The sequence below is a fragment of the Camelina sativa genome, chromosome 9 (genome assembly GCF_030686135.1).
Source record: "Camelina sativa cultivar CO46 ecotype springtype chromosome 9, ASM3068613v1".
NCBI lineage: Eukaryota > Viridiplantae > Streptophyta > Magnoliopsida > Brassicales > Brassicaceae > Camelina > Camelina sativa.
The window spans coordinates 26,546,081-26,607,753 of NC_141888.1; the positions used below are offsets into that span (position 1 = coordinate 26,546,081).

The 61,673-nt window shown below is 37.2% G+C and overlaps 6 protein-coding genes, 1 long non-coding RNA gene and 4 pseudogenes across 12 annotated transcripts; 5 read left to right on the forward strand and 6 right to left on the reverse strand.

Annotated features, from left to right (window-relative positions):
- Positions 1-417: 417 nt before the first annotated feature.
- Positions 418-7,444, reverse strand: LOC104715471 (putative F-box/FBD/LRR-repeat protein At3g49480 pseudogene; annotated as a pseudogene).
- Positions 2,179-5,886, reverse strand: LOC147938812 (uncharacterized). Its single transcript, XM_087467639.1, has 5 exons — positions 4,133-5,886; positions 3,877-4,006; positions 3,476-3,763; positions 3,171-3,395; positions 2,179-2,844 (listed from the first exon to the last, which is right to left on the reverse strand). The coding sequence occupies exons 1-5, from the start codon at positions 4,795-4,797 to the stop codon at positions 2,347-2,349; spliced, it is 1,806 nt and encodes a 601-aa protein (XP_087323765.1). The 5' UTR covers positions 4,798-5,886; the 3' UTR covers positions 2,179-2,346.
- An 898-nt stretch (positions 7,445-8,342) lies between the features above and the next one.
- LOC104711461 (plastidial pyruvate kinase 4, chloroplastic pseudogene) lies at positions 8,343-10,823 on the forward strand (annotated as a pseudogene). Its single transcript, XR_015566259.1, has 3 exons — positions 8,343-8,543; positions 8,759-8,864; positions 8,974-10,823. The product of XR_015566259.1 is annotated as a plastidial pyruvate kinase 4, chloroplastic pseudogene (transcript).
- Positions 10,824-15,076: 4,253 nt separating this feature from the next.
- On the reverse strand, positions 15,077-19,349 carry LOC104711462 (uncharacterized). Its single transcript, XM_010428164.2, has 5 exons — positions 18,724-19,349; positions 17,125-18,512; positions 16,776-16,874; positions 16,527-16,701; positions 15,077-16,087 (listed from the first exon to the last, which is right to left on the reverse strand). The coding sequence occupies exons 1-5, from the start codon at positions 19,001-19,003 to the stop codon at positions 15,240-15,242; spliced, it is 2,790 nt and encodes a 929-aa protein (XP_010426466.1). The 5' UTR covers positions 19,004-19,349; the 3' UTR covers positions 15,077-15,239.
- A 1,113-nt stretch (positions 19,350-20,462) lies between these two features.
- LOC104711465 (serine carboxypeptidase-like 7) lies at positions 20,463-23,562 on the forward strand. 3 transcript variants are annotated; one of them, XM_087466298.1, is made up of 14 exons: positions 20,463-20,697; positions 20,804-20,949; positions 21,350-21,426; positions 21,524-21,646; positions 21,739-21,841; positions 21,932-21,969; positions 22,070-22,171; positions 22,261-22,347; positions 22,459-22,527; positions 22,596-22,667; positions 22,752-22,870; positions 22,955-23,068; positions 23,166-23,215; positions 23,298-23,562. In XM_087466298.1, exons 1-14 carry the CDS (start codon positions 20,549-20,551, stop codon positions 23,372-23,374), a joined length of 1,326 nt encoding a protein of 441 aa, XP_087322424.1. In that variant the 5' UTR covers positions 20,463-20,548; the 3' UTR covers positions 23,375-23,562. The 3 variants fall into 3 exon arrangements, with proteins under 3 accessions (XP_087322424.1, XP_010426467.1, XP_087322423.1); XM_010428165.3 differs by having other exon boundaries at positions 23,166-23,211; positions 23,294-23,562; XM_087466297.1 differs by having other exon boundaries at positions 21,739-21,969.
- LOC104711463 (RNA-dependent RNA polymerase 6) lies at positions 23,521-28,076 on the reverse strand. Of its 2 annotated transcripts, none has more exons than XM_087466296.1 (3): positions 27,920-28,076; positions 25,009-27,736; positions 23,521-24,598 (listed from the first exon to the last, which is right to left on the reverse strand). In XM_087466296.1, the coding sequence occupies exons 2-3, from the start codon at positions 27,721-27,723 to the stop codon at positions 23,720-23,722; spliced, it is 3,594 nt and encodes a 1,197-aa protein (XP_087322422.1). In that variant the 5' UTR covers positions 27,724-27,736; positions 27,920-28,076; the 3' UTR covers positions 23,521-23,719. The 2 variants fall into 2 exon arrangements, with proteins under 2 accessions (XP_087322422.1, XP_087322421.1); XM_087466295.1 differs by having other exon boundaries at positions 25,009-27,745.
- A 1,954-nt stretch (positions 28,077-30,030) lies between these two features.
- Positions 30,031-32,977, reverse strand: LOC104715472 (protein CYTOSOLIC ABA RECEPTOR KINASE 6-like; annotated as a pseudogene).
- Positions 32,978-33,590: 613 nt separating this feature from the next.
- LOC147938813 (uncharacterized) lies at positions 33,591-34,617 on the forward strand. Its single transcript, XR_015566295.1, has 2 exons — positions 33,591-33,771; positions 33,844-34,617. It is a non-coding gene; the product is annotated as an uncharacterized LOC147938813 (long non-coding RNA).
- Positions 34,618-43,999: 9,382 nt separating this feature from the next.
- Positions 44,000-47,677, forward strand: LOC147938814 (linoleate 9S-lipoxygenase 5-like). The gene is made up of 9 exons (XM_087465961.1): positions 44,000-44,227; positions 44,457-44,755; positions 44,859-45,102; positions 45,185-45,523; positions 45,607-45,692; positions 45,791-45,898; positions 45,996-46,300; positions 46,398-46,661; positions 46,757-47,677. Exons 1-9 carry the CDS (start codon positions 44,083-44,085, stop codon positions 47,523-47,525), a joined length of 2,559 nt encoding a protein of 852 aa, XP_087322087.1. The 5' UTR covers positions 44,000-44,082; the 3' UTR covers positions 47,526-47,677.
- A 2,826-nt stretch (positions 47,678-50,503) lies between these two features.
- Positions 50,504-51,986, forward strand: LOC104715476 (F-box protein At3g49510 pseudogene; annotated as a pseudogene). Its single transcript, XR_015566294.1, has one exon. The product of XR_015566294.1 is annotated as an F-box protein At3g49510 pseudogene (transcript).
- A 7,998-nt stretch (positions 51,987-59,984) lies between these two features.
- On the reverse strand, positions 59,985-60,805 carry LOC147938815 (heat stress transcription factor A-1-like). Its single transcript, XM_087465770.1, has 3 exons — positions 60,745-60,805; positions 60,486-60,490; positions 59,985-60,383 (listed from the first exon to the last, which is right to left on the reverse strand). Exons 1-3 carry the CDS (start codon positions 60,803-60,805, stop codon positions 59,985-59,987), a joined length of 465 nt encoding a protein of 154 aa, XP_087321896.1.
- Between the last annotated feature and the right edge of the window lie 868 nt (positions 60,806-61,673).

Here is a 61,673-nt window from a genome sequence, read left to right on the forward strand (position 1 = left end):
TCACCAGTAAGAGTCTCCGATGGAGATACTCCAACAACGGTGAGGACGAGATCTAGAAAGTTCTAGAGGAAAACGATTACAAACTCAGATAAAACGTGATATGAAAAATGTGAGCTAACAATACTCAAATACTAAACACACAGCCGACAAACAGCGTCAACCAATTATTCCCTTCCCGTTATCTACCAGACTTTCTCCGTTACTTCGTCATCCTTAATCACACGTGCTTAATCGTTCCTTCTTATCTTGACTTATCTTTGACCGCATCATGATACTCCACGTGTGACCATCGCATCCTACATCAACTTCTCATCAAAATAACGGAATAAAAAAAATAAAATCCTAACCAATCTTAGAAGTAATAGATGAAGTTACATATATACTGGTCATCATTATACAAACGACTAAATAACACATTCAAGCAGAGAAGAGAGGCTCATACGTCGTTGAGACTCTGTGCATGCATTTTAACTCCTCAATCATATTATGTTTTTCTTCAGCACTGCAGGTTGATCTCAGCGAGACTCTGGCCATCTTCAAATACTTGGAGTTTTCTACAATGAATCTTATGAGTTCTTTCTCGTCTTCTCTTCCTGCATATCTTATCCATTGAAAGATCTCGAGATGAGACGACAAACATGTGGGAACAGAACCCGGTTTGGTCCATAAAATTGGGACGTTGTCCGTCTCATATTTACAGTTGATCAAAAGAACTTTTAGTTTAGGACAACTAGAGAGCAAAACCACAAGTGATTCACACAAGTTTGTGCTGAAGAGTCTTATATTACACTCTATAAGTCGAGAGTACTTAACGGCGCCGGTGTTATACCACGGAACCACCACTCTTTTGTCCGGAACTAAAACCAGACACTTGATCCCCGAAAGATATCTCAGAAAGTTGGCATCAGGGTTAAAGTCAACATCAATAGATGCTTTAACAAGAAGAGGCATATACTCAATCGAGCAAGAGTCTCCCATCGAGTCAATGATCTCTAAATATACTAAAGCCGGGGTGTCTATAACCAGAGACCTTGCAGTATCATCTTCCGTGTAATCTTCTCCTTGAAATATTGGATGCATATACGATAATCTCAATAAAGAAGGCACTTTCACGCTAAACTTTCGCACATTATCATCCACATCACGAGGTCGAGTCACTCTAAGACACTTGAGAACGGGGCAACTTGATAAAAGCCTAACTTGAGAGTCTTTGTCTTTGTACACAACGTGATGGAGATTAAGATGTGCAAGTGATGGGAGAAAAACCGGAGAAGGAACGTCCACGAGAATCTTGCCGGAAAGATTCAGTCTCGCAAGCGTTTTGCACGTGTAAAGGCTCTGAGGCATTCTGGTCGGCTCGCTATTCCAGAGGAGCTCGAAATTTAGCCAACGCATGGGACGATCAAATGCTTTTGCAACCCACTTTAAAACATCAACATCGACAGGACATTGTGGACCGAGTTGAATCGACAAACGTTCTAATAAAGGTGCCTTGTGTCGTCGCATTGATTCGTCAAGAAACCACCAAACGCTCTTGCTTTCGGCGTCACTGTCATTGGTTTCTTTGTAGTCAAGTCTAGGCAACATCGTCCAGACAAATCGCCATCTTCACTACACGAAAACATGTGTTTTGTGACCGACAGAATCGTCGTAAATGAGTCGCAAAGTCGCTATGTGTGACTACTTAAGGACTGTCAGAAACCGTCGCTAATATTTGGTCGCAAAATATTTTGGTCGCAAAACCGTCCTTTATTTGCGACGCTTTTTAGACATAACATGTAGTCGTTAAATAACGACTATAATCAGACAGTATTTATTCGTCGTAATTAACGACCGTGTAGTGACTGCATTATCCAGTCGTATAATACGACCTGTTTTAGACGATCCTTTAGTCACAATTTGCAACATTTTGAAGACTTATTTAACACTTCAAACTTGAGGATGAAGTTTAAAAATCTGAAATGTTGGTCATAAAGTAGTCGCTACTGTAGTCACAGAATAGTCACAGAGTAGTCACTAAATAGTCTGAATCTTTTGTGACTATCTGAAGACTAGAAATTATGGTCGCAAAATTGTGAGCTGTTTACAACGGATTTGATACTTTGTTTGTGTTTTTTATAAATGTAAATGGTCGCAAACTAGTTAAACAATTGCAATTCATTCGTGACTGTACACAAATTAATTTGAAAAAAAAAACCTGCCAATAAAATTAGATACCGAGTTTGAATGATTTTAAACAAAAAGACACAAATCATTCATGGATCCTATCTAGAAATAGTTCTAGTAGATAGAAATCTTAGAACACAACCCAAAAAATAGTTAGAGGCTTAAGAGTTAAATATTAACTTAAGTATGAGAGGTTGATACTGACAAAGGAGAAGGGGTTGTTGGTGAATTAGCTGGTGAAGTCACTGGTGAAGTAGCTGGTGAACTAGCTCCTGAAGTGTTTGTTGGTACAGGTGGGTTGACAGTAGCTGCTGTGGCTGGAGTAGTGATGTTGTTTGATGCTGGGGCGAGTGGCGCATGGGCTGCTCGTTGAGAATCCAAGAATTCTGCAACCCCGGGATCACTGGTCTTCAAGTAGGAGACGAGCATCTCCAAGGATGCAATTCGGTTTTGAGCATTGCGTTGCTCATCGTCACGTCGAGCATCTTCTCTGAGACGTCGAACGTTTTCTTCTTCTTGATCAGCCAGCTTTCTCCGAGCAACTTGAAGTTGTTCTTGAACCTCTAAGAGTGAAGTAGGAGTAGAGTTTGGATGAGGAGCCTTTCTTTTCCCATTGCTGATTATGTCGGACAGACTTCCAAGTCCATAGGGGGTTCCCTTGGCATCTGTTACAGTAGACTAACACATAGAAAGAGTAGCTTGATTATTAAAAAACCAAATTAATGAAAATAAACAGAGATAAGCAAGTATCACTCTTAAGCATAAGTCAAAAGTAATGCAAGTTTCATTCGCAAGACAAACATAATGCAAGAACAAGAATCATGATTATAAGTTTTATGTCAAAATCTTACACAAAATCACATATACACGTATCACTCAATCAGATTATCAACTCATATAGAATCTTAAGCATCAGTCAAAAGTATATCAATCAAATCAGATACATAAGTTAGCTAAATAAGACAATCAACATAAAACAAAGAAATGTGAGTAAAAGTAATTACCTTCAGAAAAATGTCATCTTTTTCTTGAATGGGAAGGGTTGGGTGAGACGAGGGGTCTGTAGCATCAGAACCATCAACTTCCAGTTGAGAGATGACCTCTTCTATGTTCTTCTCATATTCTTCAACCACTTGTTTTTCCTTTTGATCAACAAAACTTCCATCTGGCTTTGTATGTGTTGCGACAAACACCTCTCCAAGCAATACAGGACGTCCCAGTTTTTCTTCCTACAATGGATAAGAAGAATGTTAAGTGTGGAAAATGAAATATTTAAATGAAAGAATTTTAGTTAGTTTAGAGCATTTACCAACTCTTGTTGAATTTGCAAGTAAGATTTCTGGCCGGATAGATGTTTGTGGAGTCCTAGACCGTCAAGATCAGAATTACGGGCAAGGGATGCATTAGAACTCTTCTCCTTAGCTTCGGGTGTGTCCCAGTGCTCCCACATACGTCTCCAAACCGTTGGTTTGATCCAAATCGGTGGCTCAGTATACGTCTTTGCTTGGCTTACAATTCCTTTCATTCTTTTTTTTGCTATCTTCACAAATCCTTCTCTCACAAGCTCAGTAATCGCAACATCCCAGTTGTATTTCCCCTACACAGCACAACAATGTAAAGTAAGTGTCAATGATAGTTGACAGAAGACAAACTCATTAAGTTAGAATAGTAAAAAAAAAAAAAAAAAAAAAAAATTGTGTGACATATTACCGCAAAGGATCTAAAATATCTCTCGCATATGTTTAAGGGGGTAACCTTCCAGCTGAAATATGGACCATCAAACTTTCTTCTTAAAATCCCAGAAATAACACGAGATAGCTTTCCTTTGTCTCGTCCAAACCTGTTACATAAATATGAGAGTGCTAAGTTATAAAGTAGAAGACAATGTTCCATTCGGTAATATAATTCACATTTTATCAAAAAAAAAGATATTCAAATGATAAAATAAAAGAAAAAAATAATTTACCATATACTGTCAGTGTCGGGGATGGGAACCGGACTCAACAACGGTAGATGCTGTCGACCAGGAAGTGCAAGCAAAGCATCAAGCTGCTGTTGGAAGTCTTGATTCTCCAGATTCTGAGCCGGTGGTGGATGCTCTTGATCCTCCTGATTCTGAGGCGGCGGCGGTTGGAACCCTGGATTCTGAGGAGGCGGCTGTTGATACACCGGATGCTGAGGAGGCGGCGGCTGAAACCCCAGATTTTGAAGCAGTGGTTGATATCCAAGATGAACCGGCGGTTGGTATCCCGGATTCTGAGTAGCCGGATGTTGATACGGCGGATCATGTGGTTGAGGTGGTGGTGGCTGCTGCATCTGGGAGTGGAGCTGATGTTGAAAGCCTTGGTGTTGGGGCTGAGGAGAAGGTTGTCGAGAGTACTGTTGCATCGTTGCCGGCCTATACTGAGATGGAAGCGAGGGTTGAGAGTGTTGGGAGTGTGTTGAAGTCATGTTGTTGGAGGAAGGGTTAGAGGACTGAGACGACGAAGCAAGATCTCGGCTTGGTCTCGGACCGCCGCCAGATTTACCAACGCCGCCAGATTTACCAACGCCGCCAGATCTACCAACACCGCCAGATCTTGCACCACGACCACCACCGGATTTAGAACCACGACCACCACCGGATTTCATCACAGAAGATTTCAGAGAGTTAGGGTTTCGGAGATGTGAAAGGGAAATTGAGAAGAGAGAGTGAGTTTAGAGAAATCGAGAAGAAAGAGGGTTTGGGGAAAAAATTAAAAGGGTTAGGGATTTAGGGTAATTTGGTTTGAGGGTTTGTGGTTTAATTTGATGGGGGGAATTATTAATGTGGGGGGAAAATAATTACCGCTTATTATTTCACGAAAATTATTAATGTGGACATGCTAATCTTCCATGTGTCGTCCATCCCGACAACATACCGTACGCTGGAAAATCGCTTATTGTCCACATAAGAACAACTTTCATGTTGAAATTTTGATTTAGTGAGATATCATAAGCCTCAACCCCATTATACCATAACTCCTTTAACTCATCGATTAATGGTTGGAGGAAAACATCAAGGCTGGCTCGTGGGTGGTTTGGTCCGGAGTTCAGAATCGTAAGAAATAAATACTCGCTGTTCATGCACATATCCGGAGGTAGGTTGTATGGAGTTAAGATCACAGGCCACAAAGAATGATTTTTGGACACCCCAAATGGGTTAAAACCATCTGTACATAACCCAAGGTAAACCTTTCGTGTCTCTTGCGTAAATGTGGGATGTAAATGTTGGAAATTCTTCCATTCAGGCGCATCAGATGGATGACACATTACTCCATCTTCTGAATCATGCTCAGCATGCCATCTCATTGATGATGCGGTCTTCTCTGATTGGTACATCCTCTTCAATCTATCAGCAATAGGTAGATACCACATACGACTGAAGGGTATTCTAGTTCTACCCCCACTAATTTTGTATATTGGCTTCCCACAGAACTTGCAATGCTCCAAATTCCCATCTTCTTTCCAAAAGAGCATACAATTCTCTATACATACATCAATTGTATGGTATGGCAATCCTATCTTTCGTACTAAAGTCTCTGTCTCGTAGTATGAACCAGTAGCTTGATTACCCTCTGGTAAAACCTCCGTAAACAATTCAGCCCAATCGTCCATGCATGCCTCAGACAAATTATTGTCTACCTTGATGTTCATGAACCTAGACGCCAATGATAGTTGCGAATGACCTTCATGACATCCATCATAAAGTGGAGTATTTGCAGCATCTAACATGTCGTAGAACCGTTTCGCCTCTTCAGTGGGTTCTTCATGGATATGATCATATCCACTTTCATATTCATGATACTCATTAAAAGGGGTGGTACCATGAAATGCATCATTCACCATCTCAGCATATACATTTCCCTCAAATCCTATTGGTTGACTACCAGGTTGACTACCATGCTGACTACCAGTACTAGTATAATCTGTATTAGGATAATGACTACTGGTTCCTACCCCTAGCACGTCATAATCTTCACCATGTTCAGACCATACATAATAATTTGGCATAAATCCTTTACTATGCAAATGATTAGATATTGTCGTACCATGCAAAATAACATCGTTCTGACATTTGAAGCAAGGACAGTAAAACCTACCTCCACTGTTTTGTGCTATAGGCTGGCTGTTTGCGAAATTCATGAACTGCTCCACCCCCGCCAAAAATTCTTTAGAGATATTATTTGTTCTTCCATCGATCCGATTATACATCCACTCTCGAGATGAATTCCACATATTTTTTTAACACTCTTTTTTTCTTTCCCTCTATAAAAAGACTCTTTTTTCTTTCCCTCTAAAAAACTCTTTTTTTATCTTCTCCTCTAAAAAAACTCTTTTTTTTTTCTTCTCCTCTAAAAAAACTCTTCTTTCTTACGTCTTTCTACATATACACTAATGGAAGTGATATGAATGGAAGGGTGAGAGCGATGTGATATATATACTATAAACTTTGCGACTCTTTTGCGACTGAAAAGAATACGTCGCAAATTACGACTCTTTTGTCACTTTCTAACCACATAATAGAGACATAATACGGGTCGCAAAAGTTCAGTACAAACGCAAACTTAAACATGTACCACGTTATTTACCGACATCACTGACTGACTTTTTTGCGACGCCTTTGCGACTACAAACAAAACAGTCACAAACTACGACTGGTTTATCACTCTTTTACCACATAATAGAGACAAAATAAAGGTCGCAAATGTTCAGTACAACCGCAAACTTTCACATTTCCCACGTTTTTTACCGACATCATTGACCGACTGATTTGTGACTACAAATGTTTAAGCAAACTAGAAGTGGCAAATCCGTCGTGATTTTCAGATAGTTTTGCGACTCTTATTACCGACTAAATCTTCAGTTTTTAATTCGTCATAAATTGCGATTATTTTGCGACTAAGAATTTATTGTCGAGACATTGTTCCAAAACAGTCGCATCATAGCAACACTTTTGGGACTGAAATTTGGTGTTGTACATGTGCGACTCCTTTATGTCTACTACTTTTGTCGTCGTTAGCCCGTCACAAAACTGTCATAAAACGGTCACAAAAGTTTATGACTAAAAATTCAGTCACATAAAATAGTCACAAATTACATGTTTTCGTGTAGTGCTTTTAGACAAAAACGATGTGGCCACGGCATCTTTGGTCGGAACAAGCAATAATATCTGTATGAGCAACTCGTCACAAAACGAACTGATTCTGTCTTCACAAACTCTCTTCTGAATTTTCCGAGGACGTTCGGCTTCTGCCATACTTCAAAACTTTAACCCTAGACCTTGGTTACTTCTCGTGTCTCTCTCTTTGCAAATTAAAAGTATATTTACTTTCCTAGATTAAAAGATTCATTTACTTTTCTTTCTCAAGAAAAAAAAAGGAAAGAAAGATTTATTTCCTTTTACTTTTCTTAGGCTAAATAATTAGGTTAACCATAAATTTATAAAAATTCATAATCCTGACATTATTATTAATACACTATAAAAATACTAAATAAAATTAAATTGTTTTCTGGATTATTTCTAGAATAACTAACTATAGTTGTATGTCTTAACTAAGTAACAAAAATATGTATATTTCCAAAATTATACTCCTCCATTTCATGAAGAGTCTTAAATATTTTTCTTTTGTTTCACAAAGAGTGTCACTCTATAATTCCAACACAAAATTTACTAATAAAAAATCAAATATAACCTTATTATTTTAGCTTATTAATTGCAAAGAGAATTAAATAAAATGTAATATAGAAGGACACAAGATATATTTTATACATCTCTTTTTGATATGTTGGAATGACAGTCAAGTTTTAATGACTTTAAATATTATATAGATTTACGTTGTCAAAACATCAAATTTTAGAAACCCAATTGGCCGTTTTCAAAAGAAAAAAAAAAAGAAAAAGAAAAAAAAAAAAAACTCAATTGGGAAAGTGAGACCGGTCTGATCTGGTTTACTAAATTTGATGGTTGAACTTCTATAACCGGCTGGCTTATACCTTACACACATTGTTACCGTTGCTATTTGCTCTCACTAGTCGCGCTCTATATATATACCACACACCGTTGATAATAGTGATGAGGTTCGATTTCAAAGCTCATGAAACGCATCAATGTCGGTCTCCGTCTTCTCCATTTTCCAGTCCACTCCAGGATCATTATGGAAGATTTACGCTACAATTCGTCTGTGTGTGTTAAACTTATGAGAGCTTATGCCTCTCTAAAAGATGTGGTATCAGCACGCAAAGTGTTCGAGGAAATTCCTGAGAGAAACGTAATCATCATCGTTAATGTTATGATCAGAAGCTATGTGAATAATGGGTTTTACCGTGAAGGTATTCAAGTGTTTGGGAAGATGCAAGTCTTGTTACGTTATTTGTTTCTTCTCATAGAAGGTTTTTTTGGGGTTTTGTTTCTCAGGCGATCCAATTAATTGATATGGTGGGAATCGATTCAAGCCACTTGTTGAGAGGCAAGATCCTTTGCTTCTTCAGCAGTTCTCTCATGAACAACCAGCATAGGACTACTACTTGTTCCGAGAATCTCTGGAATCAATGGAGAAACTAATGTGGCTAGTGTTATCGTCTTATCGATAAACTAAATGCTCTACAGTCACATGATGTGACTCACATCTATTAGTAGCAGAGAAGTGGAATGCTTCTCAACTTCATTTATGTGACAGGTCTAGATTTATAAACATTGTTAACCAATAACCATTATTTATATATCCATCTGCATTACTAATTCTTCGGCTTTGCTATCGCCTAACTTCCTAATACTATTTGTTGCAGGAAATATCTGGAATGTGCAACAAACTTAGTTCATTATATGGCTTTGAGGTCCCTGGAGATTGAGCAGCTCAACAGCCACCTAGCTTCCCTTGGTCTGTTAATTTTAGACAACAACAACCTGGATGTTCTTGCCAGCCTTAACGCTTCTATTAATCTGCTGATGAACTCTTCGTACAATGATCAAAACGCTGTGACAGAGTCTTGGACTAAAGCATATCCCAAGAGCAAAAGTACTAAGAAGAATGATAAAGGGAAGGTATCATCATACAAAGAGTCATTACTGGGTAAAGTTTGTGAAGGAAGAAGTACTCATATCATGGTAACTGTTGGTGAAGAAGCAACTTTGAGTGAAACATTTATAACCGATATTGTAAAAGCTGTGCACATGGAGATCCGAGCATATGGGGTGAAATCATCAAAAGAGTTAGAAGAGCTTCTCAGATGCTAGAGATGCCATGTCGTGTTCATATTGATTTAGCTGGACCAAAACTGAGAACTGGTACCTTAAAACCTGGTCCCTGTGTGATGAAAGTTTCACCAAAGAAAGATGCTTATGGAAATACTGTTTCTCCTGCTCTGGTATGGCTCTCTCTCACAGGAACAGAACCTCCTGCTCATGTTTCTCCTGATGCTACTATATCTGTCCAAGACCAAGATTTTCTTGCTGGTCTCCAAATTGGTGATTCTGTAAGACTACGTGACGCTAGAGGGAGAAAGAGGAGACTTAGAATCTCAAAAGAGTTTCATGTTTTCTCAAGTACAGGGTTTGTGGCTGAATGTTTTGATACTGCTTACATTGACTCGGGAACTGAGTTATACATCAAGGGAAAGAAAGTTGGACGAGTAGTAGATGTTCCTCCCAAGGAATCTTTTGTAAGGCTCAGAGTGGGAGATTTACTAGTCATAACCCGAGAAGGATCGCTCGATGAACCTTCAGTAACTGTTCCAGGAGCTTATAGTTTAACTTGTCCTTCCGGTTATTTGTTTGATTCAGTCAAGCCTGGTGAAACCATTGGTTTTGATGATGGCAAAATATGGGGAGTAATCGAAGGAACAAGCCCTTCAGAGGTAGTTGTCTCCATCACTCATGCTGGTCCAAAAGGTACAAAACTAGGATCAGAGAAGTCCATCAACATTCCGCAGAGCGATATCCGTTTCAAAGGCCTTACGTCAAAAGATATCAAAGATCTTGATTATGTAGCTTCACATGTTGACATGGTTGGCATTTCTTTCATACGCGATGTTCATGATATTACCGTTCTAAGGCAAGAACTGAAGAAAAGGAAACTAGATGATCTTGGTATTGTGCTAAAGATTGAAACGAAAAGTGGATTCAAGAATTTGTCATTGATTCTGTTAGAGGCAAGAAGTGTTCGAATCCTTTGGGAGTTATGATAGCTCGAGGTGATCTTGCAGTGGAATGTGGATGGGAGAGATTGGCTAATATACAGGAGGAGATTATAGGTATCTGTAAAGCTGCTCGTGTACCGGTAATTATGGCAACTCAGGTTCTGGAATCACTTGTAAAATCCGGGGTTCCAACTCGAGCTGAGATCACAGATGCTGCAAATGCCAAAAGGTAAAATATTTTGCACCAAACATGATCCTCTGGTTAAGACTTACAGTTTCTTCTTTATGTCTAATTTTGGATTTTGAACAAAGGCAAGAATGTCGTTGAAGCTGTATCTATGTTGGATACTATTCTTCACACGAAGCTTATGTATAAGAAACCTGACTCTGAAAACCCCCATTGCTCTGCTTCTCACTAGTCATTATTACAAAGACAAGTTGTAGTTTTTTTTGGCAAGTTCATGAAGTGGAGGCGTCCGGATAAATCCTGGTTCAATAGCAGGTCGGTCTTCTGGTGATGTTACAGTTTCGAACTAAGGATTTGGACCGGTTCGCCATGTGCCTGCATTGCAATGTCTCTATACTTATTAGTACAGATATGTGTATGCATCTTGGCCATGTTCCGTACATCAGATTATTTTAACTGGTTAACTCTCTAATATGATGTGATCATCATTGGGCCAAGTCAATAAACATAGTTGATTGTTTAAAATTCTTTTACTTGTAAGTTTTATAAGCTACTTACATGGATTCAATATAAAAAATGCTCAACTTTTAAAAGATTTTTCTTTATATGCAAGAAAGAAGAAATGTTTGATATGGTATGTACCAAGTTTTCTATGTGACAACAAAAGTCCAACGTTGAGAAGCTTAGCATCAAATACTACGATTGGTTTATAGTAAAACCTAATTTACTATAAAAAGTAAATTATAAAACCTAATTTACTTTAAAAAGTAAACAATTAATTAATTAAACGCTTAATGTTAAAAAAAAAAAAAAAAAAAAAAAAAAAAAAAAGCAAAAGGAGTCCAGGTGATTTTTTAGGGGTTCAAAAAAAGGAAAAGCAGAGTTGAGGCTAAAGTCTCTCTATAAATACTATAGTAGTAGTATACATTGTTTGTCAACACAACAACAGTCGCAACAGGCAAAAACACGAGAAAACCCTAAACTCTCAGTTTTGTAATTTGATCGTCTCTCTCTCTTTGGTTTGTAACTCAATCGATCGTCTCTCTCGAAAACATCGATCAATAACAATGGGGGGATTGAAGAGGAAAATAGATACAGAGAAGAAGATAGAGGGGAAACAACCACGGGCTGTTACATTCTCGAAACGTCGTAAGGGCCTTTTCAGCAAAGCGTCGGAGCTTTGTCTCCGACGCTCAGATCGCAATCTTAGCTACTCCGGTTTCTGCTAATTCACACAACTCTTTCTACACTTTTGGACACTCGTCTGTGGATAGCGTTGTCGCTGCTTTCCTCGCTGATCAGACTCCGACACGGGATGATGTCGATGATGAAAAATTAGGGTTTTGGTGGGAAGACGAGAGTCTCGCCAATTCGGATAATCCCGAGGAACTGGCTGACGCGATTGAATCAATGAAGAGGATGTTACAAGATCTCAAGGAGTTGAAAGATAATAATATGCAGAGAGATCATCAACACGTACTAGTGGATGACGTGGTGGAGAAGGACAACAACAACAATGCTTCTTCTTTAGGTGTAGGGATTGAATACTTTGATTCTGAGGTTGAGACTCAATCTCAGGCTTTGCCAATGATCGATTACGTGGGTGAAGGATGCAGCAACCAAGGCCTGGACTTTGATCAAATATATGATTCTGAGGTTCATGAGACTCAATCTCAAGCTATGCCCATGTTTGATTTGGACGACGACGAGTTCTTCTCTTCTGATTTCTTCAATGATTTTGATATTGATGCTCTATATGCATAAGTCTCTCACACGTCTACAACCTTTCTCATGACTACTAATTTGTATTCTCTGTATTTCTCTGCACTGCACTGTAATCTCTATTGTACTCTCTGTATTTCTCTGCACTCAACTGTAATCTGTAATCTCTATCTGTTCTTTACGATATTTGTTTTAGGGGTTAATCTAAAATGTATTTAGGATATGATTCTGAATAATATAATCCAAGAGTACTTTTAGCTTTCTTTTCACTCTTGTTTTCCCAAACTGTGATAAAACGCACTCCAAAGGATGCTCGAGAGTGTCAGCAATGAAAGTACACTCCATACACAAACTGATCAACTTCTTTCCAAAAAAGCTCAACTTATATCGTCTTTCACTTGAACATAACAACCACAATCTGAAGACTTTTATATCCATACGACTCTTTTAGACTTTTATAGCCTCTTTAGAACTATCTACTGAGAGCAGAGACATTTTCTCTTTTTCTGTTGCTGTAAACAATATCTTACGGTCAGGTCAGTGACATATATTTCAATTGGTCTGAACGAAATTTATGGAATTGTAATGTTGCAGTGAAACGGCTTCTAAAGAAACAGAGTTGTGGTACCTGATCCTTCATCTCTGCCATTGCTAGCATCTGCAGGATCAAATAGTATCTATAAAATGATGGTGACAGGATATAATCAAAGCAAACAGAATATGTTTGTAGCAAAAAAAGCACTTGCATCGAAAGCCACACATTTAGGTTCATGCATTGCCTAATATAAATAGAATCTGAGAGCTGTTTTTAGACAAGCCCGTTGCTAGATGTTTCAGTACCATTTGGCTTAATCTCCATTTTTCATTGTGAATTCATGAGCGGAACTGTCAATCCTCGAATCAAAAGGGTTGTAAGAACAACGGATGCCCACCTGCAACCACACAACAAATCTTATGAAAACACAATATACATAGATGATCTAACATAACAGATGGTCAAGTTTGGCAAGTCAAACAACATTTCAAGACCGTCTTTATCCAGTAACAAGAATGTGATCTCAACACAACCTCCAAAACAAGAGAGCTTTTGGAGCATTTGGGGATTTCTTACCAGTTCAAGCATGAGAACAAATGCACATTGTCAATTATTTGCTGAAAACCATCGAAATGGACCAAAGAATCAATAGCAGTGTATTTGGCTTCAGAGACAAATGTGAAGAAGAGCTTCTGAGATGCTGAGAGAGAATCATCGAGCTGGTAAAGGATCTCTGGTGAAGAAAAGAGCCGTAATTTGGCTTCTCTTCACGACAATTACCACGAAGAATGATGCCGCTACAAGATGGTTAGTAGCAGCCAGCATTGAACAAGGATCTGAGGGATAGAGTGCGTCTCAAGGCCATTACAGAATCTACTCAAAATATTCCCATAACAAACATGGGAATGATCCACATCCGTGTCCAATGTTTGGGGAGCATTAAGCCTTCAAAACCTACGATTGTATCACACTGTGATGATGCTCGAAATTAAGAAATCAGTCACAACCAACCACAAGAACATAATACTTGTTATATATATCGAAAACACTGTTAATGATACCTCTACTGCAATCCAGAAAGTCAATCCTGTTAGAAGTGTGAAGATGAATGATGTATCAGCCATTGTAAGATCAGTGAACCATAGTGCACCGCCTGTTTTAAAGGATGCTACTTTCTCTGCCATTTTATTGATCTGGGGAGCAAAGAAATATTACTGGGATGAAGCCCCTAATGAAATACGAAGAAATCACATGCCTGAACAGATTACGAAGCATCATAGAGTTTCTTACTGTTAGGCCGATGCAGCAAAACGCCCAACTCTGTAACCCTAAAATAATGCCCGCAAAAAACAAAGAATACGAGTACCACTATAGAGACCACCACAACCTATATCATCAAAAACAAGACAACAGTTAGGTTGATATGAATAAGCATGCTAGATGCTACTAATATGAAATTACCATGAAAGAGCTTAGCTGCAGTGCAGAGTATCATGCAAGAGGTTCTGTCGTCACAGTAAGCTGCATTTACATGCAAATTCTACACAGTTCATAGGATAGTTCGCAAGAAACATTCCGTACAAAATCATTTACATTTCAAACACTCAACTCTGAGCCTAGATTGAACCACTGAACATACAGAGACGATTTAAATAACACACATGTAACACAAAATTCAAGACCGTATGTTACATAGTAACAAAAAAGTGATCCCAACACAACATCCAAGGTCTACATGATTCTTAAGTGTGTGTGGCCATAACTTGCAAGTTGACCAACACAAAACGCAAGAGCTGTGTGGATTTATTACCAGTTTAAGCCTGTCAATGTATGCACATTGTTTATTATCTGTTGGACAACATCAAAATGGACCACACGATTAATAGCAGCATCAGAAACTTTGATGACTGTAGTTGTCTGCAAAAGTGCAACGCCACATGTTCCACCACCGAATCTATAGTAGCTCCAGCAACACCATTCACATTTGAGCCTGGAACATGAGAAGTCGAGATAGAGCAAGAATAGATAGAATTAATTTTAATTATAATTTTCAAGAGTAATTTTCGTAATTTTAATTTTGTCAAGAGAAATGTTCGTAATTATAATTTTCAATGACCTGAAACAGAGGGAACAGTAAAGTGTATATATTATTATCATTATCATGTGTGATGCCTGTCAATACATTTAGTTTGAGTGGGTTTCAAAATAAAATGTCTTTTTGTAGAAGATAAAACGAATTGAAGTTGAAAACGATGTAAAGAAAAAAAAAAATATATATATATATATATATATATATGAAAACTAGACTATTCTTTGAAAATTATCAATACCACACCACGCAGTTTCATCCCTTATCATACACAAACGTTTTCATAACGGCGTTCATGTTATTATTCTACAAATCCTTTTTATTTATATACAAACAAGATCCATTGAAGGATCGAAACTTCTAATCCAAGGAAGTTCCACTACTCAATCATCCTTGAGGACATGTTCCCAGTCCGAGGCCGGGCTCTCGTAGCCTTTTCCGGATGTAGATGGTTCTGTATCAACGCCGCATGTCTCTATCTGAGAATTTGCAGGTACTGTTAACATCGAAGCTGACCAGAGATGATCACGCACTCGTTGCTGGTCACTCTCTAAATCTGGATCCATATCTAAGCTGTTGAGAGATTTCTGCACTTGTTCAGCTTCCCGGCGTTTCAGTATCTGGAATCTATTCATAACGTCACCCACATGACTGCTTCTACCAATATTAGCCATCTCCGGAGCTTCTGGATTCTCCTCCTGGTCACCCATTATTATTGTCTCTGCGCAGTTTTGAGTCTTGAGTTTGCGATTTGTTTCCTGCTGGTTAAGAATCTGAAACCGGTCCATAACATCAATGTCTGAATCTGGGAACTTCTGAGACTTGAGTTTGCGCTCTGTTTCCTGCTGCTTCAGAATCTGAAACCGGTCTATAACATCATTATGTTTGTTCTCTGTAGTGGATGCAGGGGATGGCTGCTGTATCGCATCCGGTATCTTTCCAGAGGCTGCATCATCATCAGGCCTTATGTTTCCATCAATGGTGTGTTCTAAACCACCCGCAAAGCTTCTGGAGATAAGCGATAATACCGCATCCACAGGGTCTGAGTTGAATCTAGAGCTTTGTGGGGCATCATGACTCATTGTTACTACATTTTTCCCACAATTGCTTCCATGTTTGATGATCGATTCAGTTGTCTCCTGCTCTGCATTTGCAGCGTTCATGATGGGAACCGATTTCTGGGGGTTAAGAGAAGGTTCCTGCATAAGGGTTCCTGCACCTGCAGAGATCTCTGGGATCGAAAGCAAGAACATGAATGGTTAAAACATAGGTAAAACAAATACCTTTGAAAATTATTCGCAAAATGCGCAAGGTCAGCATTTCTAATACTATATCCTAAGCATGACTAAACAACCGTTTAGCCCATGTTTAAATTTGGTACGCCAAAGTTGACCTATAACCGGGTTAAATCCGATCCATAAAACCACCGCCTGCCAATCTCAGAGAAAGATACAAAACTGATCTACAGATGATTTACATATTTTCGTAAAGGACACGAGAGAAACAGCATCCTAATCACCTCTACTGTCATTTTTAGTGTTTAACTGCATGTGGATCACTTATAAGCAAATTAACCATAGCAGTAGCATCGATTATGGAGAAAATGCACTTGCAATGCTAGTCACTAATAATATCAGACAGATGAGACGGTTAGTTTGAAAGTTACCAACCTTTATCGTTAGGTTTAAGATTACCAATCTCATTCTTGATCCGATGATACCGAGCCATGCACGTTGTGGAACATAAGGCAGCTTCAGTTTCGAGCCAGAGGTTCTTGTACAAGAGAGTTTGTGGGTGGTTTTCTTCACCATCAGGAAAGTTGGAAGCAAGTATGTTCTTAATACTCTGCAAAGTTAATATTCAGTAGACAAGACTTAACAATTGATGCAGATGCACACAAATACTATGTAGGTAGATACCTGGGTCATCTCATTCTTATCCACCGGTTCTTTGATGCCTAGGCTGTCTAGTGGCTTGACACTAAACCCTTGAAAGCCTTTAGCAACTGCCTTTGCAGCCTAAACATGGACACCGTTAAACAACCAACAGAAAACAAGAACAAGCAATGTGTTTCATTTTAATAAAAACCAAATAGGTCGGGAACATGGCACAAATAAAGACTTTACGCTCATGTGAATATTCTAGTTATCACAAGTGGTGCTCTAGATCATAAATACATTATTATCTCATAGAGTTTGCAAATTGTTTTTTTCTTAACTCCTAGCTGCGCTATAAATCACAAAATGCCGGGTCAAAACTGTAGCATACCTCAGGAATGTCAACCACGTTGGGACAGGTAACATGCACAGCTTGATTTGGAAGTGACGCTTCCCCTGCGGTTGGCTTATTATCAGTAATTTTCTTCAAGCACTTAGTGAGATTATCTACTACTTTCTCAAGGTTCTCAAGTTGCTCGAGCTTCAGCCAGCTTCCATTGTTAAAGCATTCATAAACAAGCACTTCTGACAGATTATGCATGGCATTAACCACGGAAGAAACTCTTGGAGAAGACGTCGGAGATGGGAAATCTTCTCGATCGCATAAGTGTCTTTCAGGTGATCTGCCAGTAGAGACATCATCTGCAATAGATCTACCACTCAAATCGAGACCTAGATCTGTCAACAACCTCGTCTTCTTATCTCTATTCATTATATCAAATGTTTGTTCCTGGAGCTTACAAGACTTTTGGTCGGCGGGAACATCTTCACTAGGTTGATTAGTACTACATTCGAAAGGGGGTTTATAGTTGACAGCTGATTGAGCATTCTCACTATCCGCTTTCACTGCACCACGTGACTCACTTCCCATAGAAAACATCGTGGGAGCTGAAGGTCCCTCAGAAGACACCACGAAGTGGCTCCAAGATCGAGACTCGTCACAATTTAAATCTTCAATTGCGTTCTTCAAGGAGCTCTCAGAAACACCATTCTCACTGTCAGCAACCAAAGTATAAGGCCTCTGATAAAGAGAGGAGACACCACTACCTTCCACTTTATCCTTAATCAGTGACATCGAGGAATTGATATTAGATGGTAGCGGGTGGGAAGATCGCGTACTTGCCAAACCTTGCGAGCCAACTAGATCTAGATTCTCGGGCAAAGGCTTAACATGACCAGTAGCTTCACCATATCCAAGCAACACATCAAAGTTAACCGGTTCAATCGAAGAACCACGCAAGCTGGATTGAGCTCGTAAGATATCCTCAGGCGCATGACTACAAACATCACTGTTGCTCGGGAACGATCCTCCATCTCCTAAACGAATCCCGGTCTGACTTCTATCAAAGACAGCTTGTGTTTCCAAATTACAATCTGTAACAAACCCGTTAGGCTCCACACGAAAACCAGGGACAAGATTCATAGTTTCAGGTCTTGTATCTGAGCCAGGAAAGTAATATCCAGGACGGTTCTCATCAACACCAGAAGACGTGATAGGAGTAAAGAAAGGTTCCTGATGAGGAATTCGGATTAGCATATCTGCATAAGAAGACACAGGAGCTAACGTAGCTGAGTTATTATAGCTAGGCAACAAGTTCAAATGTAGCCTCTCAGTGGGATGTGACACAAAATCAGATGTTGATTCCCTTGAAGAGTAAAATCCACACGCTGATAACATGTCTTTATAAGAAGAATCTTCACCCCTGTTACCATAATTTCCTGCAAAATACAATACACACTTAACTACTCATGCTCCATTCAATTCAGTACACTACAAGATCATTATCATATCCTAAACATGACGAGTAAAGATTCTAAAATCGAACTTAGCTATCAACACAAGATCAAACCCAAACGAAGTCTCATCAAATCCACAGTTAAACCCCAAATTTGTCTAAAAAAAAAAAAAAAAGGGGATTTCGAATCGTACCAGGTCGAGTACTAGTCTCAGCGTAAAACGATGAAGAAGGAGTCTGAGAGCGAGAATTATCACGATACGTTGGGTTATTAGACCAATCAGCGGTCGATCGTTGATAAGAGCCATGATAAATCATCGGATCAATCAATTCTGGGGTTGGATCATAGGAATCATTAACCGGAGTTCTTGTCAGAAACGGCGGCGCAGAAGCTGGAGGATGGGGAGACGGAGAAGAGAGCCAAAACGGGTACGGTACTCCAGAGGAACCTCCATAGCCAAATCCATCGGCCATCGTTTTCTCACCAAACAAAAACGAGGAAGAGAGAGAGACTGGTGAAGGAAAAAAAAAAAAAAAAAAGTGAAGCTGCAGCTAAAACTATAAGTGTTAATAAATAAATGTCAAAGTTTAGCTTCTTAATGGGCCTTTTAATGATCTAAAGGAAAGCCCTATAATTTATCTGTAATTATCTAAAGAAATGAAAGAAAATAAAAAACATAAGTTTAGTTGATTAATTGTAATCACAGATTAATATAAAATGCAGATAAGTTCCGGAATGAGTAACGTTTATCAACTTAGATCATTCTTTATTTGTTTCATATCAAAGTTTTCGGGCTAAGTTTCCAGTTTATCTGGCGTTGTATATTATGTTTGGTGGCATGATTAATAAAACTCCAATTGACCCAAAAAAAATATATATATTATTCATTTGATATATTTTCCTAATCTTATAAAGAAATTACATTTTTAAAATTTTACATCTACAGTCAATTAGTAAAAATAAGTAAGGTAAAAAGACAAAGTTACACTTACATGTTGATGTTGGGTTACTTCATCAATTTTGATGATCCATACTCCATAGGTTTTTCAAGCTCACAACTCTCGCTCGTCACCCTTCCTCTCTTATATACACTCTACTAGACTACTACTGTCATAAGACTATCCTCGTTAGTGTGTTTCTTAGTTGTTTCTTAAGGCAATTTTTAATAATAAAAAGGATAGAAGAAACTTTGTTAAGAGAAAAAAAAAATTTTGTTGATTATTGGTAGAACCAAGTTAAAGTGTTTCTTAGTAATAAATATAGTAAAATAATAATTAATAACTTAAAATATTCAAAATTATTTTATATATCATAGAAACATATTTTAATAATAAAAATATAAAATAACATACAACATTTAAAATTAAAACACAAAATATTAAAAAATAAAAACATAACATACAACATGAAGAGAGAACACACGAAAATGAAAGAGAAATGCCAAAAAAATTTAGCCCATTAATTTCATTTCACCATTCATATCGCGCCACCTGTCCACTAAAAAACGTTTATTTTGGTCCTAAAATTAGAAACGTTTCTTTCAATCCTTAGCTTATAATTCATTAATAATTAATTTTTATACCTAAGAAATTTCCTAAGAAACATCTAAGGACTACCAATGAGGATAGTCTAAGTTATAACTCATAACTGAAAAACAACAACAACCTCTTCGGCCTTCTTCTGTAAATTACACCCCTTTTTTTTTTTTTTTTTTGCTTTCTCTCTATTTCAAAATCAATATCTTCACCTAAAAAGCTCAATAACTAACAGTCTAACAACGACAAAAAAATATTCGATACTAAGAAACTGTTGTCCTAGAGTCGGAAGACGTACGGATTAAGGCCACGAAACCAAGAGAGACAAAAGTGATACACGGTACGTAATCTTTTTTTTTTCTTTCATAAGAAAATGTGTTTAGACAATTCTATTTTTAGGGGCCTTTTGTTAATTTATTCTTTTGATTACTACTATAAAGGGTTAAAATAATTAACTTCAAGGCATTATCATTGAAAAAACGAATGGCTAACGACTACGTTTCCTCCTCTGTTCAGCTTCTTCTTCTTCTTACTCTCCTTATCTTCTTCTATAGTCAGCGTGCTGATTCTGCCTCTATCGTCAAGTTTCTCCCTGGTTTTGATGGTCCTCTTCCCTTTGAGCTCGAAACCGGGTTTGTTCTTTTCTTCTTCCTCGTGTGAATTGATATATAATCTTAGTGTTTTGAGATTACTCTAATACTAGTGTGTGTATGAATATGATTCTTTAATTTGTGAAAGGTATATTGGTGTTGGTGAGGAAGAGGAAGTGCAACTTTTTTACTATTTCATCAAGTCTGAGAGGAATCCAGAAGAAGATCCTCTTCTTCTTTGGTTAAGTGGAGGACCTGGCTGCTCTTCTATCTCTGGTCTTCTTTATGAGAATGGTTATTATATCTTCAACGTTAATTCTTTCTACTCATCTTATACAGAATAATAACACATGTGTTAAAGCAATAACTAAATGAAATGATAAGATCACAGAGAGAGTGTTAGAAAACGATGTGTAAATAAATAACACACATCTCTCTGTTTTTTTTTTTTTTTTTTTTAACTTAGAAAGCATTGGATCTCGTGTACTTTTCCAAACTGCCAAAGATGCCTTCTTTCATGCGTTTTCACATTTTAGATTAGACAAAAACACACCCTGAAGCATTAAAATATCACAATAAGGACAAAGAGCAAAATCAGCTGTTCCAGTTTGTGGTCCAATCTTTTCTCACAAGTAACTGGAGTTCAGATTGGTTTCTTGATCCCCACGTGCTCAAATCCACATGTTTGAATCAGGGCCTGTGACTGTGAAGCGTGAGGTTTACAATGGAACTCTTCCTTCTTTGGTCTCTACAACATATTCATGGACTAAGGTAGAACAATGTGTTTGTACGTACTCATATTACGATCTCAAACCCAATGGTAAAATACTTTCGTCGTTTTAAGTTGTGCATCGTTTTTGTTTCTCAGGTTTCGAGTATAATATATTTGGATCAGCCTGTTGGAACTGGCTTCTCCTACTCAAGAACTCAACTTGTTAATAAACCTAGTGATTCAGGAGAAGCCAAGAGGATCCATGAGTTTCTTTACAAGGTCAAAAGACTACCACAATTCTTTCTTGAAACATATCATCTTCATTATGCATAGATCCCTTTAGAATTATTTAATTATTGGTAGTTGTGCAGTGGCTAGGTAAGCATCAAGAGTTTCTCTCCAACCCTTTCTATGTCGGTGGAGATTCTTATTCCGGTAAGGTCATCCCGGCACTCGTTCAAGAAGTCTCAAAAGGTATGAGCCATCTTCTTTTTTGCATATCAATCTCCAAACCCTTTCCTTTGAATCTCGTTTCTTTATCAAACTATAAGCACTTTGATGCAGGAAATTATATATGTTGCGAACCTCCGATAAATCTTCAGGTTCGGTTGTATTTGTTGCTTCTTCTATATAATATACTTTATGGAGCGTTAAAAATTGATAGATTTCGTCCTTGGTACGTACGTACACTGACAAAAACAGGGCTATGTTCTTGGAAACCCGTCCACAGAAAGTGGAAATGATAAAAACCATCGTATTCCATATGCTCATGGAATGGCACTGATCTCAGATGAACTCTATGAAGTAGGAAACACATGACATGCTTTTGTTTTCTATCCCCACACAGTGAAAGTCGATTACAAAGCAGTTCAAAACTCTTCTTTTCTTTGCAGTCAATGAAGAGAATATGCAAAGGAGAATATATAAATGTTGATCCACGTAACACAGAATGCTTGAAACTCGTGGAAGAGTATGAAAAGGTATACACACACTCACACACTCTTGGAAAATTTAGTTGATGTTATTATGTACTGTCGTCTACCTAGTAAAGCTGATCTTTAATATTCAGACTTTTGTGGTTATATTTATAGTGCATTGACAGAATAAACCAACCACTTATACTAACGCCAAACTGTGAAGAGACATCTCTTGATTGCTATGTAAGTAATCCATCTTGCCTTCTTTAAACCATTGAGAAAAAAAGTTTTTAACAAGGTTGCGTTTACAGGCGTATCGATCTTTGTTAACAACCTACTGGGCCAATGACGAGAGTGTGCATAGAGCTCTTCATGTCAATAAGGTATTATACATGAAAAAATGTCAATATATTCAGGTTATTGGTAACAAAGTGTCAAACTGTTTAGGAGGATATATGATATTGCAGGGGAGTATAGGGGAATGGGTGCGTTGTAACTGGGAGATACCATACACTCATGACATTAAAAGCAGTGTACCGTACCATATGAATAACAGCATCGATGGCTATCATTCTCTCATCTTCAGGTCAGATTTTTAATTATAACCTCTTCCTTTTGAAGAAGTGCTTCAGGATTCAAGACTTATTTGTGGTTTTTTTGGGGTGGACAGTGGTGACCACGACATGATGGTGCCTTTCCTTGGAACGCAAGCTTGGATTAGGTCTCTTAATTATTCTATCATTGATGACTGGAGACCTTGGATGATAGGCGATCAGATCGCGGGGTATTGCTACCATTTGTGTACTAATTTATTTATAGGATGAACTCAATCTACGGTTTGTTTGAGCTCATTCATTAGACTCGCGTTTTCTTTGTTGTAGATACACGAGGACTTACGCCAATAAGATGACATTTGCTACAATCAAAGCAAGTCTTTTTTCCTCTACTGAATATTTACTCAATGTTTTGACATTATATTTCTTAATTGATTTGTGGGCTTTAATTATAGGGAGGAGGACACACACCAGAGTATAAACCAGAGGAGAGTTATATCATGTTCCAAAGATGGATCAGTGGACAGCCTCTCTAACATGAAACCAGAGTTGCTATTCATAAAGCGATTCTACATTTCTTGAAAAATGTAGAACTCTGCCTTCATGTTATATAGAATGTAAAGTTACTATATTCAGAAACTAATAATAATGTATTGATAACTAGTACTATCCACCCATGTAATAAAATTGAAATGAAATTTTAGTAGAATACATAACCACAAAACAACGGCAAACAGTTGAGCTGTTTAAATCCTGAATTCATCACACACAAAGTTTCCAGAGTAGTACATTCAAAACTAGCTTATATATATATATATTGAGTATCTGTGAATTTCCACAGATACATGGCAGAGTGGCCTTACGGCTTCGAACATTACCTTTTAGAGACGTTGAGCAAGAAACTTGGCCAAAGAATCAACAGGCTTGGCTGAGTCGATATTTCCCATTTCCCGTGACCGGATTTTGATTCTTGCAAGATAATCAGCTGCAATCCAAGCAAAACTCAGCATCACCGCATGACTAGACGACTCATCTGGATCTTGCAGCTCTAAAGACTTCTTCACCCACTCGGGATGGTAAGTGACATGATACCAAGCTGAAGCCTTCTTCTCATACAAGATGTTTTTTTCCTCATCGCTGAGATTTTCCTGGTCCGGGATTGTTTCCTCGAATACTTTTCTGAACTCCTTTTTGAGGGAGTTATAAGAATGCTTCAATCTTTCTTTCAATTCCCCTTGTTTCTTACTAGCGTATTTCGGCATCGACCAGATATGGCCCGTCACAATCTCTTCCTCTTTCTGGACCTTGTATTGCCCAAGAAGACCAATGAGCTGCCCGTCGTAAGAACATTTGTGACCCCATGCCTCGGGGATCAAGTCTGCAAATCCCGGTAACTCGAGATCAGTGTCATAAGGGATGTCACTTGGATCTGGGATTTCTTCTGACGAAGCTTCTGCATCTTCATCATACACTTCTTTCACACGTCTGTAAAGCCGACCTAAGATTTTGTTCGACTTGTAAGTTTGGTAGTCTTCTTTTCCCATGAAATCTGGGTAGAGTTTTGGTTTTAGGTGGAAGGGCATTGACACAATTTTCCCCGTCTTCGGGAAATCAACTGCAGTGGCAGCTAATTCTGCCAGTAGCATACATTCTTCGTCCATGGCTCCATACTCACTTCTATCAGCATGAACGACGTGTGCATTGCAAATTGTACCCAAATGCTCATTTGCCATGTTTCTAGCAAAGAAATCTATTATATCCTGTAACAAAAGAATTACCCAAGACTTGTTTTGCAGGCTACAAGAAAATAAATTAAACAAAGAATTGACAGACGCTAGCATCATGATACTGCAATTGATAATAGCTAAACAGTCACAGTTAGGCATGCCGAAAAATTAAATCAGAATCAACAATATATGACGAAATTTTCTTATATGTCATCATCTTAGCTCCTGCAGGATGGACACAGAATGCTGTTAAGTGTTAATAACCCATACCATGCAATCCATGAGCTCAGAAGCAAGCACAAATAATCAATACAAGCATCCAAAAACAAACTATCCAGCACTTTCAGAAAAATCAGAGAGTTATACTGGAATCACCTATCCATCTTATCTCAAGCGTCATCATTTCAGCTTAAGCGGAATAAAAGTGGGAAGTAGATATTAACCTGGTGGTTGACAGCACGGCCTAAACTCTTCTCTTCAGCTGCATCATAATGCATGGCCGGAAAGCTTTTTTTGCTGGGAGGGATGAGTTTCTGATCCCAAGCCACAAAGTACAGGTCCCCGTCAAGGTCACTGCCAGAAGCTTCGTTTGTATGGGGCCTATCACCTTTCTGAGGGAAAATAAGGCAGTCATACATGTGATGCAGCTGGGGTACATCAACAGCTTCTAAAATCCTTACATCCCCTGGGTGAAGACAAGGATTCTTGGCAATGGCTACATAGCCTTTAACTACTTGCAGATCTGTCTTTGTCTCCTTAAAACGAGACCCATGTTTGGAGAAACAATTTTCTATAGACGGTTTTGAGACTTGGATAAAGCATTGGCCCTGTTCAAGTATCCCTGCTTCGTCAAGGCAACCCATTAGCCACCTTCCTGAAGTAACAAAAATACGAGATTTTTCTCTGAGACCCCAGAGTTGTGCAATTCTGACTGAAGACAACATTCCACGTAGATGTGGCTCAGTTTTTGGTTTGAAACCTGCACTTAGCATGATAGCTGCAGTGTTTCCCTGTTCAGCACATGATGCTGTGAGAACTTCAAATGCAACATCTGTATCATCAAGGATGCGGTTCAGTTTACAGAGCATGGATTCCTGCATATCCCAGAATATTTCATCCGGAACACCTAGTACAGAAAGGAGAGTAATAATCTGCCGGTTCAAGAATCCAGGTTGAAACCTCGTCCAGGAACAAATCTCTAAGATAGTATGTTTGGAATTGAACTTCTTCATACTGTCTCGAAGGGCTAGCCGGATTCCATCACCTTTTGATGGCCAACGAGCAACAACTCCTTTGAAACCTGCGTAACGTATCTGATAAGCACAAGGGATGTAGTGCACATCCAACCTAAGTTTCTCCATTACTTCGTCGGCGAGGTCAGGTGTGATTGTACCAATTCCATCAGAGAAAACATACCCATTTCTCTCAATGTCTGGAAGCTCGGTGTCAACCTCGTGAAGCATGACATCTACAGTGGCATATGTGGAGGAGAAGCACAGTCCCATCCTAGCAGCACATTTTGCCACATTCTTGTCTTTAAACTTCCCCATCCATGTTTTTATATCTGACACTCTTGTTTTCCCGTCTTCAGCAAAGAACCAAGCAGAGCGGTCTCTCAGTTGATTGGCTGAGAATGCTAGAAAACTATATTTTCTACCACATAGTTTAAACCCATCGGTTAATATGCTCTTCACTCTTTTGAAAACGTAAGTCTTCTGAGAGAAAGAGCTTGATGTCAGATCCTTCACAATAGGAGCAACAAAGTAAGAGAGAACATTCGAATTTATGGTCTGCATACTTTCATCCATGAAAGTTACGCGCAAAAATCTTTCAGCAACAGCTTTGTATTTCCTAAGTACCCTGTTGGAGAGCTCAACTTCTGGGGGTAGGCAATGGGCTCTGGTTGGGGTAATCACTAACCTTCTGATCTCAGAGATATCCTCAGATTGTTCATGACTCCCTAAAAGCTTTGGATTTTTCTGAATCCATTCCTGAACAAGCTTCAACCTCTTGTACGCATCAAAAACTGGTTTTTTATAGGTACAGAGATGCTTGAGAGAAGCTATATTGACATCTCTGGGTTGGTTTCTGAGAAGATCAAAGAAACGCTCAGTCAACTGAAACTGGTTAAAAACCCCTCTGTGCAATACCGAGTTCACTAGAAACATGATCTCAAAGGAGATTCCTTCCTTGTGATGAATGCAGAAGAAATGATCCGACACAGGCTCCCCAAAACAAGGCTCATCACGGATCCGAGGAGGCCACCTCACACGTTCCTCTTGCACCCTCCGCATCCTTAGATAATCTAAAGCTGTTGTCAATTTCTTCTCATACCGAGGAGATATGAGCACTCTATACGAAAGACATCGACCAATCGCCCCAACTTGAGTGAAATCAGTGGTACGGATCCAAGGGTCATCATCATCCAAGAGATCGAAAGGAACAGTCTCATAAATGTCATCATCCGCAGTTCTGTACCAGACACGGGGTGACGAAGCCAGCTGCAAAAGAAGCACAAAGCCATGCAAATCCTTATACTGCCTAACCGTTCTTATGTCTCTCACCAACAACTCCAACTTATAATCACAATTTATCACAGCATGCATCACTGCGTCCTTGAAAGAGAACGCAGTGCTCTTCCTGAAGCAAAACTTGCAAGTGTTGTCAAAAGGATCTACAAGGAAATCAACACCTTCAGCTCTCCAAGAAACAAGAAACTCATCCCGGGAAACCAAAGTCCCAATCTCGATCGAAACACCAGTCAACTTATAAGGTGTAGTCGTTCTTCTTCTCTGGTTAAGTGTATATGGGTTCTTAGGCCCCAAGCTGACTTTTAAAGGCTGGCCATCGAGGATGAGCTTGCATTGCCCTGCAGCATCCATGGCACGTGCTGTTGATTCAGGAAGTGCGAAATGGACAAACGCATGAGGCTCCACTTTCTTGTAATCATCGATTTTGGGGATTTTTGAAGTGTCTGCGATTTCGAAATTAGGATAAGACCCAGGCGGAGTCCAAGAGTTCTTTAATCTGCATCGCCAAACAAGTCCTACTTCGTCTTCGAGGTAATCAGTAAGTTGTTTTGCAGTAGTGGACTCACCGAATCCACCAATGCTTACTTGTGTCACAACCGAGTTCTTCATGTTTCCCTCTGACCCCATTCTCCGTGAAGCCCTAAATTCACTGATCCGTTGGTAGTTGAAAAATAAATAATTAAATTTAAAGAGGCTCTATTTGATGGTTCCAACTACAAGAACTATTGAAGATGGGATCAACCCAAAACACTTGTGATTGAATTAAGTTTTTTTTTTTGAATCAAGCGGCAATAAATACTCAAATCAGGCTCTCGAGACTTACACAGTGAACGAAATCGATACTGAAGACGAAACAGATAGCAACGCGGAGACCGGAGAGAAGATTAGTAAGTGAGTAGAGGCTAAATTAGGAAGGAGAAATCGCCATAGCTGAAAGTGAAACCATGCGTCATTATTATTCTTGACTTCCTCCCACGAAAGAGACTGGAGAAGAAAAGCGCTTTGCTTGTGCTGCTCACGTGCTATTCGTTTTCTTAATGGGCTTTTACGTTTGGGCCTTTTGGTATTTTGAACCACACCCATTAGAGCCCGCTTTTGGTATGGACGGATTGGTTTACTTGGGTATGTTGTGAATTAGAAGAATTCTCTATTTTAAGAAAAAATGTTGGTGTGTTTTTGTGAAATTTTACTATATCTCCAAAATCAAAGGGGTTGAGAATGAAGACTTTGTGGATTATAAGAAAGCTCAAATCATTAAACCATTCGAGCCTGTTTTTGTAAGAATAATCCGGATAATTTGATTATGGACGGATTTGGTACTTGATTAGCCTGATTGGGTAAGTTCAATTTGAAGAATTTTTTTATTTTAAGAAAAATGTTGGTATATTTTTGTTAAAACCACTTCCACCCCCGGAATTGCTGAGGAAACGGTAAACAAAATATGAGAAAACACAACACAACATGACAACATGACATAATGGATGATGCTTTTAAAGCACAACACAACGGTTTAGCTTTGAAATGTTTTATTTAAAAATATGTTTTTCCCTTTTTGTAGCTCATTCAACTAAAGGGTTATTTGTAGATTTAGTACGTTTTCAAGAAAAAAATTGGTTTTTTAATAATTTTACTATTCTCAATCGTACTAAAACTACACTTATCTCTAAATTAAAAGACACACTAGTATGCATACTTTACCGGAAATTAAAACAGCAAATTATGACAGTTATTATGCACCATGTGACAAATTTAAAGCCTTTTTTCAACGGAAAATATGATATATTATATATAGACACTCATGTTGGATAAATTATAGATATATATATATATATATATATACTAGATAAGGTCCGCGTTATTACACGGTAAAAATTAAAAAAAAATTATTAAGAATAATTAAGTAGTAATATACATGTTTTTAAAATTTATCTTGTAACATTTTAATATTGAATATGAATCTCTCATATTTAATTTTAATACTCTTTGCTCTATTTTATAGTATTTTATCAAATTTCTATGTATAATATTTATTAACATAACAATTTATTACTATTTGAACTATGCAGTATATTTTCTTATTGGTTGAAGTTTTATAAATGACATATTATTTATTGTTTATTAATCTTTGTGCTTTACCCAAAAACTCTTATAGGACAGGGAATACCATTTAAATATTTATACCATCATAAGAAACCATATTTTAAGTTTAATTACATATTTCACCTTAATGCATAGAACTAAATATTTTACATCAAACAGAATTAATACATCAGATTAAATCTATATCTTAGTAAGAATTGGAAATACAAATAAAAATTAACAAAATAGAATTTGCAAAAAAAAAAAAAAACTGAATTAACATTATTTAAGATATATTCTTATGTTGTTATCTCATAAAAGTTCATTATTATTTTAAGATTTTGTGTACTTATTTACAATAAAAATTTATATTATAACGATAAATACAATTTATATCCGACTAAAATTATGTTAAATAACTTATGTTATTCTTTTTAACTTTGTTATTCATTATTTCTTGATTAATATACATGCTTGATAAATTAAGTTTTTGCTTACACATATCAAATTTTATGGATAACACACATATAATATAATTAGCATACAATGGAAAGTATATTTTTTTTTGTTAGTTTTCTTTTTTGATTTAGAAAAACCTATTTTTAAAAATATAAATATGAAAAATTCTGTAAATATAATTAGCTGTTCTACTAAGTTTATTAAAAAAAAAATTTGACACTTGTCAATATCTAATCAATATATTTGACACTTGTCTAACTTTGACAACAATCTTTATATAATAAGATACCCCTTGGAAACAAAATGCTATCACATCAAACTCCAAATATTCAATATCTCAACCATATCCAAAATCTACTATAGTCCGAAACTAATGGACACTTATCGACTTATATGTTAGAGACAGTTTTGATCAACCGGTTTTCTCCCGGTAAGAAGCTCCAAAAGCACAACCCAAAACTGTAAACATCACTCTTCTGTGTCAATTTTCCTGTCATATATGGTGTATCTGCAAACCCAAAAATGTATAAAGTTACATTCTTTCAGTTGCTAATTAAGAATCATCAAGAAGTTTCGAGTCTTGGATGTTGAAGCATATTTACTCTGGTGCGTGATAATCAAATGTATAAAATGAAGACGAGCAGCCATATCCGGAGCTTGATTAGAAAGGTTATTATCAGCAATCTTGGTTTTGAAATCTTTGGAAAGAAGCACGTTGCTAGCTCGAAAATCTCTGTGTATAACGGGAGGTTGAACTTTCTCGTGTAAGTATTTTAATCCTTTAGCTGCATCAACTGCAACTCGGACTCAAGCGTTGGACCAGGTTGTGCTCCTTGCACTCCCTTTCTCCCTGTTTAACAGATCAATCTTTATCCCAAGTTATATTGAATTTTGTTGATGTTTGAGCAGAAAGCTTTCATACCATGTAAGAAAATAGCGGACTGAGGATGAATTTTAAACCAGGTCAAACACAAGTAAAAAAAAATTTTTGATGAGGGTAAATGTGTGTTTTTTTTTATAATAACCATTAGGGAAATTTAAAATTTTACCTAGGTCATATGTACCTGCCTTGCTTGTACGTAGGTCCGCCACTGATGTAAGATGTCGTGCAAGGATGGCAAACTCATACGCAAGGACACGAAGGTTTCCTTACAGTAGCCAAGAAGCTGAACAAAGTTGTCATTCTTCAGCCTCGAAACTTGGAGACCTGACACCGGAGTCAAGAACTCGACATTTTTGTTTCGGGTTCAGATAGTACATTATCAAGCTTTTTCACCGCCATGGCATTCCCATCATTCAAACTCGCGTAGTACACTCTTCCATAGGATCCTTCACCAATCAATGCCTTTGATCCGAAGTTCTCGGTCTTTTCTTGGAGGTCAGCCAACGACATCGGTGGTACATCGATGGGATCGGAGGAGGCTCCTTCAAGACAGGAGCCGGTGTTTTTTTTGTTGTTACGTCCTACACAAGCAAAAATAAAATTGAAATCAAGTACTACACATTTTCTTAATTTTGGACTACGAACATGAGCAGTCACTAAGATACTCATTTGTTATAAGAGTGTGAGATATTAAGACACATAACATCTTTTGTAATACAAAGCTTGCCAACAAAGAAATATAAAGGAAGGAATAAATCACCAAAAGCTACTTAAGATACGCAACATAAATATGGACCAAAAGCTCCAATGGAAGGAATGTAACTTAAAGAGGGTCAAGAATCTAATTTGATGGGTTTTGTTTCAATCACAAGTTAGTTGAACAAAGAGGCGAGTAGGAGGGGTTCTTAAACGGTTATGTTCTGTTGGTAAGATTCTTGTAACCTATAAAATATTTGTATCAGAACATATAAATTAAAAGGTCTCGACTGGAGTCTGGAACCGTCTTCTTTCATGATAAGGTTCATCAAAGCTACTATCAGAAGACGTGGAAAGAAGTCCAAACTGGAGACTGGGATCGAAATAGAGGCTTCCAACTCAAAAGCATGGATAATATCTGCATCTGGAACAGAGCAAACAGAGTATTTGCTTATATACAATTTGAAGGTTCCTAGTTTACACATGGGCTTGATTTCTTGAATTCAATATTAGACTCTGATTTGATATGTTAAACCAGCCGAGATTAAAGTATTTTAATTTTTATAGTAAAAGTCAGTGTTTAAGTAAGTATAAAGTAAAATTTAATAAAGTCACTGATCTTTAGCCTTTTCATTTGGAGAGTTTTCCATCAGAACTTGTGACATCCTATCTGGGTCTTGTGTTTGCATAGGATCATGTTCATGATTTAGTATCAGATGATCTGGTCTCTCATCTCCATTATTGTTTGTGCATTCGTCGTCAGTTAACTCAACTAATGTGGCACGATGATGTATACCACGGCTTGGTTCATCTTCTTGTCTTTATTTTCACAAAACCTCTCTAGCTGATTGCTCACAAGGAGTTGCAAGTGTGATGCATATAACAAATAGCCACCAGGAGGATCAGCTTCCAATTCTTTTTGAACCCTCTCCCAGAGTAATCTACTCCGGTTGTATCCTCTGAAATATTCACAATCCCGGAGTGCTTCCATACCATCATCATTAGGAAGTAACAACATACACTTAGAGACTACTACTTCGAGGAATTTTACGGAGCTTTCACTTTCCACGAGTTCCCGTTGCTCCTCTGTGATTTCAATTATCATTGAGTAGTCTTATTTGGCTAGGAATTAGTAATTTACTCATCTTCATTGTTCACTGTAAATTGTAAGTTTCTAATAACTAAAGCAATTGATTTCAATTATCCAAGATACATACAGTAGATAAAAGTAGCAAGCTTAAAAGATACAAATTGGCCTATCTGATTAAACACTCACAAAAAGCTAGTGGTTTATACAAAACATACATTTATTCATTACTACTAATGTCACTTATACAAGAAGTTATGATTATACTATGATCAAATTTGCAAGTGTTTCAAGAGACCCTCTACTTGCACTCGATCTTTCTTGGCTTTGGCTTTAGCTTTCTTGGCATTACGTTTAGTCCTCAAAGCTTCGACCATCATCAACTTCAAAAGCTCCGGTTGATCTACGACAAAATACTCGTCTCCAAATTCCAACTGTCTGGGCCCTTTAACTCGTTTAAAGCCATGAGAGCGAAGCCTGGAGACAAAACTTGAGAAGGTAATGCCAAATTCAACACATGTCGGCATAATCTTTCTGCGAAACCCTTCCACGTTCCAGATAATGAAACTGTTGTTGCTGCCCCACGAGATGATTGAATCCGTTGAAGGATCATCAACAACCTGATAGACTCTGACGTAGAACAAAGACAATCCCCTTGGGAAATAATTGTGAACCATCCTTCAAGTCACGAAATTGATTTTTTAGGGTTTGAGAATTATTAACAAGATGGGAAACATTATCTTTTTATTTATAGATGGAGCTATAAAATAATTGACGGTTAAGATATGATCAGCATCTAACTTTCAGCGGTCAGGATTAAAAGTTACAAAATTTCCTTTTCTATTTCCAAAATAATTGACGGTTAAGATATGATCAGCATCTAACTTTCAGCGGTCAGGATTAAAAGTTACCAAATTTCCTTTTCTGTTCTCTTTTTTCCATTTTCCGATATTCTATAGTTCTTCTACGGTATTGAACCGAAATTTTTTGATTCGGTTCGGTTGTAAAGTTCAAAATCAATTGCAAGAGAAAACCAAATTGTTTTCTTCTAATTCAGTTAGTTAATTAAAACCACATTCGACCAAAATATGGACTTAATTTTCTAATACAAAACCTAATAACAATCCCACTTTAAAAAGTGGGGTTGTGTTCGGTCGGCTCGGTTCGGTTAACTGTGATTTGAAAGACTCACTGTTGAAGTTTGAGAGGAATCACGACAATGTCGGATAGGAATTGGTGGAGGAGATAATTTATAGGGTTCCGGTGACATCTCTGAAAGTTATACGATCTAATTGCAAAAAGTGGAATGCTTTATCGAAAATCAGATTTTTGGTAAAATACAGGGAAAGCAGCAGTTTTTTGGGATTCATGATAGTGTGGATTATAGAATTTGTCCTGTGAGATTTCAACCTGCAAGGAATTAAAACGAAGACTTGGATGAGTCAACCAGGTTGACCCATCAATAAAGCAGGTAGCTTTACTTGATCAAGTGAAGATATCTAAAAAGTTTCACTCTGACGGCTTGTTGCTATGTGTTGTTAAGGACAACGCAGGGCTTTTGGTATGTGATTCTTTGTTTATATAAAGTGTTTGGGTCAAACGAAGTGGATACAACCCAGAACCAGTTTCCACAGCTCAGACAGGTATGCTCTTGGTTATGACAAGAACCGTAACCACAAAATTCTGAGGCTTTGCTGTTTTGGTTACGAAATCTATGATTTAAGCTCTGATTCATGGAAAGTTTACTTTGTTACTCCCAATTGGGAGATGTACCTTCTCATCAACGTGGTGTGTCTTTGAAAGGGGATAGTTATTTTTTTGGGTATAGAGAGGATTAAAGTGAGTGGAGGAGAAGGAGGGAGAACATTGAAGATAGTTTACTCTGTTTTGATTTTACAAAGTGAAAGATTTGAACCGCGTCTGCCTCTGCCTCTGCCTCTGCAGTTTCACTCTTATCGTTCTGAAACTTTGACTTTGTCTTGTTTTGGAGAAGAGAGCTCTTTGTGTCAAGTTTACCACCGGAATTTCTCTAGTGTATAATCAGTATATGAGTTTTGGATTGATCCCAGTGCGGTGAATTGACGAGGAGGATAAAGTTGCTGTGGTTTTCGATCTTGTTACCAAACAGCTCACATCTTTGGGGAAGGTGGATACTCAAATCTGTTGATTTTGGTGTGTGCTCTTCTTATTTTCCAAGTTTAGTGCAACTGCAAGTTTAGTCCTTTTTCATTACTTTTATTTATTTTTTTCTTTGCGTTGAACAAAAAGACTGCTTTAAGTTTGAAGAAATATTTTATAGAGTTTCATTTTGCTTGGAGTTCCATTTTGAATCAGTTTGAAGATCTTTTTATATATATTTTAAACTTAAATAATTTAAGGTATCATCATTGCTATTTCATTATGTCAAATAGTCGCAAGGACAATAGAATTAAGCATAAGTCAAACAAGTACAACTAGAGGTTCTTAGTCTCTTCATAGCATAAGTTCATGAGGTTTACAAGCCTAAAACTACATGTAAAACTACAAACTGGTACCGGTTAAAGCGAAAGAAAGCCTGAAACCAACAACAAAAGCAAAAATCCAGGTTCGAGCACTATATATACAGAAGAAAGTTCCAGTTCACAGGGTATGCAGATGCAAGTTCCACTTCTAATGGCATTGCGGATGCTCTGAAGTCAACGGTTAGACTGCAGACTGACATCAAGAACACAACTGCAACTACCGCCGCCCTAAGAAGCCCTCCGTAAGAACATTTCAGAGGCATAATAACACAACCGGTTTTGTTCTTTGTTCTCATTAGCTTCCCGCCATGGCTCGATATTCAGCTTCGGCTGACAGTAGGTTGTTTCTTTGTTTTCCATGAGATTGGTGTATCACCGAGCTGGACAAAATAACCCGTAAGAGAGCGCCGAGTTAGAGGACATGTAGCGTAGTCACTATCACACCAACCATTAAGCTGCAAATCGGAGATGTTGGAAAGCAGAATGCCTTGACCCGGATTAGATTTCAAGAATTGAACCACTCTTACCGCAGCATCCCAATGATCGTGACGTGGACATTGCATGAACTGTGCTAATGTATGAACAGAGTATGACAATTCAGGTCTTGTGACAGCCAAGTAGATTAATCTGCCAACTAAGCGACGATACCTCTCAGGATTGGTAAGCAAAGGGGACTTGGACAATGGCAGCCTGTGATTTTGTTCCATGGGAAAAGGAGACGGCTTAGTGCCAAGAAGTCCCATCTCTGAAATAATATCAAGAACATACTTCCTTTGTGATAAATAGAAACCTTGATCATTTCTTGCCACTTCAATCCCTAGAAAATATTTTAAACAACCCAGATCTTTCATATGGAAGCATGACTCCAAGTAAGCCTTGAATCGATCAATGGCGACGGAGCAATTACCGGAGATAATCAAATCATCAACATAAATGAGAACATGAACCATATGTCCCATTGTTTCTATAGCTGAAAAGGGAATAATCTGACAATGATTGTGTAAAGCCATATTGTTTTAAAGCTGTGGAGAACTTTGAGAACCAACACCGCAAAGCCTGTTTTAAACCTTAAAGAGAGATTTATGAAGCCGACATACCTTAGTCGGATCATCACAATGAAAACCGTGAGGTAATTTCATGTAAACCTCCTCTGTCAACTCACCGTGTAAGAAGACATTATGTACATCCATTTGATGTACATGCCAATCACGAGCAGCCGCAACACCAAGAAACAAGCGCACCGTATCCATGCAGACTTGTGCGCTCTTCTTATGTTCCAAGTTTAGTGCAACTGCAAGTTTAGTCCTTTTTCATTACTTTTATTTATTTCTTTCTTGGTTTGAACAAAAAGATTGCTTTTAGTTTGAAGTAATTGTTGATAGAAGTATGATAACTAAAGATCAAGATTTCCAGTGTTGTCTTTGAAGTTCCAATCTGAAATCTTGGTTCAAATTAATTGGAGTTCCATCTTTTTATATTGAAGATATTCGTTGATTGCCTTATACATAAAGTCTTTATTGGCTTGTAATCCCTTCACTTGCTGCAACCTTGAGTCCTCTTTTGCCTTATTTGTTTCTTTCTTGCTTTGAACAAAAAGATTGCTTTTAGTTTGATCTAATATATAGTTTGATAAAAGTTATATTTTGTTTGAAAACTCCTTCTTATTTCTTTCTTTGAACAAGACTGCTTTTAGTTCTAAGTATCACTTTTTCCAGTGTAATGATGTGAACTTTGAAGCTCTATTTTGAAATCTTGGTTCAGATTGAATTTCTTTTTATATTGAAGATTTCATTGATTGCCTTCTTCTACATGAAGTCTTCATTGGCTGTATGCAAAATATCTTATATAATATGAGAAGGTTTTCTCCTAACTTTGCATAACACGACGACATTTGGCAGCGTATATTTTCAACACCTGTCCTCACCTATCAGTTATTAAATTCTTTTAATTTATTTTTCTCAAAATTACATACATTATTTTTCATATTCACTAAATTTAAATGATATTTCTATACTAAAAATATATTGACATTTATGCAATGTCCTTTTAGTAAATATATATAGGTATCATTTATCAATATTTTATATAATTACCATAACATTATAATTTCCCTTAGGTATCATTTATCAATATTTTATATAATTACCATAACATTATAATTTTTCAAATAAGAAAGAATTAAATAGTAATATTAGAATTTTGGATAAAATAAATTTCCAATAATTAAAGATTTAAATATTAATATCATAATCTTGGAAAAATATAATGTGATGGTTATTAAATTCTTTACTAATTTCAAGCTATAAAAATATTATAAGGTTATAATAATTATTTGTTGACAAAAAAATTATAATATTTGTTTCACAGTTTTTGTGCCAAAAGATCAAATCAATTTATTCTAAAATAATTTCAAAATATAAAACAATATGATATTTTATTTTTCTTTAAGAGTAATCATTAGCACAATTTATTGCATATTAATTTTTTAAAATGTAACTCCCAAGATGTTTGAAAATTTTTTAAAACAAATCTTTCATCATATGAATACACTTTAATGTATTAAAACAATTTGTGTTTTACAAAAAAAAAACACAGACAAAACCTATGGTATATTTATTCTTTGAAAGTAAATGTAACCATAACTCCCGTGATGTTTGACAAAAAAAAAAACTAAAAAACCTCTCATACTACTACAAATTTATCTATAAATAGCTAGAAAAAATCTTCATCAAACATCATATTCTACCTCTCACATAATTTTCTAAATTTTGTGATATTTAACTTTTTTCTTTATGTGATATTTGTAGGTTTTGAAATAAATAAGTTGAGTTTTTTCCAAAAATAAAAAATAAAAAATAAATAAAGAAATAAAGAAGTTGAGTCAAAATTTTGGAGCATATATAGAAGTCAACATGTGACATGTGGTTATTAATTAGAAAGAGTTAGATGAAGAAGGCTTTAGGAACATAACATATTCTCTCACTTGTAAATGTTGGTAAATGTTGTTTCGAATGCCTATTTTGCATATTAAAATTGTAATTTGTTTTTATTTTGATCCATTTGATAAATTTTTAATATAAAATTTTTAGTTTTAGATCATAATTCATAAATCCTAATAGATTTTATATCTTAGTCACAATATTTATGTAACTTATTACTCATGCTATATTTTATACAAGTGTGTTTGTATGTATTACCCATGAAAATGAGTTTAAACAAATATTAACTGTTTCGAATACTATTACTTTAAATTTGTTCCTTAACGTTACAACTGTGTTTGTATGTATTTATTAACTTTCTTTCCGATAACTATTTCCATGGCCCTTTATTTTATTTATAAGTTATGACTTCTGATGAGAAAGGTTTTACAATGGTAGGGTTTAGAGACGAGGAAGATTTATATATCTCATGATATAGGTTTTCAAAGCCATGTGTGTAACGCCCCCGAACCGTTCTATGACCACAAAGGCCATCGGACAGCCACGGGACGCCACTTGCGGAATTGCACCGAGGTGATCAGGTCGAGGGACGGAAGCTGCAGACTTCCCGACCGGTCCTCCCTGGCACAACTCCACCCGCAACCAAGGTTACTTAGGCTTTGCAACCCTTGTGGCCTGGTGCGTTGTGTTAGCCCGGACAAGGCCGAGTATCATTTGCAACTTGCCATGTTTTCCTGAAAACCGTATATATTACTTTAATAAAATAATTCATCAAAAATACATCATTAAAGCAATATATAAAGATAGTCGGGAAATTTATACATAACCGTTCGTAAAAATATAGGGTTTTACAAAGAACAGAAGAAAAACCCTATCCGGCACCCTAAAGTTTGCTCCAGCTCTAGACTCACTTAGGCTTCCCTGCAAGACCAAAATAATATCATGAGTAATCTAAGATTACTCAGTGAGCCTCGGTACCCGTTTCTCCTAAACAGGATTCTACTTTCCCAACCCGACTACCCCGGTAAGCAAAGAAAACAAGCAAGTAAAACAAACTTAGCAAGTTATCAAAGCTACGTAACGAAAACCATAGCGGAAGCAATTTAAACCACACACAAGCGAGAGAGGTTAGATCAATACGACTCGACTCGATGATCTAGACTCGCTATACACATCTCAAGACGACTAAAGAACACTTTAGACTCTTGACTCCTATGCAACTCGCAAGGACACTCTAGAATAAAACAAGGGACACTTGAAATATCCTAGACTCCTTCGCCTATCAACCGAACAAATACATCTAGAATACTACAAGGATCGCTTGGAATACGCTAGACTCTTTTCACCTAAGGGCCCCCGATAATCTGTTCCGTTCCATACCATTCCCCATGCCGAGACCACAAAGGTCACCAGCAATGAGCTCACAATTATGCTACACCGTCATATAGTAGCTAGCTAGCCGTGACACTGTCCCCGCGTGAGTGGTCGTCGGGAACTCACGCGTGACAACCGCTTGTGGAACAGAAAAATCGACTCACTATTCTAGCTAGACTCGAGAACAAATATTCAAGAGGCTAAGCTAAAATAAGAACACTCAACAATAATTCAAGCAATGATAATTCAAGCACAAAAGCAAGAATACAACATGCAATAATCAACAAGGAGCAAGAAGTACACATCATGAAACTTAAGATTATTCTACATGCATGCAACCAAATCAAACGACGTAAGCAAAATTAATGCAACAAGTCTTAATATGCATGCAACCATTTGATTTAACCGTTTAAATCCTTAAGTCCAAATTACGCATGCAACGCCATTTAATCTCTTAACTTCTCAAGTTCGATTAAGCATGCAAGTTCATTTGAGTTAACCCATTTAAATCCTTTAAAATTCGTTTAAGCATTTAAGCTAACCTCACACGAATTTATGCAATAATATTTCAAATGAACTTAGCCAATTTACTCACGCATGCAACCAATTTTAAGCAAGAAATATTGCTAGTAAATTCACTAAATCTCGTCATGCATGCAATCCTCTTAACCAAATTTTAGGTGAGTCCAAATTACTTATCATGCAACTTGTTCATTTTCACATGGTGATTCTAACTTGAATCCTACCATATTTGCATGCATCAACTTTTAACCGAAACTACATGCATCTACTCTACATGCCTTACCACAGACTCACATCTTGGACGCGTTCGTCGATGATTACTGGACTTCACCGCACCACCCGATCAGACAGTTTTCGCGTCGACAGCTCCCCGCTTCTTCGACCGCTTCGTTCCGCAACCAACTTTGTTTCTCGGCTTCACTCGATCAAAACCGCGTCTCGTCTCTTGGTTTTTCTTTCTCGACACAACCGCTTCTCCTCTGGGTCTTTCTTCTTCGACACAATCACCGTATTTTCTCGATGATCTCTTCGACACTAACACCGGTTCGTTGTCGATGAAGTCTTCGACAGAAAACTCCTTCTTTTCTCGGTCTTCTTTTGACGTAGCGTCGACGATCTCCCTCTCGATCTCTCTCGATCTGTCTTTCGACAATCTCTCTCGGTCTTTCTCGACAAACTCTCTCGGTCTCTCTCGACTTTGAGAGAAAAACAAGACTTTGGTGTTTTAGTGTTTGAGAGCAAAATGAGAAAAGTGAGGAATGAAGTCTCACATCCTCTATTTATAGGCTCGAGCTCTCCCTCTTTTCTCTTAGTGCTTCTTGACAAGTGGCGAGCTCCTTAGTTGCATGTTGAGCGTGATTAACACCCCCCAATAATTAATCGCCATTTAGTCCACTAACTCCCCTCTATTAGTGCATGAAAATTATTTTATTAGTGCATGTGATTGCATGTAATCTGATTGGTCAGATTTTTAGAAAATAAAATTTCCCATTTTTCCTCAGCCCAACTCGACTCTCGGTCAAGATTTCTCGGCACTCCTCGTCTCTTGTCCGATGTTTCTTGGTAAAACCCGTCTCTCGGTCGACGTTTCTCGACATAACCCATCTCTCGGCATTCTTCGGTCTCACCCGGACGTTCCTCTCGACATTTCCCGGACCGTATCGGTTCTCCCGATAGTTCTCGGACACTCTTTTCTTGGTCTCTCAGACTTCCGGTATTCCCCGGACTACTTTTCTCGGCTTCTCGGTCAATTTTCTCGACTCCTCGGACAATTTTCTCGACCATCCCCAACCTTCTTGATTCTCTTCGGTCATCTTGATCTTTTCCCGGACATTCTCCGAACATCCCTTGGACGTCTCGGTATTCTTCCTCGGTTCTTACTCGACTTTCCCGCGGATGTCGTTTCCCCATAAACCATTAATTTTTAGTCGATCTTAAGGCCTCGATCTCACCTCCGGTCACTTCAATCTTGGCTCGGCTATTTCTCGACTCACGAATATTTTCTCGGACTTCTTCTGGTCGTTCTTCTTTGTTTAATTTCTTCTTCCTTTTGAGTCTTTCTCAAGTCATTTCCTTGAATTTTTATTTTGGGATTTTTTTACCCTTGGTGAGGGTCATTACAATGTGATTCTTCCAAATTCATTTTTTATTTTCTTACACAGTTTAGCCTTAATTATTTTTTTTAAATATAATTAACATCTAATTTCTTTTCACAACATTATCGTTTGGGTTATACTATGTATGCACTTATTTTCTCTTCTCATATGTTTCATTATTTTTTCTAGTCATGATCGATTGTTGATGATGTGATGATAGTGCTTACCCGCAAGCAGAGCAAGACAATAGGATTTGACCATGTGTGCAAGATTCATCAATACTCATTTAAGAAGACTCACCTCTACCACGTGTTTTATCAAGTCGAAAGATCCAAAGATCACCCTAAGCTAATCCCATTTACATTCTAGAGATAGAGACGGAGGGAAAGAGAAAGAAAATAATGGGTGCAAATGGTTGCACAATTGAAAAGGTTGAAGGAGTTGAAAAAAATTATTCAACTAAGTTTCACCATTTGAATGGAAGAGATTGAAAAAGTTGGAAAAAACTATTCAACCCATTCAACTTAAAAAGTTGAAAAAATAAACTAATCCTACAGCAAATTTGTTCAACTTGTTCGACCACTATTTTGGAGATGAATGGGTTGAATAATGTTCAACCTAATTTTGTTCAGCTTAATATTTCCAACTCTTTCAATTTTATGCAACCATTTGCAGCCAATGTCTTGGAGAAGTAGGAAGATCTGAGTTATCTCTTCTTCCATCCATCACATGATTTTAGAAATAAAAATATAGAAAGAAAAAATAAATTTATCTGGTGAACAATTATTTTATGTTCTCTTAGGTTATATTGTTAACACTAAAAAAAGTAACTTGATAATATGATGGTATGTTTTTACTCTCGTTGGTCATTTTGAGTATAATACAACATATATATATATATATATGTTATTTCCAAACAGAAAAGTATAACACAAAAAAGCAAATTTTATTGGATATAATAATATATCAGTATATATTAATAACATTTATTTATTCAATGCTAAACTAAAATTCAGTTTGCATTTAGTATGTTCAATAAATATAAAGTACGTGATAAAAATATAGAAATATCTAACAGAGAACTTTCTTTTCCAAATGCAATTAATCAAGAAACACAAAAATTATACTTCTAGAACACAAATGCATTTGAAGTCATTTGTATAATTCATTAAGATTAAAATATTTTATTGCTAAAACATTCAAATTATAATAATAAACTTTTTAAGCATGTTGGGTAATATATAAATATCAAAATTATTTAAGAGCATGAGTTTCGGCTCAAGAAGAGGTTATTCGAGAAATTCAAGCTATTGTCTCGTCCTTCTTAGATGTGTCTAGTTTTAGAAGATATTGATGTTTTATAGATTATGTTAAAAGCGAACAAACTAATACATCATGTCCATGCTCAGCCGTATTTTATTTTCTATGTAATCAATGTTCTTTTCTCAATGTAAAAAATATTTGTACGTCTTGATTGTGCATCAAAATATAAAGAGTTCTAAAATAAAATATTTTAAAGTAACCTTTCATATTAACAAAAATTTTCAGTTTAATGCTTAACTAATCAATAGTCATTCACTTTAAGTGATTGAGAATACTTATTTTAAAACAAAATAAATAACAAACATAAGATAATATATCGAAACACAAAATATAAAGTTTTAAATATTTTAATAAATCTAAAATATGTTAAAATTATTATAAAGCGATGCGCGAGTCTACTTCTAGTATATATTTTTTTTTGACTAAATACTTCTAGTATACTCTCTCCGTTTCAAAATATAGGATGTTTTGGAGAAGTTTTTTGTTTCATAATATAAGATGCTTTCAAATTAATTTCAATGCAACTTTTAGATTAGTTTAATACTCCCTCTGTCTCACAAAGATTGAAGTTTAGGATTTTACACACATATTAAGACAGAGAGAATATATGATTTATTTTTCTAATACTTTCTCACTTTCCCACCTTCCCACTTTTACACTCCATACACTCTACAGCATCAGTAATCATTAAAACAAAAATTTATTAAAAATATTCAAAACATCAATCTTGTTGGGACAAAGAAAATTCTCTAAAACTTCAATCTTTGTGAGACAGAGGGAGTATTTTCTATTTATGCAGTATTGTTTCTGATTGGTTGAACTTGTTAAAAGTAAAGACTTCTTAATCTGCGTGTTTTGCTTAAAACATCTTATATTTTGAAACGGATGGAGTATATATATATATATATATGCATGTTTTGTAGTTAATTTTCACAAAAGAACATAGGAGTAGTATTTAAAAAATGCTCTATAAATTGTTTCAAAGTAACGACCACGCAGTCTTAATTCGAACAATTGACTTCAAATTCCTAACAAATGTTGCACGTGCGCATTTTTCAGGTTTTGTAAACTTTTTTCAAGTTAAGATTCTACATGAAGTTAATGATCTCCTTGGGAGCATAATTTGATCTCCACAAAGTTAATGATCCTTCGTTAGTACATTTGACTAAAAGTAGTAAATGAACCATTTACTAAAACTAGTAAATGAACCATTAGCAAATTGAAATACATTTGACTAAAACTAGTAAGTGGACGTATATAGACTAATATATGAAATGTATAAATCATTTACAAGGTGGGTATTAATAGTACTTGGTGTAGTTTTGAGGAAAAACTTTTACTGAAATTGGATAAGTAATTTATTGTAGAAAAAGAACGTAGAAACTAAAACCCTTGGTGTTCAGTCTAGATTCAATATAAATAGAGTATCACATCAGATTTGTGTAATATGCGAAAAAGAAGAACATTCTTATAATCTCACACATCTCTCTTTATTATCTTCGTATCATACCCCAAGAAGACTAAGACGATGAAGATAGAAGGAGAAGTGGTTGTGATGAAGAAGAACCTTCTTGATTTCAAAGACGTCATGGCTTCTCTTCTTGATCGAATCCATGAACTTCTTGGTCGTCGCATCTCTCTTCACCTTATCAGCTCTCTCCAACCCGACCCGGGTATTCATTCTTTCTTTTACCCGACCCGTTTACAATTTGCATCTTAAAAGTTATCCTCTTTTTTTTCCATTTCATCACTAAAGTTTCCATCTTTTATTACTCTGTTTTTCCTTAAATCAATCAAATTTGATAATAAACTAAGATTACTATAGAAGTTTCATTCTTGTTATAAACCTAAGTTTCTGTGTTTTACTTTAAATAAAATAATATTTTGGATATTATGTATCAGCCAATGAGAAGAGAGGTAGACTTGGGAAAGCAGCACACCTGGAGAATTGGGTAACAAAAATAAAAACGTCAGTAACCGCTGAGGAAACCACGTTCGGAGTCACGTTTGATTGGGACGAGTCAATGGGACCACCGGCTGCGTTTGTGATCAAGAACCACCACCATAGCCAATTCTACCTTAAGTCACTCACCCTCCGCGGCTTCCCGGAAAGTGAAGGCGGTCCGATACATTTCATATGCAATTCTTGGATCTACCCGAGTCACCGATACCGTTCCGACCGCGTTTTCTTCTCAAACAATGTAACTCGCTAAAACGAATTGGGGTCATAATATAATACACAAAATTGACCTGGAAGTACCAACTTTTTAATTTTTTTTTTCTTCATTTAAACTAAAAAAAAAGGCATATCTTCCAAGTAAGACGCCGGAGCTACTGAAAGAGCTAAGAAAGGAAGAGCTAATGAATCTAAGAGGTAATGAGAAAGGAGGAGAACTCAAAGAATGGGACAGAGTTTACGACTACGCTTATTACAACGACTTAGGTGCTCCGGAGAAAGGTCCTAACTCAGTCCGTCCGGTTCTCGGTGGTTCACCTGATCTTCCTTATCCCCGTCGTGGAAAAACCGGTCGTAAACCCAATAAATCCGGTTAGTCAACTCAAACTTTTGAAATCATATATACATTGCAAAACTCAATGGTTACTTGACATATACGTCATTGTTTGATCAGACCCTAAGTCCGAGAGCAAGCTGGCTTTGCTCAACCTAAACATATACGTGCCACGGGATGAGCGGTTTAGTCATGTGAAGTTCTCTGACGTCCTCGTTTACGCACTCAAAGCGGTGACTCAAGTGCTCGTCCCTGAGATCGCCTCTGTTTGCAACAAGAGCATCAACGAGTTTGACTCCTTTGGAGATGTTTTTCACCTTTATGACGGTAGTATTAAGCTTGCCAATGGTCACACCATTTCTAAGCTCCGTGACATTATTCCATGGGAGATGTTTAGAGAGCTCATTCGTAATGACGGAGAACGGTTCTTGAAGTTTCCATTGCCTGACATTCTCAAAGGTAACGTATAAACAGTTAGATAGTCGATTTAGACCTAACCTTTTTTATAGATTTTGACATACAGTGATCCTATATTGTTACAGAGAGTAGGTCTGCTTGGAGAACCGATGAAGAGTTTGCCAGGGAAATGCTGGCTGGTCTCAATCCAGTGGTGATTAGTCGCCTCCAGGTTTTAAATCTTATCATTCAACTTTTTCTTTGGAATAATTGAAATTCTTCGATTGATCTCGCTTGATTACTAAACAATTTGGATATACAAAAATGCAGGAGTTTCCACCAAAGAGCAATCTGGACTCTGCAAAGTATGGAAATCAAGATAGCTCGATACGCGAAGAGCACATAGAAGCGTACATGAACGGCCTCAATCTCCAAGACGTAAGTATCATATAGCTTTCTTGTTTGACAAGTAACCGATTTATAGCCATTTGTAGCTAACTGCAGTTAGTTTTGTTTTGTGTTGTGTATAAAAAAGGCTTTGGAACAGAATAAGCTATACATATTGGATCACCACGATGCAATAATGCCTTTCCTGACGCGGATAAACTCAACAAATACTAAAACCTACGCGACTCGAACCCTTCTGCTGCTTCAAGATGACGGAACACTGAAGCCTCTCGCCATAGAGCTGAGTCTTCCACACCCACAAGGCGAACCACATGGATCCGTGAGCAAAGTTTTTACACCAGCAGAGACGGGAGTAGAGGCATCGGTTTGGCAGCTTGCAAAGGCTTACGCGGCGGTTAATGATTCCGGTTATCACCAGCTTATAAGCCATTGGTAAATAAATGTTGAGAACGTTGTGGACTATCTAGAAAGATTTGATTTTCGGTTTGAAGTAATCGGTTCATTGGTAAATAAATGATGGTTTTTGCAGGTTGCAGACGCATGCGGTGATTGAACCGTTTATAATAGCGTCGAATAGGCAACTCAGTGTGGTCCATCCGATCTATAAGCTTCTACATCCTCATTTCCGTGACACGATGAACATCAATGCATTGGCGCGACATGTCCTCATAAACTCAGACGGGATTCTGGAGATAACGGTCTTCCCCGGTCGATACGCCATGGAACTGTCTTCTTCAATTTACAAGAATTGGGTTTTCACCGATCAAGCTCTCCCCAAAGATCTCGTCAAAAGGTAAAGCATCAAGTCTCTTTCTACACAATTCTTGAGTCACAAGTAAAACTAGAGTCTTGCGGGACACGTAACCTTAAATTGCTTTGTTTCCGCAGAGGAGTTGCCGTGGAAGATCCTAATAGCGAAAGTGGTGTTAAGCTTTTGATCGAGGATTACCCTTATGCGGTTGACGGTTTAGAGATTTGGTCAGCGATCAAAACGTGGGTCACAGAGTACTGCTCATTCTATTACAAGGACGACAAAACCGTCCAAACCGATATAGAGATCCAGTCATGGTGGACCGAGCTCCGAACCAAAGGCCACGGCGACAAACAACACGAATCATGGTGGCCATCGATGCAAACCCGCGACGACCTCATCGAATCCTGCACGATCATCATTTGGATCGCTTCTGCTCTTCACGCAGCAGTCAATTTCGGACAGTATCCTTATGCCGGGTTTCTCCCTAACCGGCCTACGGTCAGCCGTCGGTTTATGCCAGAGCCAGGTACCGTTGAGTACACTGAGCTGGCAGAAGACACTGACGTAGCGTTCTTGAAGACGATCACGCCGCAGTTACAGACTCTTCTTGGGATCTCAATCATAGAGACCTTGTCTCTGCATTCAACGGATGAGGTCTACTTAGGGCAGAGAGAATCACCGAATTGGACGGCTGATGATGAGGCTTTAGAGGCGTTTAAACGGTTTGGGAAAGAACTGGAGCTGATAGAGAACAATATCATAAGGAGAAACAATGACAAGAGGTTCAAGAACAGGACCGGACCGGTTAACATACCGTACACTCTGTTATACCCGAATACTACGGATTACACAAGAGAAGGTGGGCTTACTGGGAAAGGGATCCCTAACAGTGTCTCAATCTAGAATTGCTCTTCTTGATTTCGTGATTATGTCTCTTTTTCGAACTTAATTATTATTTTTTTTTTGGGTTTTGCTTGCTATTATGAACTCTTCTACGTTACTATCCTTTTATTTTGATCGTTCAAAGTCAATATATTTTTCCCCTTGGTTTTATTTACTTCCCACCATTGTTTAAGTGTTTATATAACTATTTAGTCTATTTTTTTCTAACAATATGGATCTCGATCGATCTCCACATTTTTTGCGTACTAGTACTAGTAGTATATAAAAAAGTTGTGGAAACATATATCAAGTTTATAGTGCAACTATCTTAGTTTATCGTATCATTGAATTAGTTTGACTTTGACATGATTGTAGTAACTATTTTCTATAGAGAGATCTAGAAGATCACAAGATTAATAACAATATATTCTATCTTTATTATTCTAGATATTGCAATCATTATAGTTTAGGAAACTCTTGTACTATATAATTCTATGTAACCTAAAGATTATAATCATGAGAGTCAATATAATATTTCCTAAACACTAATGTGTTCATCTCTCATCAATCTATAACATGGTATCAGAGCAGGTTATACTTGAGTTTAGATCTAACAATCAAACTCTTTAACCCATACCTTCCCTAAGCTATTGAGCTTCTCCATCTGTTTATCTTTCTTTTTATTTTTTTTCTATCACTACTTTCTCAACAAAAAAAAAAAAATTCGACTTAGTTTTCTACTGGACAAGCTTATCTCACCTCATAATATCACCAACATGAGATCTTCCATCTTCATCACTGGAGACGCTGATGGTGACATGATCTCTCCGAGATTCGACCAAGTCATAGCCAAGCTGCCTTCCAACGAAGAAAAGCTCTGTTGCCGCTGCTCCAACACGAACCAGCTCCGCCGCCTCTCGACTCGAGACTCCTCCATATGTGTGCCTTTTTGCATATTTCTGCATGCCATCTTTGTCGATCTGGTCAAGTCACCATTACTTCTTTAAGCTATATGCTTCTCAAGGACTTATGTCGTTCCTGATCCAAAGTTGATCATAAGTTTTTAAGTCGTTCACGACTTCTCTAAGCTATTTGCTTCCTCGTGCCTTCTCCAAGGCCTTTTACGGTATATCCGTCTAATAACATGGTTCAAGCGTAATGCTTCTTCAGTCGTATCAATCTCAAGCCTTCACTCCATGACACCTTGAGCTTGAGGGGGTGTATAGAGAGATCTAGAAGATCACAAGATTAATAACAATATATTCTATCTTTATTATTCTAGATATTGCAATCATTATAGTTTAGGAAACTCTTGTACTATATAATTCTATGTAACCTAAAGATTATAATCATGAGAGTCAATATAATATTTCCTAAACACTAATGTGTTCATCTCTCATCAATCTATAACATTTTCCTCAAACATAGACCATACTGTTTAGTGTTTAATGAAGTAGGTGGAGTAATTCGACTAATCCGTCTTTACTAGCTCTAAACTCTAGTTACCTATAGTTTACACATGGCTTTGTATTCCTTTGCTTCCTGCAGCCTTTAGTCCTCTTATTGCTAGAATCGTTTATTTCTTTTTGATTTGGGGTATCTGATATATTTTTAAGCGTAGATTATCGCATACCCCAAAGCTTCAAGAAACAGAGTATTTTGCACACAGCCAATAAAGACTTCATGATCGACGCTTAGAACAACAAATACCCCAAAGCTTCAAGAAATTAAACAACAAAGTATTTGCTTATACGTTTATATCCTTATACACATGTTTTATGTAATGATAAAACCACTATACAGTGTATATCATATATCATGTTTTCTTGTTGTGAATTATGACATATTTTTCCAATTGTTTCTTAAACCATCAAAGCTTGTCGTACGTCAGGTTCTACAATTTAGTTATTTGTTGTAGCGCTAACTTAATCTGATTGGGTGATTGAATTAGAAAAAATTCTCATAAAAATTATAAAATAATATAGATAAAATGTATTAACTGAAAATTATAATAAAAAGACACAACTTTTAAAAATAAAGTACTAAATAGTTAAATATTAAAATACATATATATATTTATATATATATATTTTTTTACGAAGAGCTACGATATATAGGCGCAACCTTAAATTACATATTTAAATTAATTAATATTGTTGACAAAAAAACTTAATTAATATTTATAGATTAATATAATTATTTCAAAAAGTCTTTAGTATTAAATAACATTTTGTAAAGGACACAACTACTTGAACAAAAAGTTGTGATAAAGAAATATGAATAACATATAGTAAAAAAACAAAACTCTATAATAAACAGACGCAACTTTGTATAAAGACGTACCATATAATTAACTTAAATATATGTATATTTTACGATAGTATAAGAAGAATGTCGCAATTGTTGTTGGTATTTATTTAGATTGTTATTATTATATAGATTTATTTGAAACATGTTTATTACATTTCTTTATTTGCATACCAAACGTAATTTTCATTTTCTCAATGTTAACTATATGTTTTTCCATGAAGTGAAAATAGTAAATTATTATAACAAAGTTTTTCATGAGAGGTAGAAAATGTTTCTAAATTAAATTTAAATTTAACAAATCACTACATTTTAATGAGATGCTAATAATTTACTGGAAAGAAGTAAGTTTTCTAACTTATTGGATAAAATTAAAAGTAATTTTAATTAAATAAAAATTTCCAGTTTAATGAGATACTAAAAAAAATATTGGATAAGAAGTAATAAACATTAAAAACTTTAATTTTAATTAAAAAAATCTCTACACTTTAATGGGATACTAAAAATGTATTGGATAAGAAGTAAACTCTCTATATTTTTGGATAAATATTTTTAAAAAGGTGAATTTGAGTGTAAGAAATCTCTACATTCTAATGAGATAATAATAAGTTAGTGAGTGAAATGTATATTAATTTATATTTCTCTTTAATGGGATTTTTCAAATGCAATAGACCTATTTAAACAACCTTAGCCAAAGCAAAAGGTTATCATTGAACACAACAGATTGAAGAAGAACAATACAAATTTCTTGAGAAAGTTAAAACACTTGTAAGAAGAATGACGACCATATCCGACCTGCCAGATGATTTGGTAGGAGAGATCTTTTCTAAGGTTCCATTGACATCTCTAAGCGCAGTGCGATCTACTTGTAAGAAGTGGGAAGCTTTATCAAAAAATCACATCGTTGGTAAAAAAGCAGCATCAAGGAGTCGTCAGTTTCTGGAGTTCATGGTTTCAGGTTCTGATGTTTGGTCTTTGAGATTCGATCTCCAAGGAATCCGCAATGAAGAAGACGACTTGAGTGATCCATCTATGAAGCAAATAAATATACCTAATACTGATCAACTCGAGATATCTCAAGTCTATTACTGCGATGGCTTATTGTTATGCATCAGCATCACCAAAGACAAATCGAGCCTTGTTGTATGGAATCCGTATTTGGGGCAAACCAAATGGATTCGACCCGGAAACAAATTCGACATATTTGACAAGTTTGCTCTCGGATACGACAACAATCATAACCACAAAATCTTGAGGTTTCTTGATGATGATGACGTGAGAAGCAGACGCAGTCAAAGAAGCGACACTCATGTCTACGATTTTAGCTCTGATTCATGGAGGGTTCTTGATGTCAATCCGGACGGGGATGCACCGTTTTATTTCAGTGGTGTGTCCTCGAAGGGAAATTCTTACTTCTTGGGTCGAGAAGTGGCAGGTGAACTGTTGGTAAAAGACATTGAACATTTTCTAGTCTGTTTTGATTTCACAACTGAGATATTTGGACCGCGTTTGCCTCTGCCGTTTGATCCCTCTCCTGATCTTAAATATACGACTCTATCTTGGGTTAGAGATGAGAAGCTCGCTGTATTAAATAGCCACTCCGACACATTTCAGATATGCAATATTTGGGTTTCGACTAAGATTGAGCCCAATGCGGTATCTTGGAGCACTTTTTTTACAGTGGATATGTCACCAGTCAATGGTTTTCAATCTGGGCTTTCGACTTACTTTCCCCCTTGGAGCTTCTTCATTGACGAGGAGAAGAAAGTAGCAGTGTTTTTTAATAACAGTGAGACCAAGACCTGTCGCTACCAAATGGCTTACATCGTTGGAGATGATGGATACTTCAAATCTGTCAACATCGGAGAAATTTCAAATTCCCAATGGAACCGAGGCAAACTTGTGTGCTCTTCTTATGTTCCAAGTTTAGTGCAACTGCAAGTTTAAGACTGCTTTTAGTTTGAAGTAATAGTTGATACTTGATAGAAGTATGATAAGTGATAACTAAACATCAGAGTTTACATGGGCTTGAATTCAATATTAGACTCTGATTTGATATGTTAATTCAGCCGAGATTTAAGTATCTTTACAAAAAGACAGTGTTTAAGTAGTAAAGTGAAATTTAATTTTGAGTTATAATTTAATAGTTAAGAACAAAATGTTGTGTTGTAGCTCTAATGCAGAGTTCCTTACCCAAAAAAAAACTCTAATGCAGAGTTTTCTCTTCCATGCATACAGCAGAGGCTTAAGCTTATTTACTTAGTGATTATATCTACAAGTTACACAAGAATCGCATAGCGAGTAACAAATTGCTGTCTTGTTGAAGAAGTTAGTCTACAATTACATAGCGACGGTAGGCTCTCAGAGATTAAAAAGTAGAGATACACTCAACATAAACAAAAGGTTCATTGGTAGATATGGATAATGTAAACTGACGATGATTAACTGTGAGCTGAAAGCTGTTGCTTCTGCAGTAATCAACGTTACAAAAAAATATCAAGTCAACAAAACCAAAGCTAATCAACAAAAAGATCAATACGAGACTTTGTAGATTTGTCGCTTCAGAAAAGGTAGCTTCTCATCATCTGGGAGAGCAAGAAATAAACCACGCACAACATCATTTGTTGCAATTAGGTCAAGAAATGTCCAGTAAAGCTCTGTCATTGGAACTAGACTAGGTAACACCCATCCCGCCTTATCGGCCAAGACAAGGTGTTATTCAAATGGTCCCGCCAAAATCCTTCTTTCTTAAAAATAAAACTCTTTAATCTTGTTTTTTTAACCTGAGGAAAAAGATAAAAGGGTGAACACAATGACGACATTCTAATCACATTCAACAATTAGTGCATAGCATAGAATCAGACTCCACATTCTTGACATACATCCAACAAGCATAACGGTTTCACATAATATTCAACCTAGCATATAATCAAAATATTATTTAAACCACATTTCTCAAATCATCATAGTCAATCATATCCACGTTCATCAATATCTCTAAACCGAAATCCCATCAGCTTAGCATGGCACGAAACAAATCCCATGTTCGTCCAATCACCATGTACAAAACCAATCCCAGGTTCGTACAATTACCAGGCACGAAACAAATCCCACGTTCCGCCCATCACGTGACACAAAACAAATCCCATGTTTGTGTCCCCAACACACAATCTCATTTCATATCACTACACAACGATCATCATGTTACACATCAACTTATCATATCATGTCATCATTCATTATAATCATACATCTAATCATCATATCAAAGCATACAATATCAAACAATAGACATATCCAATCACATAGTTTCCAAGTCTATACAAGCAATTCATGAAAAACATGCTTAGAAAATAATCATTGTGTTTCCGCGATTACCACCCTCACCCTTGCCACTTAAATGTTGAAACTCATTTCTCCCTCACCATTTCAGACCCAATATTAAAGAACGCTCATACAAGCTGCAGCTCCATCACACCTCAGTTTGCCAACCAAACATTACAATGTCACTATTTATTCTATACAAATGAGCCTCATAAACTCACACGTAAAACCATAACTAACCGTTAAAATCCCGATCCCACCGTTGAATATTTAGGTTATAGTACCGTGACGCTCCCCACCAAATCTCAGCTCGATCAGGTAAGTTTTGGAGTACCAAACGCTGTTCCAAGGAGACAACCTCTGATTTCTAGGGCTGCAGGTTCGGACTGTTTCAGATATTTCTTGTGCAGGAAGCAACCCACATAACTTCTTAAATATAATTCCGATCGGACTTCCGTCAGTTGCTACGAGCTCATGGCTTGATGGTGATCACGCCGGTGTTTTTAGATTCCCAAACCGATGTCACCTCCAGCGCCGACGAAACTCCAAAGATGCCTCCTCCAAACTGTTTTTCCTCCCTTCTTCCTCTTCCTTATTTCTTTCTTTTTCTTTGATCTACTCTGACTTCTCTCTTCCACCAGACCACCACCACCACCGTGTCTTGTCACATTCAAAGTCACAGTAAAGACTACCAGGTCTACCGTCTTCTTCTCTCTCTCTCTCTCCTCACGGCTACCTCTCTTCCCCTCTCTCCTTCTTGCGGCCATGTTACGGTTCAGCACAACATCTCTCTCTCCCTCCATGTTGAACGAAGACGGCGAGTGTTTATAACACGAGCACACAAACCCTTTTTGTAGGGCTGGGCAAATAAATCGAGCCCAAGGAACCGACCTGAACCCAACCTGAAAATACTTGAACCTGACCTGAACCATTTATGTCTAAATAACCAATAGGTTTTCGTTTTCAAATAACCACGGGTATCGGGTATTATCCGAACCAAACCCGAGGAACCGAAGATACCTGTTTATACCCGAGAACAATTATACATGATATCATACTATCACATATGATTTGATTTCATAAAACCGTTTGCCTTAATCTCCCTCTTCGAATCCTTGTGAATTGTTTTGCGAGACATAGTATGCTCAGTTTTATTTGTTTAAGATTTCATGGTATGCTCAGTTTCAGTTGTTTAAGGTTTAGTTCATTGTTTCTTGTTGAATTTGTTAGATTATACAACTGTTTGTACAATTATATTTCAGGTTTTTTGGGTTTTGTGGGTACATTTCAGGTTTTTGTGGGTACTTTGGATATGTTCGAGTAGGTACTATCCATAACCGAATATAATTTGGATACATTACAGGTTTCTTAAAGTCAGTACCCAAATAACCCAAACCCGATAGGAGCCGAACCTGAACCCTACCCGAAATTTTATAAACACCTGTTCGGATCCTATATTAGTAAATCCGTAAAACCTGAACCCGAATTACCCGAACCTGAACCCAACCCGAACACCCAAATGCCCAGGCCTTTTTGTTTTCTTCTTTAAAGAACATTGGACTTTAATGGGCTGCAACTTATTAGCAAAAATTGGCCCAACTCCCAATTATAAAATTGGGATGTTACACTTCCCTCACATATTTGACAACAAGAGCCATCCGTTCTTCAGTTGACTGATCTTTAGCCTTTGCATTTGGAGAGTTTTCCATCGGAACTTGTGACATTGTTGGCTTAAGCATGAAGTCAACTTGAGAAGTAGGATAAGCCTTATCTAAACCGAGTTATGGTTAAGAGATAAGGACTAAGTATGTTAGGAGCTATCTAACATAAGGTTTTCCTATTAGGATTAGGACAAGGATTTTTCTATATAAGGAGATGTCTAGTTGTGACATAACTTATGATTTGAGAGAGAGAGATTGAGAGAGCTTAAGTTTTGAGATAATTTTCTTAAGCAATAAAGAAAAGGTGTTCTTTGAGTCAATCTTGAGTTCTTAAATCAGCTTTAAAACAATATTTGGTATCAGAGCGAGGATAAAAACAATGACGAAGAATGAAGAAGTTGAGGCTACTTCGAGCAAACAAAAGGATGGAGGAGGTCCATCCTCAATCAAGTGTCCGATGTTGACTGCAAGCAACTACACCGTTTGGGCTATGCGGATGAAGATCCTTCTAAAAGTGAACAAAGTTTGGGATGTCATAGAGACAGAGGACGATGATGTTGACTTAAACGATATGGCGATGGCTCTATTGTTCCAGTCTATTTCTGAATCTCTTATTCTTCAAGTCGGCGAACTTGATAGCGCAAAGAAGGTTTGGGAAGCCATCAAAACAAGGCATGTCGGAGCAGAACGAGTCAAAGAGGCTAGACTACAAACCTTGATGGCAGAATTCGATCGACTTAAGATGAAGGATGCAGAGTCTATTGATGATTTTGTTGGCAAGCTATCTGAGATTTCTTCGAAGTCAGCTGCTCTAGGAGAAGACATTGAGGAACCCAAAACTGTTATGAAATTTCTTAAGAGTCTTCCTCGTAAGAAATATATCCACATTATTGCATCGCTTGAGCAGATATTGGATCTTTACAAAACAAGCTTTGAGGACATTGTGGGTCGTTTAAAAACGTATGAGGAACGTATCACCGAGGAAGAGGAGGCACAAGAAGATCAAAGCAAGTTGATGTATGCCAACTCGGAGTCTCAAGCGCCACCTGCAAACCGTGACTCCAATGGAGGATACTATGGAGGATATCGAGGTAGAGGTCGCGGAGGTCGGTTCAGGGGAAGAGGCCGTGGAAGATTTAATGGAACAAGGGATCTATCTGAGATTGAATGTTTTCGGTGTGATAAATTTGGACACTATGCTTCCAAGTGTCCAGATCGCTTGCTCAAACTGCAGGAAACACAGGAGAATGACACAAAAGACACTGAGGATGCGGATGAACTTATGTTACATGAGGTAGTTTACTTAAACGAACAGAAAGTGGTACCAAGTAAGTATGAAGCCAGCAGTGAAGAAGATAACACTTGGTATCTAGATAATGGGGCTAGCAACCACATGACTGGGAATCGAAGATACTTCTCTGTTTTGGACAACACCATCACTGGAAAAGTAAAGTTTGGTGATGACTCACGCATAGACATAAAAGGGAAAGGGTCTATCGAACTCATTGACATTAATGGTGAGGCAAGAACAATAAGCAATGTCTACTATATCCCGGGTCTGAAGAGCAACATAACTAGCCTTGGACAGGCTATAGAAGCTGGCTGTGATGTAAGGATGAGAGGAGAAATTCTAATCATGTATGATCGTAATGGGAAACTGCTTGTCAAAGCATCAAGATCAAGGAATCTATTATATAAGGTTTGTATGAGGATAGAGGATTCTGTCTGCTTGAGCCTAACAACAATGAGTGATTCTAGTAAGTGGCATGCACGCCTAGGACACATCAATCACGAAACCATGAAAGCGATGATGCAAAGAGAGCTTGTTGTCGGAACACCTCACTTAAAGTTTGAAAAGGAAATCTGTGACTCTTGTCTTTTAGGCAAACAGACTAGACAGGTGTTCCCAAAAGCATCTTCATACCGAGCTACAAGAGCTTTAGAACTTGTTCACGGTGACTTATGTGGTCCTATCACACCAAGCACAACTGCTGGGAATAGATACATTTTTGTGCTTATAGACGACTATTCAAGATATATGTGGACAATATTGCTGAAGGAAAAGAGTGATGCTTTCAACAAATTTAAGACATTTAAGGTTGCGGTCGAACAAGAGTCGGGAGAGAAGATCACAACTTTCAGGACGGACAGGGGAGGAGAGTTCGTCTCGCATGAATTCGATTCTTTTTGCGCTACTTCAGGGATAAGACGACATCTTACAGCTCCATACACACCCCAACAGAATGGCGTCGTTGAGAGAAGAAATAGGACTTTATTAGAAATGACCAGAAGCATCATGAAGCACATGAATGTTCCAAGCTACTTGTGGGGAGAAGCAATTAGACATTCAACATATTTGCTAAACAGAGTAGCCACTAGAGCAATCAAGGATAGAACTCCTTATGAAGTTTTGCGTTCTAAGAAGCCTAATGTCAGTCATCTTCGTATCTTCAGCTGTATTGGATACGCGAGAGTAGACACGCCACACCTAAGGAAGTTAGATGATAGATCACGCAGGCTGGTACATCTAGGGACAGAACCATGGACAAAGGCGTATAGGTTGCTGGATCCTCTAACTCGCAAGATAGTGGTAAGTCGTGATGTTGTGTTCGATGAGACTAGAGGGTGGAATTAGAACCATGACAGTTCTGAACAAAGCGGAGCAGTAGGCTTTACAATCCAATTTGGAGAGTTTGGAAACAGAGGGATTGATCCGGTTAATTCCCAGGAGAGTAATACTGGAGGATATGCAACAAGAAATTCTGAAACAGAGGTCAAAACAGAGGATGATGTTGTGGAAAACCAGGGGGTTGCAGAATCAGATACCGGTGACAACGGAGGTGAAATTGAGAATGAGGAAGAAGACTCCAGTGTTGATCAAGGACAGCTTGTCTTACGAAGATCAGGGAGAGTGGTGTCAAAACCAAAATACCTGAATGATTACGTGTTACTTGCTGAAGTGGAAGCAGAGAGGTTGCTGATGTATCTAGACAATAAGCCGAGGGATTTTAATGAGGCAAAAGACTCTAAGGACTGGTTGCAGGCTTGCAAAGACGAAATGTACTCTATTACCAAGAATCGGTCTTGGGATCATGGAGCAAAGTCTATAGGCCTAAAGTGGGTTTTTAAACTCAAGAGAAATTCTGATGGAACTATAAACAAATACAAAGCTAGGCTTGTGGCCAAAGGATATGTGCAGAGGTATGGGATAGACTTTGAGGATGTGTTTGCTCCAGTTGCAAGAATCAAAACTATCCGTCTTCTTATTAGTCTTGCTGCGTCTAGGGGTTGGGAAATACACCACCTCGACGTTAAGACGGCATTTCTCAATGGTGTATTGAAGGAAACAGTATACGTTTCACAACCAGAGGGTTTCGTGATAGAAAGGAATGAGAACAAAGTCTACAAGCTCCATAAGGCACTGTACGGTCTGAGACAGGCTCCGAGAGCATGGAATGAAAAGCTTAACCAAGTCCTCAAACAATTGCAGTTTAGAAAATGTTCAAAAGAGCCATCAGTGTACCGAAAGAAGGTGAGTAATGAGGTTCTTCTTGTTGTAGTATATGTTGATGACATATTTGTTTCTGGAACGAGTCTTAGGATCATAGAAAGCTTCAAAGGGGAGATGGCGTCAAAGTTCGAGATGAGTGATTTGGGAAAATTGACTTACTATCTTGGGATAGAAGTATCCCAAACACAAGAAGGGATAACTTTGAATCAAGAACGTTATGCGTTTTAAATTCTACAAGAAGCTGGGATGATAGACTGTAATCTGACGCAAACACCAATGGAGGAAGGTTTAGCTATCAAAAGCGTTAAAAGAAAGGGACATTGATGGAACAAGTTACAGAAGAATCATAGGGTCTCTGTGATACCTGTTACACACACGACCTGATTTGTCATATTGTGTAGGTGTACTGAGCCGTTATATGCAACATCCAAAGGAGTCACACGGAGCAGCCATAAAACATTGTCTGAGATATGTGAAAGGTACTACCAATCTCAGTTTGGTTTTCAGGAGATCATTATCATCTGGTACGAAGCTTGTAAGATATAGTGACAGTAGTCACAATGTAGACCCGGATGACAGTAGAAGCACAATAGGACATGTCTTTTATCTCGGTGGTAGCTTGATCAAGTGGTGCTCACAAAAACAAGATACAGTGGCTCTGTCATCCTGTGAAGCAGAGTTCATGGCCGCGACCGAGGCAGCAAGACAGGCGATTTGGCTCCAAGAACTCCTTAGTGAAATCAACGAGTTACCGTGCGAACGGGTTGTCATTCGTATAGACAACCAGTCTGCGATTGCCCTTACAAAGAATCCCGTTTTTCATGGCCGGACCAAGCATATTCACACAAGGTACCGTTTTATTCGTGAATGTGTCGAGAACGGACAAGTCAAAGTTGAACATGTTCCTGGGGAAGAACAGAGAGCTGACATCTTGACAAAAGCTTTGGGAAGAGTCAAGTACAAGGAGATGAGTAATTTCATCGGTGTGGAAGATATGAGCAAGAAGGACTTCAAGCTTAGAAGGGAGAATGTTGGCTTAAGCATGAAGTCAACTTGAGAAGTAAGATAAGCCTTATCTAAACCGAGTTATGGTTAAGAGTTAAGGACTAAGTATGTTAGGAGCTATCTAACATAAGGTTTTCCTATTAGGATTAGGACAAAGGTTTTTCTATATAAGGAGATGTCTAGTTGTGACATAACTTATGATTTGAGAGAGAGAGATTGAGAGAGCTTAAGTTTTAAGATAATTTTCTTAAGCAATAAAGAAAAGGTGTTTCTTTGAGTCAATCTTGAGTTCTTAAATCAGCTTTAAAACAATAGACATCCTATCTGGATCTTGTGTTTGCATAGGATCACGTTCATGATTTAGCATCAGATATGGTCTCTCATCTCCATTATTGTTTGTGCATTCATCGTCAGTTAGTTCAACTAATGTAGCACGATGATGTATACCACGGCTTGGTTCATCTTCTTGTCTTTATTTTCTAATAACTAAAGCAATTGATTTCAATTATCCAAGATACATACAGTAGATAAAAGTAGCAAGCTTAAAAGATACAAATTGGCCTATCTGATTAAACACTCTCGATATGAGACACAAAAAGCGGTTTATACAAAACATACATTTATTCATTACTACTAAAGTCACTTATACAAGAAGTTATTATTATACTATGATCAAATTTGCAAGTGTTTCAAGAGACCCTCTACTCGCACTCGATCTTTCTTGGCTTTGGCTTTAGCTTTCTTTGCATTACGTTTAGTCCTCAAAGCTTCGACCATAATCAACTTCAAAAGCTCCGGTTGATCTACGACAAAATACTCGTTTCCAAATTCCAACTGTCCAGGCCCTTTAACTCGTTTAAAGCCATGAGAACGAAGCCTGGAGACAAAACTTGAGAAGGTAATGCCAAATTCAACACATGTCGGCATAATCTTTCTACGAAACCCTTCCACGTTCCAGATAATGAAACTGTTGTTGCTGCCCCACGAGATTATTGAATCCGTTGAAGGATCATCAACAACCTGATAGACTCTGACGTATGTTAGGGGTAGATCCCACCCCAACAAAGAGGCCTGGCCCAGGAAAAAGCCCAAAATAAACCCTTTAAAGAAAGAAGAGTATTATGGTCTTTTTCCTGGACGAACCGACACGACTCCCTATAAATACAGGCGTACGGCCCCTGAAAAAGGGATCGGGAAAAAGGCAAAAGAATTCGTACAGCAAGTACAAGAGCCTCCAGCTCGTCAAAGCAGAAGTCAACGATTTAGAGTCAACGGCTTGAAGAATCGACGAGATAACAGCTCGTCCATTATCCTCGTCCACTTTTGTAACTCGTTTAAGTCGTGTTGTAACCCGTCTTTTGTGTCTCGGTACCAATAAAATATAAGAGAACTTCGACCTTTCTTTGACCGAACTAAACATACTAATTGTAACCGATCTGGACATCAACAACGTAGAACGAAGACAATCCCCTTGGGAAATAATTGTGAACCATCATCCTTCAAGTCGGGATGGGAATTGTGAAAGATTTTTTAGGGTTCGAGAATTATTAACAAGATGGGAAGCATTATTTTTTTTATTTATGGATGGACCTATGAATAATGGTTTAAGATATGATCAGCATCTAACTTTCAGCGGTCAGGATTAAAAGTTACAAATTTCCTTTTGTTTTTTCCTGTTCCTTTTTTTCTCTCTTTTGTTTCCATTTTCCGATTTTCTATAGTTCTGTTCTACCGTATTAAACAGAATTTTTTTGATTCGGTTCGGTTGTAAGGTTTAAAATCAATACCAAGAGAAAACCAATTTGTTTTCTTCTAATTTAATTAGTTAATTAAAACCAAATTCGACTAAAATAAAGAAAATGGAAATAATTTTCTAATACAAGAATTTTAGTCATAAAATCATGCCAATTCAACTAGTCATAAAATCATGCCAATTCTCTTTTCTTATGTTATCATTTCTAACTAGACTTTAACCCGCAATACACCGCGGGCCTATTTTTAAAATTAAGTTGTATTTATTTGTTTATATATATATATATATATATATTCAGTTTTATCATTGGTTATAACCGGGGATCACCAATTTTCTTATATATGTGGAATGATATTACATGTACTATTTTAAAATGCAATAATAATATTTAGAAAAAACAAAAAATCAAAAATGAAACATAACAGTATCATTAATTTAAAGATTATTGCCGTTACATGTTAGATAGTTTTTTGTCATCATCAATAATCAAAAATGAATTATTTTTGTCAGATAGTTGTGTAAAGTTTTTATTAGAAAGATTGTTCAGTAATATTGAAGTATATACACTTTTAAACATATGCACATATGCACATCTATTATTGTTATTA

Excerpts from the sequence above, each read along its gene's own strand:
- LOC147938812 (XM_087467639.1), bottom strand. The coding sequence starts at position 4,797 with ATGAAATCCGGTGGTGGTCGTGGTTCTAAATCCGGTGGTGGTCGTGGT. Across the intron at positions 3,764-3,876 it reads GATATTTTAGATCCTTTGCG|GGGAAATACAACTGGGATGT; the intron begins GTAATATGTCAC and ends TGTGCTGTGTAG. Across the intron at positions 3,396-3,475 it reads TGCAAATTCAACAAGAGTTG|GAAGAAAAACTGGGACGTCC; the intron begins GTAAATGCTCTA and ends TATCCATTGTAG.
- LOC104711462 (XM_010428164.2), bottom strand. The coding sequence starts at position 19,003 with ATGGCCGATGGATTTGGCTATGGAGGTTCCTCTGGAGTACCGTACCCG. Across the intron at positions 18,513-18,723 it reads TGAGACTAGTACTCGACCTG|GAAATTATGGTAACAGGGGT; the intron begins GTACGATTCGAA and ends TGTATTTTGCAG. Across the intron at positions 16,875-17,124 it reads ACGTGGTTGACATTCCTGAG|GCTGCAAAGGCAGTTGCTAA; the intron begins GTATGCTACAGT and ends GTCCATGTTTAG.
- LOC104711465 (XM_087466297.1), top strand. The coding sequence starts at position 20,549 with ATGGCTAACGACTACGTTTCCTCCTCTGTTCAGCTTCTTCTTCTTCTT. Across the intron at positions 21,427-21,523 it reads CAACATATTCATGGACTAAG|GTTTCGAGTATAATATATTT; the intron begins GTAGAACAATGT and ends TTTGTTTCTCAG. Across the intron at positions 23,216-23,297 it reads ATTTGCTACAATCAAAGCAA|GAGGACACACACCAGAGTAT; the intron begins GTCTTTTTTCCT and ends AATTATAGGGAG.
- LOC104711463 (XM_087466296.1), bottom strand. The coding sequence starts at position 27,723 with ATGGGGTCAGAGGGAAACATGAAGAACTCGGTTGTGACACAAGTAAGC. Across the intron at positions 24,599-25,008 it reads GCCGTGCTGTCAACCACCAG|GATATAATAGATTTCTTTGC; the intron begins GTTAATATCTAC and ends CTTTTGTTACAG.
- LOC147938814 (XM_087465961.1), top strand. The coding sequence starts at position 44,083 with ATGAAGATAGAAGGAGAAGTGGTTGTGATGAAGAAGAACCTTCTTGAT. Across the intron at positions 45,899-45,995 it reads ACGGCCTCAATCTCCAAGAC|GCTTTGGAACAGAATAAGCT; the intron begins GTAAGTATCATA and ends TGTATAAAAAAG. Across the intron at positions 46,662-46,756 it reads CCCAAAGATCTCGTCAAAAG|AGGAGTTGCCGTGGAAGATC; the intron begins GTAAAGCATCAA and ends TTGTTTCCGCAG.
- LOC147938815 (XM_087465770.1), bottom strand. The coding sequence starts at position 60,805 with ATGGTTCACAATTATTTCCCAAGGGGATTGTCTTCGTTCTACGTTGTT.